The sequence below is a fragment of the Tachypleus tridentatus genome, chromosome 12 (genome assembly GCF_004210375.1).
Source record: "Tachypleus tridentatus isolate NWPU-2018 chromosome 12, ASM421037v1, whole genome shotgun sequence".
Lineage (NCBI taxonomy): Eukaryota > Metazoa > Arthropoda > Merostomata > Xiphosura > Limulidae > Tachypleus > Tachypleus tridentatus.
Window position 1 is genome coordinate 66,333,694 of NC_134836.1, and position 72,089 is coordinate 66,405,782.

Consider the following 72,089-nt stretch of genomic DNA (forward strand, 5'->3'; position numbering starts at 1 on the left):
TCTTGTTAAAACAAAATGATGCAAGTAACGTGGTTCTGGAGGTAAATGAACTTTCAAAGAGATCCATGTCACTCATTTTGTTTAGTTAACAGAACCCAAAAAAATTACTGTTTCACATAAATAATAAAGTTGGCTCAAAAGTTCCATAAGTTTGACCTTGGGATCAAATGTGTTAAAGCCCTCAATTAGACATTCTCCACCTCTTACTTTTTTGTAGAGAAAACAAGTTCAGAGATCTTAACTGTATTTATATGAAAACTTTTCACACCAGGTAACATCCTTGTAGCTATATTCTGAAATCATTCCAAAGTTCAATGCCCTTTTTGACATAAGAAGCCAAATACTGAACTCAGTACTTCACATGTAACCTAAAAAATGACATTGCAACCTCTCTGGACTTTATTCAATACTTCTGTAGCTAAAATCCTACTTGTTCTGTAACAAGCAACAGAAGATTGTTTGATTGTCTTAAAATAATGGTGAAACAAGATCCTTTTCTTCCATAACACTTTTACGGTCATTTCCATTTACATTCAATTCAAACTCTAATAACCCACATGCATTATCTTACAATTAAAACCATTTATTTGCTCAATTAACCAAAACCTTTTGTAAGGCAGTAATATCATCCTTAGCAAACAAATTTTAACAACCTACTGACCATTCCTTCATCTATGTCACTACCAGTGTAATCTTTCAAACATAATTATATTTACTAAATTATTTTAATATAAAACTTGATTTCAAGTAATTCAGGTGAAATATTTAGAGTACAAGTTACTGATCTAATAAACAAAATGTGTACAACATATATTAGAACTTCATCTAAACAGTTGTTACATCAGATTTTAAATGATGAGTTGAAATAAACAACTAAAAGCCAAAGCACAACAAGGGCATCTGGTCAATGTTAGATTGTTATTCAGAGTCATTAGCACTGCGATCATCATATAGCTAATAATGTAGGAGAGTCACCAACCTATTTTAGATTTTGTTTCTCATCTAAATTTATACAAAAACCAAACTCGTATGAGAAGACAAATTTAAAAACCTTTTCTTCTTCTTGTATCAAGTTTTGACTGGATGGATGATTCATCATAACACTGCTTCCATTCATTATAGACTGACTGTCTTCTGAAATCTGCAATCCAGTCTCCCTTATAACCTTCAGTGATATACTGCTAGTGTTTGTTTCCAAGCTGTCTGAGATATCAGAACAAAACTTACAAAATAAACGTTGTTTACATAACTATTACACATGCAAGTTCATCTTATTTCACTTTCTTAGCCAAGTATCCTTATTGTATCATACACATCTCGACTAAAAACAGGTCCAAGAAATGTACTAAAGTATCATTTCTGTATCATACACATTTTGACTAAAAACAGGTCCAAGAAACATGTACTAAAGTATTATTACTGCATCATACACATCTTGACTAAAAACAGGTCCAAGAAACATGTACTAAAGTATCATTACTCTATCACACACATCTCGACTAGAAACATGTCCAAGAAACATGTACTAAAGTATCATTACTGTATCATACACATCTCGACTAAAAACAGGTCCAAGAAACATGTACTAAAGTATCATTACTCTATCACACACATCTCAACTATAAACAGGTCCAAGAAACACGTACTAAAGTATCATTACTGTATCATACTCACCTGAACTAAAAACAGGTCCAAAAAACATGTACTAAAGAATCATTATTATATCCTACTCATCTGGACTAAAAACAGGTCCAAGAAACATGTACTAAGGTATCATTATTGTATCACACACATCTCAACTAAAAACATGTCCAAGAAACATGTACTAAAGTATCATTACTGTATCATACTCATCTGGACTAAAAACAGATCTAAGAAACATATATTAAAGTATCATTACTATATCATACTCATCTGGACTAAAAACAGGTCCAAGAAACATGTACTAAAGTATCATTACTGTATCATAAACATCTCAACTAAAAATAGAACTTAATGTGAGAAATGGAAGGTGTACTAAAGGTGAGCTATCAGAAAAAAGCCTGAATGGTTTACTTAAGGAAAAATGGGCGATTATTATAATTAACAAAGAGGGTAAATAACCACACAAATTGAGTTGGTTAGTTGGTTGATTTGGTGTTTTATGGCACAAAGTAGCTAGGATATCTGCACCAATCACACGGTAAAAGTTAAATTTAAGGTAACTTTTGTAAACTTTATAAAGGATATTAAGGAAAAAAAATAAAGTTTTTAAAAAAAACATAAATAGTATAAAACCTATGTTTACATCTAGTCTACAGCAATAAGAGAAAAACTACAGTAATACAAGTTGTAAAGGACTTTCTGTAGCATAATTGTAATTATCATAACTCGCCAGGAAGACTAACAGGTAAGTTCAAAAAACCACCATCAGTCACCTGAAGTTGGCCTTTCCAGTTCTGGTTCCGAATTATTTGATGTTATGGCCATTTTCAAAAAGTAAAGTAATAAAAGTTTTAAAAGATTTGTAGCAAAATTTTAATAATAACTCACCAGGATGACTAACAGGTAGTTCAAACAGCAGCGTTAGTCACTTGAAGTTGGCCTTTCCAGTCCTGGTTTTGAGTATTTTGATGTTATGACCATTTTCTAATTTCAAATCTAGGTGGACTGTGATTCTTAAAAGGGAATCACATCCAAAAAGTTCTAATGTATAACTTAAAAAACTTAAATGGCATTAAAAAGATTAATACCTTTAAAATACTAAAAACATATCCAAGGTTGACAGTGTCACCATCACCAATAACACTGTCAAATGTTATGGACAAACCTTGCGATAGAACATGTTTAAAATAGTGCCGTCATTGAGAGTCGTAACGACGACAAGAAAGTAAAATGTAGCTTATTGTAACCTGAGTGTTATACAGATTACACATTGATGCATCAATTCCAAATAAAAGAAAACAATGACTTAAAAAACTGTAACCAATGCGTAGCCTAGTTAGAACTTCCTCTTTCCGATTTTTACAAAAGCAAGACAGGCAAAGTCCAATATAGGGTTTTATTTGGAAAAGTTGTTCTCACGTTGCTCACTCCCAAGATGACTGCCAACTGGCATAGAGCCGAGCATTGAGTACAAGACCATAGTCCATGTATGGAACAGGTACAGCTGTGATAGTGCCAGAGCAGATAGATTTAGCTGCAGTGTTGGTGAGCTCGTTCCCTCGCATACCAATGTGGCCTGGTATCCAGAAAAACTGGATAGAAGTTGAATTTAAAGAGCCAATTTTGAATATTAGTGAGAACAGGGTGTGAACTAACATGAAGCAATTCCAGAGCTAGCAGAGAACTAAGTGAGTCAGTATAAATAGTGCAGTTTGAGTACTGCTTAGCTTCTATGTTATCCAGGGCAAGATAAATGGCATACAGTTCAGCAGCAAACAGAGAAACTGTAGAGGGGATTCTACATGTAACCACTGAACCACAACAAACTATGGAAATGCCCATACAGTCACTTGATTTTGAACCATCTATATAAATAGTAATGGAAGGATGGTTTGAAAGATGCTCAGCAAATAACAGAATTTTCAATTGGGAGTGTCTGCTTTTCTCAGATGACTTAAAAATAGGTCACATTTGAGGACTGTAAGAAGCAATGGTGGGGTGGGCTGACCAGCAGATACAGCAATGTTATCCAAGGACAGACCCAATTCATCCAACTGCACCTGGATACAAAGGCCAAAAGGAGCAATGGAAGATCATCTGTTCTGAAAATGTATGGCCCACCTAGAAAGAAAAAAAACACAACTCCAGGTGGGATGCTTTGATAAGGAATGAAGTTTCGAAGCATTGAGTAAAGACAGAGCAGAGGTGCAAAGAAGGTTCACAAGACTCCTTGTATAAGCTCTAAATTGGGAAGTGTGGAAAGCCCAAGTGCAGAGCCAAAGTCCTTGCTGATGAATGGGGTCCAGCATCTTTAAGGCCAAGGTTCAGGTATAGCCATAAACCAGTGCTCCATAATCAAGTTTGATCAAAAAGAGCACAATATATCTTTAGTACAGAACATCAATCAGCTTCCCAAGTGGTGGAAGAGAAGACACAAGAACACTCTTGTACATTTGACCTGTAGCTTCTTGATGTGTGGTATAAAGGTCAGCTTATGGTCAAAGATAAGCCCCAAGAACTTTGTCTCAGAGACCATAGGCAGCACAACTTCACTGATATGGAGTTCAGGATCAGGGTGAATACCCTGTTGACAACAACAGTGCATGCAAACGATTTAAGAGAGAGAGAAGTTAAAGCCCTTTGCTATGGTCCACATAAGATGTGAAAGTCATCGACATTGAGCCTGTTTGCAACAGTGAGAGGAAGTTGTTCAGTAATGGCATTAAGCTTTATACTGAAAAGTGTGACCCTCAAAACACAGCCTTGTGGGACTCCAAGTTCCTGTAGAAAAGAACAGGAAAGTGTCGAACCCACATGAACTTGGTATCTCCTGTCCATTAAAATTATTTTAATAAAAATGGGCAAATGGCCTTGTAACCCATATATATTGAGGTCTAGCAAAATGCCATACCTCAATGTTGTATCATAAGCCTTCTCAATGCCAAAGAATATTGATACAAGATGTTGTTTGAGAAAGGCTTCTTTGATTGACGTTTCATGTCAAATCAGATGGTCCACAGTAGAGCACTGTCATCGGAACCCATACTAGGAGGGTGAGAGAAGATTGTTTGATTCAAGGAACCAAACACAACGAGCTTTAACCATCCTCTCTAAGGTTTTACCGAGACAGCTTGTCAAAGCAATTGGATGGTAGTTTGAAGGAATCTTGGGATTCTTCCCAGGCTTAGAGAAAGCTAGGACAATAGCCTGGCACCAGGAAAACATTCTCCTGCCAGATCCAGTTAAAAAAAATCAGAAGAATAGCAAGAGAAGCAGGAGATAGATTGCACAGCATTTCATAGTGTACATCATCAGGCCCAACCGATGTACTGCTAGACCAATGAAGGGCCAGTTTGAGTTTCACCAGTGTAAAAGGATGATTATAGTCATAGAGACAATCAGCTCGAAAGGAAAGAGGTGATCTCTCTGTATGGGTGTTGATGGCTAAGAAGGTGGAGGAAGAAGCAGAAGTGCTAGATACCCGGCAAAAGCTTTCACCTAGAGTATCAATGATGCTCTGGGTATCAGCAACTTCCTGGCCATCAGAGAGCAAGATTGAAAGGGGGACAAAATTACATTGCCTACTGACCTTCGAATCTTGTCCCATATGGCTTTGGAACTGGTGGTATAAGATATGCTGATTGTAAACTTGATCCAAAACTCCTTGTGGCTTTGACGTCTTACCCACTGAGAGTATGCACAGGCCTGCTGGAAAGTGATGCAGTTTGAAAGTGCTGGACATCTACAGAAAATATCCCAGGTCCATTTTTGAGCCTTCCATGCCATGTGGCAGGCAGTATTCCACCACAGACAAGAATTTCATGTCAAACATGTTGAGGTTTTAGGAATACATTGAGCAGCTGCTTGTATAATACAGTCAGTTACTGATGGCACACAGTCGTCTATTGATGGCTTACAGATAAATGCAGAATCAAGTTCTGCAAGAGCAGTGAAAGAGGGCCAGTTTGCATGATCCAGCTTCTACCAGGGCACATTGTCAACCCTCCATGAAAAATGGGAGAATAGTAAAGGGGAGAAAATTGACATATCAATAGTAGTAAAGGACTGACTAGGAGCATGAAAATAAGTGGAAGAACCAGTATTGAAAAGAAAAAGGTTGTGATCAGAGAGCATACGCTCTAGAGTGCGACCCTCCTATCAATATCAGCAATTCCCCAGAGGGGATGATGTCCATTAAAGTTCCCCAGGATTAAAAAGGGAGATGGCGACTGTTCAATGAGAGCATCAAGGTCTGATTGATCATGAGTCTCTCCAGGCAACAGGTAGAGAGAACAAACAGTTTTGGTATGACCCAAGGAAACATGGATGGCTACAGCCTCCAAGGATGTGGCAAAACAGGGTGGGCACGTGCTGATCAACCAACAGTGCTTTTCCTCCATCACACAGCCTCTCACTTCTGTACAAAGAAAACCGCCAAAAGTTGACTGTATCGGCAGGTTTCAGAAATGTTTCCTGTAAGGAAAGACATAGAGGATGGTAGGAACCAATTAGTGTTTTGATATCATCCAGATTAGAACATAAACCTCAATAGTTCTATTGTATGAAGGTGGCCATTTTTATTTATGTGTATGTGAATTGGGTGGAGAACCCTTCTGTTTACATCCACATCTTTTTTCTTTACTGTCTTTAATCGAGGGAGGTCAATTAACCTCCATGAATCCTGCCCTAGGTAAATTGGGCAGGTCTTTGATGTTGGAAGAGGATTCCAGTGACTTAGGACATGAAGGAATGATCATTTTGCATCTTGGGGTTGGAGAAGATGTATCTGAGGAAATGCCTGTACCTGGAACCAAAGGAAGTGGATCTTGGGATTTGTTGGAATGTATGTAAGGGACAGAGATGGATGTTGAAGTTGATTCATCAACTTCTTTAACCATGGAGGTGAAAAGACTTTTCATTTGTTTTGAAGGATTATTTTGGAGGCACAGTGAAATCCATCTACACTTCCACTGTAGTAGTGGAACGAAGTGCAGCAGCATACGTCCGGGATAAAGTGGTGGACACCAACTTTTGAATCGTTTTCAAACACTGCACCTCGTTTTCTTCTAACCACTTATGGCAAGAACAAACTTAGGGCAGGCAAAAGCCATTGCAGTTGACACAATGAGGATCCATTTCACACTCATAGGCATCGTGGTCCTTGCCACCTCAATAAGTACATGCCAAGGAACCAAGACATAATGCCTTTGAGTGATCAAACTATTGACACTGGAAACATCAGAGAGGGTTTGGAATGTATAGCTGTACCCTACAATTAAGATAACCTACCTTGATGGTGGCAGGTGGACATAGTGATGTAAATGTCAGAATGAGGATACTGGTCAGCAACGTAATTCCATCTTTGTGAGTGGAGATATACCTAACTGCAAAAACTCCTTGTGTGGAGAAACCAGTGAAAATCTCTGACTCAGGGATGTTCTTCAACTCCCTCTCAACAATAACTCCTCGTGATGAATTCAAAGTAGCATGAGGTGCAACCTCAATAGGTATATCCCCAATCGCCTTTGAATGCAAGAGTAGTTAACTGCATTGAGATGTGGATGTTTCCACCAACATGTCACCAGATCAAAGCTTCTTTGCAGAGCTTGGAGAGCCACCAAGTCTTTCTAGTCCCTTCTGAATGAAAAAGGGAGATATTTGCTCTAAAGGTTGTCTGAAAGAAAATGTAGGCTAAAAAAAATGAGATACAACAGATGTTACAGATGTTGAAGATTGTTGCTCAGAATCTTCAAGACGTGGTCGTTTACCTATGAACTGTTTTTTCACTGTTCAAGATTTTATTTGGAGGATCCATAATTAAAAAAGGAATATTTTGGCAACCACTGACCCCACCCACCATGGAGCCCTGTGAGGCAACACACCAAAATGTCAAACAAGGAGACTGTAGTAATGCCAGATACAATGTCCACAACACCTGTTGAGAACATCCAACACTGGTACTTGGTTGACCCTAGCCCAAGTGGATTGGCCAACTGACCTAAGAGGGAGCCACCTCAAAACTGCCTGTCTACAGGAATTCAAGGCCAAGGTGGTGTGCTAGGACAGGACCCTCACCCACCAGGATCCTCTCCTCCCCTTTACAGGTCACCGTGCATGGCAAACATGCAGGTAGATATTTAGATCCCAGAGGAGGAAAACTGAAAGAACAGAATATTCCCTAGAAGGTTCCTTCACCATGTACATGAATCCACACAGGGGACAAATTGAGTTACTAGTGAAGACCATACAATACTTTCTGTTCATTAACTGATCTTGGTATAGTATATACTTTCTTGTTTATTACTAGGGAAGATAGTACACAACATTCTGTTCATTAACTGATCTTGATATAATATATACTTTCTTGATCACACTTAACATATTGTTTTGGGAAAAGAAGGATCTATCGGTTCATCTTCGCTGTTTTATCCTCTAAGCTAAACAAAAACTATTAATAAATAATTTTTTAAGCCTATATTAAAACCAGTCCTTATCAATCATACAGATATTAGCTTTCTCTTAGATTCACTTAAACTTACTGCTTCCACAATATCCAAAGGTCAATTGCACTGTGAGAAGATTAAACTGTGTTTGTTAAAGATGTCCTTTAGTCCTACTATTATTACTGTTGAGCATGAAAAAAGATGATCTATCAATTCCCTTTACAATAAACACTTCAATTAATCTGACCTAACTATTCCTTCTAAAGAGAAAATCATTTCAGAGATATTAGTCTTTCTTTATATGATAACCCCTTTATCCCAGGGACCATTCTTATAACCCTTTCCAACAATTCAATGCCCTTCCTAAAGTAAGGATTCCAAGGCTGAATACAACACTACAAATGAGGCGTATCCAGTGACCTACCTACATCATGCAATTATAACCTGTTTACATTATATCAGTACATTCAAAATTTCAAGATGGTTTACTGTTTTATCACACCATCATTCCACATTTCAAATGTTGTTCTTCCTAACTCCACAATACATTCCAAATTTCAAGATGCTTTACTGCTTTATCACACCATCATTCCATGTTTCAAATGTTGTTCTTCCTAACTCCACAATACATTCCAAATTTCAAGACGTTTACCGTTTTATCACACCATCATTCCATGTTTCAAATGTTGTTCTTCCTAACTCCACAATACATACCAAATTTCCAGAGTTTATTCTAGTTTACAAGAGCATCTATTCCAAATTTCCAGATTTAATTCTGGATTATAATATTGTGTATTGGAAATGTGATGGCACTATTTTCATTTATGGCACTATTTATTTATGTTTCTAAACTTAAGCCTATATGGGATATTAGGATAACTTTATTAGACGTGTGGCACGTGTAAATGTTTTCTCTTCAGATGAATTTGCGTATTTGAGAAATGATGATAAGCATTTAATGTCTGAATTATCCAGAACCAGGTGATAGAAGCAGAAACAAATGTAAAAAGTTAATAACCACATACAAATAGCAGTGCATTAAAAAAGTAAAACAATTACAAAGTGAGAAATACACAAATTTATTACTTTAAGAGATAAGTTTTTGTGAAAGCTACATCAATAAAAACAACTGTAGAACAATATGTTCACCCAAAAGGTAAAAGATGAATAAGGGCTATCATCTGCCCATAGTAAACTGTAGACTGAACATACAGTTACACAATATTAATTCTGTTTCAACATGTAAAGTTTATGTTTGAGCTGGATATTAAAAGAAAAGCTAAGTGACAAAGATAACTATACACAGCATTTCAGACATACTATGATATTTTAACCCTAGGTATATTCAAATTAATAGCTTTTATTAACCTTTACATCTCACAGTTTTGATGCACTTGAAATAAAGAAGTCTCTACAATAATTAATTGTAATTCAAATAAACTTGTAGGAAATAATCCAAAATTAAATAATACATTTGAGTTAGTGTTAAACATGTCTTAATGAATCCAATTTATCAAGAATAGTCCTTCTATAGTTTGGCACACCACTGCAGTACAATCAAGTGATAAACCCTGTAAATGTGACTTACTGGATTCAACTTACCAAGAATAGTTTTCCTCAGGTATGGGCACAACAAAGCACCATACTACAATCCCAGTGATAACTGATATACTTAACCCAGTTATCAAGGCACCCCACCAGTATATTTTATCAAGTTTTAGTACTGAAAGAAAAAAAATGTTACATGAATTTTTAAATTATTACATTACAAAAAGATAAAATGTTTATACAAAAATAATTTGTTATAAACATACAATAAGTGTATTATAACAATATGAAATTATATAAAAATATAACTGCACAATCTTCACTTCCAAGTTCCCAACAGAAAATGTTATTTTTTTTATGATGTGCTAAGTATCATATAAAAAAGGATAGAACCTTATGATTTCATGATTTAAGTCACTTCTCACAGAAACAGGTATAACAGTAATATTTTCAGGATTTTAGAGTCACCCTTCAGATAAACAGGTATAACTAATATTTTCAGGATTTTAGTCACCCTTTAGATAAACAAGTATAACAGTTACGGTTTCAACATTTATAGCATTACAAGTAAGTCTATTCTACTATAACTACTTCTACACTCGTGCTAAACATTTCCTCTTATTCTCTTTGTATTTAGTTTTTCTTGACCCTCATTATCATCTAGTGCTAGTTCAAACTTCCCTAATAGCCTTAGAAAACAAGACATCCCCTACCCTATTTAAATGTCAACCATCCATTCCAAACAACTCCCTTCTTCCATTGACCAATAAGCTTGTTTTTTGATTTTAACTATTTTATAGAACAATGAATTTACCCTGTTTTACAATTTACCTGTGAGCTGAATACATAGATACAAGTCTAAGGTACTGTTACAAATACTAAGCCTATTTTGAGATTGTATTAAAATTTACATTAAAATATAAGTTAAATCTTTGACCATCTTACTTTTATTTACTAAAATTACTATATCTAATTATTATTTAACCATATGCATTGATTTTTTATAACAATTTTGAATTGTATTCTCCCCAAAAAATAGTTGTAAAGTTTTTAAAGATTTTTTACTTGGTCAGGCTAAAATACTATGAAACACTAACTTTCCATGGAATGGCAAATTGCATTTAAAACAAAATATGTTTTAATCAATTTCATTTAATCTTGGATTAATGTACATTAACTGAGACATGTTTAGCATTTTTTTATCACAATGTTATTATTGCTAATACTGAGGTTGTGAATCTTAACTAAGATTTTCTGAAGTTTAGATATACAAACAGAAGTAAATACAATTTAGCTTGAACAATCACAGTAATTATAAAGCATTAATGTTTAGTAGAATAAACAAAAACATGATGAAAATGTTTCACTAGTGTAGAGCTGCTATATTAAGAGAAGGTTATTTTTTTATTTAAAAAAATGAGAAAGTGTACTGAATCTTACAAGATCTAGAAAGGAATTGTTTGAGTTCTAAAGATATTACATTTGTAACAACATGTGACATTTCTAATAACTGTTAAAAACGAACTATTTAACCAGTAACAATGAACTATTTGAGAAGTACAGTTTCAGAACTTATGACAACCATTAAAAAGTAAATGTTTGTGGATTACAGTTTCGGGAATTATGACAACCGTTAAAAATGAGCTGTTTGTGAATTATAGTTTCAGTAGAATCATTATAAATCTAAAAATATCTTCAAATAATCATCTAGTAAAGAAACCAGTATTCTATGTTTGCATTAAAGAATTACACACAACTTAATAAACACGATAATTATCTCAGTCAATCTTAAGTTTAACAAATATAAAAACTGTAAACTAAAGTAAAAACTAACCACTTGGTCCATCGTGCACCACAGAAAATACATTCACAAACACTGTAAATGCATAAATAAAGGGTAAAAATGTAAGGCCCACTTCTAGTTGGTTTTCCTATCAAGATAGAAACAGATTATATAAACATTAATTCATTTCTGAAATATTTATGATATAAAAACACACATAAAATAAGTTTCCATTAACACAACGCCTCTTCCTCTTTAAGTAAAGTAGCAGCAACACTAAATTATAACAACCTTAGATGGACATACAAATCATCAGTTAACATACATCTTTCTCCATAAGTAAAGTATCAACAACACTAAGTTATAACAACATCAGATGGATATACCAATCATCAATTAACATACATCTTTCTCTGTAAGCAAAGTATCAAAAATACTAAGTTATAAAAACCTTAGATGGATATACCAATCATCAATTGTTTGATTATATATTAATCAGAAGCATTACATATTATTCATTCTATTTAACAGTACCTAAAATTATTAGTGTGATACTGAAAGTTCTGAGCTTACCTTTTTAAGTATTAAATGGCGAATGATAATAAATATGAGGACAGAAACTGTACCAGATAATACAGGAGAAATAAACCAGGAAGCAACTAAAGAATGAAAATATAATTTTATATAAACATAGAAACATTTACAACACAGTATGTATATAATCTGCAGTTAACTGAAAATTTCACCCACTACTACCAATCACAAGCATGCTATCATAGCTTTCTTTTAAATCTATTTAGCTACTAAATTTATATCATGTGAGTAAATACTACTTCAGAAGATTTTAATTATAGCATTTGAAATGCTTTTTGCAGAAAGCCTGGATCTAGGATATCAAAACTTAACATTTTGTTCTATCCACTCAATCACAAACACAATCTAACTACCGAATCAATAATCAGATTATGTATCCACTTAATCAAAGATACAGATTACACAGGCCTGTGAATTGAAAGATCATAAAAGTTGTTTTGGTTCTGATAATAGATTTTCCATAATTCAGCTATGAAGATTTCAAAAATAATATCAATTTTTATTATCACGTAAGGATATTTAGAAATCTAGAAGAAAAAAAAAACTCACTTAGATCAAATTATTATTTTGTTTATCCCAGAATCTCTAAAAAATCCTTTGGAAGGGTCAAATCTCTTGCCATATTAAGTTTACTTTATGTGAACAGTCATTGTTCACCAGACATTTCAGGTTGTAAACAGTCTTGTCATCATTTCTATTAACATCAGATTTAGAGTCAGATGGAACTGTTTCAAAAGTTTTTAGTGAAGTAGGTACAGGCACATCTGGCCCATGACAACAGGTCTTATAGCAGATTGAAGACTGGGATAAGAAACTTCTTTTTATTCCAAGTATTGTAGGCTTGCACATTACACAAGCAAAAATAGCAGCCATCTTCATGGTTTCTAGGCTCACACCAAGGTATTGTAATTCCAAAATGCAGACTCTTTCTTATCATTAGTGCTTTGTAACAACTGTTTGAAAAAAATGGTGGAAACTTCGTGAAGAGCCCATGATTTGTTTAGGTCCCCAAGTTTCACTCAAAAATACATGAAATATGCTTTTTTTTCTCTTTTAAGTAAATTATGTAATGTTTGCCTTTGCTTTTTTATAATAAACTTACCACAAATATAACAGAATATGTTTGGGTCATTTACATAAACAACTGTTGCCATAGTCACTAACAAATAATACTGAACAGAAAAAAGTAATGTCAAAGTGCACACACAAACAAAACTATCTATAAATGACAACTGATGAGGCCTGCTAACCATTTATATACTAGTGGTGCATTTCTTGTAAATTCTAGAACAATCGATAAGACATATTTACGTTGCATTGGTCTAGAAAAATCTGTAGCAAGTGGTTGTCAATGTTTTAAACATAAATATGTGAGACAAATTCAGTGAAAATGATTCACTAATGTAAACATACTGGAGCTCCCTAGTAGCACAGCATTATATTTGCAGACTTATAATGCTAGAAATCAGTTTCAATTCCCATTATGGGCAGAGCAGACACAACACGTGTAGCTTTGTGCCTAACTTCATATAAACAAACCCTGTACTGGGAAATTCTTCCTTCATTCAGATGCTATGATTCTTTTTGCTTTTGTCATGTGGACGTGTCTGCTTCTCTCCAATACAACCAAATATGCTTACACTGGTGAAGAGGGGAGATAGGTTGTGCTACACACACACAAGGAAGCTAATAGAAACATAATCAACATTCTTGCACTGGGAAAACAGTTCCTTAAGTTCAAACCAGAGACTAGGACAAAAAGTGAATTCAAGAAATAACTTCAATTTTTGCAAATACTTTCTAACATTGGGAGAACATTTACAAAGCTGGGACTGTCCTGGCTAAGTGGGAATGTTTGATAGAAAGATAGTCATAGTATGTTAACAAAATGAAGTTAACTATACATCAACAAAATATGCAGAACATTAGCAGCTACATTTCAGGTCACTGAAATGTGAACAAAACTAAACTGTTAAGTTCATTGGATGAAACAGTATAAAGACATGTGAATATACACAAACTATACATCAGAAAGAAAAAATTTTACAAAGGAATGCTGAAATTATATATGTTAAACTAAAACTTTTACTTAAATACATCAAGCTGTAAGTAAAAGTAAAGTTAACAAAATTCCAGCCCTAAGGTCCTGTATTACCTGATAACTTTCAGCAAGTTTTTATTTTTAAAATCAACAATTAACAGTTTTATGACAAAACTGTGAAATTTAAAAGATATTTTTCATCTACAAATTCTTTATTACTACTAAAATTTAAAAACTGTAATACATATTATAACCTAAAACCAGAATTACAACATAACATGACTTACAACCTAAAACCTAACCTCAACTGTTTCTTCATATATAAGTTATTTACCAATGAAGCCTAGTTTATTCCACTGAATTCCGCTGCTTCCCCTGGCAACAAGAGAAAATCCTACAACAGCTCCTACAATGCTATGTGTTCCTGAGATGGGAAGACGCAAGAAGGTGGCTAAGATATTCCATGATGCACTGCCTGAAACAGGAAAAATAAACAAAACCTCAAAACATCTGTTTTCCACTCTTTCATTCACCTGAAATTCATACATTCTTTCTTACCCTGCAAAACTGTTTGTTATGACATTTGAATGTTGTTTTGTTTTTAAATTTAAAACAAAACAAAACAGCTACATAAATTATTATAGTACTATTTTACAGTTAATCATTATTTCAAAATAAGATAATTATCTGAACATTACTTTCATCTGATGATGACACAAAACGTTGAAATCATTATCTTACAATTAATAGCTTCCAACCTATTTTCAACATTTCTAAGATTAAAAAAAAACTCAACACAAGTGACCTTCAGAAGCACCTATTCCCCACGTTATAATACCATGGATGGAACTGGCAAATTGAGTTTGAAATTCTGAGTTCTACCACAGAGTTAACTAATTTTTACAGTATGTTTTTAAGATCAGTGTGTTTGTAACTGAATAACGATCATGCATCGATGGAATGATAAAATTTGTCAATTATTTTCAACGTCTCTTGACAGACTGTGGACCACAATGGCCAGTTTCTTTACAATAAAACATTACTGATATACTTGATAGGTGTTTTTATTTCTAACATGAGTATCAGAAAAATATTAGGATTGTATAACCAGATAATATCCACATAAGAAAAACAGGAAATAATGTAGAGAACTATATATGCAAAAACGGCTCGTTTGGGTTGGGAAAATATTTTACGTAGAAGAGCAACAACGTTTCGACGTTCACATCAAGCAACAACGTTTCGACGTTCACATCAAAGAAGGTCGAAACGTTGTTCGCTCTTCTACGTAAAATATTTTCCCAACCCAAACGAGCCGTTTTTGCATATATAGTTCTCTATCACTAATGTAGAAACTGTTACTTTAAACTGTTGTGAAGAAATGTACTTACAATTGTAACTTTCGGCACCCACGCTAACAAGAGACTTGAGAACAGCATTCTAGCAACCGCCCATGTAAACTAAACTAACGTGGCAGGGGTTCAGTTTAGAGAGAGAGAAATCAGAAGAGTTCTCTCTCAACTGGGGTGTTCAGGAACTTTGTAGTTCCTCTTCGTCCCCTTACGTGAGAAATGTTTTAAAATATCCATGGAATTTTTACTTTATTTTTAACATTTCAAAAATATTTGTGAGTGAGAGGAAGGACGGGAGAACTGGACGAAAGCAGCGAAAGTGAAGTGAGCCAGACCTTGGCTCGAGGATGGAGATCCCTGGCGGCTGGCGAATTACGGCCCATGTTCCCAGATCCCCAATTTATATATAGAGGTTTTGCGTGTGACGTCACTCTTGACCTAGTTACTGCTGACCGCCATGATGGGTGGCACGCTCGGCGTGTTTATATTCCAACACAAGGGTGATTCATAGTCAAAAGTGCACGATGGTACACTCGTGTTGTGCATTTAACTGTTCAAATCGACATGGACAGGTGGAAAATGTGTCATACTACAGATTTCCTAAAGATCCCGACCGAAGAAGACGATGGATTGCAGCTATCAACAGGAAAAAACTGGACACCCACAGAGCACACCAGACTTTGTAGTAAACATTTTGTGTCAGGTATGTATAATTCATCTATAGCCAGGCTGAATAAATTGAAACTTACACGCATGATATATGTATAGCAGAACTGTTTCGAAGATGCTACTTTTGCAAATGACGACGAGAAGGTCAAATACTGTACAGATCTGCCGTCATATGCAGTGATGACGATCATATTCAACCAAATTTACAGATATTTCCGAGATACACGTGGCGGGAGCATATACGGGTCTCCTACACCCAGTTCCTTCACTTTTTCCTCATACCTGGCCTTTTCAGCACCTGTCAGGTGTGCTACAAGTGATGAAAAGCCAGCGGCATCCATTTACATGTGAATAGTACTGAATATGGCAGTTGTTAACTCGTTCAGTCACGAGGGACACTTGCCACCCAATATGGCGGTATGTTTACAAACCTCGTTGTGGTCACGTGACACTAATAGGTTCACGCAAAACCTCTATATACACGTGTGTTTGTTCTTAAATATCTTTGAAAACCCATTTTGTGTCACTAGCTCTAGCATTAGTGACCGAAGTGACGGGTCACTCTCTGGTAACAATGCGAACGTATGTTTCATTATTAAATTAAAGTTATCTCAGCTAAGACTTATATTTCTTGAATTCAGCACAAATATGCAAAAGTTCAATGCGTATGCGTTCAACATTCATGTGAGGCAGAGCCCAGTAAAACATCATAAACTATTTCCTCAGTTCTGTTTAGAGGATTTCAGTATTTATAATTCATGACAAATATGGAGAGAAGCTACAGAAAGTTGACCTTCTTTCCGGTTATACACCACACATGAAAACTGGTATTGTCTTCTTCGATTATATACAACACATGAAAACCTGTATTGTCTTCTTACATTATATATAACACATGAAAACGTGTATTGTTTTCTCATTTTTCAAGAAGTTACGAATAAATTCATCGAAGTTTAAACTGGATTCAAATGATCAAGAGAAACAGTGGACCACACTTTAATACTTATTGAAAATAATACATAACTTTAATGACAAATATAACACACTAACATACAGCAGTCTAAGATTTCAACTGTTTGAGATTGGAGAAAAATATAACACACTAACGTACAGCGGTCTGAGATTTCAGTTGTCCGAGACTGGACTGCTGCAGGACATTATCCTCTGGCCCTCCAGCTTTCTGGATGCCAGGAAGGTCAGAACAAATATATTCTGAGAGTTCTTCTATTGGAGTTTCTCAAGGGAAAGCATTTCTAATCCTGTTCTTTTCAGCACCATGTCACTTACTGACATTTCAATATGATGAAGGTGTGGTTATCAGATATAATGCACAAGACATGCCACTGGCTTCAACTATGAAACATCTTAAGCCTAATAGAAGAAGAATAAGTAGCGCATTTTACAAATTTATATAGTCACTGAGTGAACAGACACGTCATGTCATTGGCTTCAATATTCAATTTAGCCTAAACCTAACAAAATAATAGTACACCCTTATGCAAATTAATTGAAACAAGATGGAAAACTACGATTTTTTCAATTTTTTGCATTTTATTTCTGAGAATCCAAAAATTACTCACAAATTAATACATCATATGACCGCCTTTATTTTTCGGAAGATCATTAATCCTCTTTGATATTGAGTCCACGAGTTGACTGCAATCTTTACTAATTTTTGGATCGCCGTACCACACCACAATTACGGCCTCAACTAGCTTATCTTTCGTAGTACAGTCTTTTCCCCGAAGTCTTTCTTTACAAATCGCCCAAAGATTTTCAATAGGATTTATGTCCGGATAGTTTTCAGGCAAGTCCAACAGCTTTATTCGCGTTGCAGTTATAAAATTCTTCACAAAATTCGATGTGTGGCACGGAGCCAAATCTTGTTGAAAAATGCAAGATCCATCTGGAAATTTCTTTTTCAATTCTGGAACGACTCTTCTCTGCAAAACTTCGATGTACTGTAGTCCTCGCATCATACCTTCTACGATATGTAAGCCTCCGACGCCATAGTAGCTGAAAAAGCCCCAAAACATCTTCTTCATGGGATGTTTTACAAACTGATTGATGGGAAATTCTCGAAGTTTCTCACCTGGAGATCTGCGAACATGCAGACTTCTTTGACCCTGTACGAAGAAATGAATCTCGTCACTGAATAACACCTTCCTCCATTGTTCTTGCATCCAGTTCTTGTATTTCAGACCCCATTGATACCGTTTTTTCTTTATTGAGTTGGTAAGAAGTTGTTTTTTGACTGGTCTTCTTGCCTTTCTAACGTAATTTCGAATGACGTAATATTCCTCAAAATTTCGTCATATATCCCAAAAATAGATCGACAGTACTGCAAAACACAGCTAATGACGCCGTCTATGTGAAAAAAATGACTGTTAAAGGAAATCAGCGGGTCCAGCGAGCCTACACCGGCCGCCATGCTGAAAATATTGTAAAATGACCATTTGTTTCAATTAATTTGCACAAGGGTGTACAATAAGTAGTGCAACTCATGTGGTGGGAGTGTGCACTAGACACGTCATTACTTCAACCCACCTTAAACCTTACAAAAGAATGGTGTAATAAGAGGTGCAACAATACAATTAGCAACATCGGAGGTACCTCCATCGACAACATGCTATTATTTTATCATCAGATCAGTTATGGAATGTTTCTGTCCTCGAAGATAAATGTAACCAAGTCAAATATTACAAAACTAAAATCCATTAAACTTTCTTTGTACAGCATTACGACTTCCCACTTCAACATTCGCAAACTTTGTGTATGATTACGTAAATGAGATAACGAGAAATCCACTTGAAATAAAAATGTTTATCAGAAAGGTTGCTATGAGTATTAACACTTTTATTAATATAAGCAGAGAACAACGTTTCGACCTTCTTTGGTCATATTCAGGTTAACAAAGAGTTTGCAACTGACTGCTGCCGGGCACGTTTTAGGAACGAGTGTAATCAGAAAAATATTTATGCTAAAACGGCTCGTTTGGGTTGAGAAAATATTTTACGTAGAAGAGCGAACAACGTTTCGACTTTCTTCGGTCATCGTCAGGTTCACAAAGAAAGAGGTAACTGACCACATGTTTGAAAGGGGTTGTGTAACTGAGTGTCGGAATGTAGAGGGCGTGCTTAGATGTTTGAATATATAATTTTATATTATTTATTTTATTATTATTATATTATTTTTAATATAGGTATAAAGGTGTTCCTTTGTATTGGTCCGTATTTACATATATATTTTTCTCTACAAGTGGGTTTTCTCGACATCAGAGTGTAATCAGGTCTGGGATTGTAGGGGTAATGCAGTTAGATGAACGGTTATTAATTAGTATAAAGGTGTTTCTTTATATTGGTTTTAGTTGTTGTATATGTAGGTTGTTGTTTTTTTAATTTCGCACAAAGCTACTCGAGGGCTATCTGTGCTAGCCGTCCCTAATTTAGTAGTGTAAGACTATAGGGAAGGCAGCTAGTCATTACCACCCACCGCCAACTCTTGGGCTACTCTTATACCAACGAATAGTGAGATTGACCGTCACGTTACAACGCCCCCACGGCTGAAAGGGCGAGCATGTTTGGCGCGACGGGGATGTGAACCCGCGACCCTCAGATTACGAGTCGCACGAGTTAACACGCTTAGCCATGCCGGGCCCGTATATGTAGGGCTATTTTGATTTTGCGTTTGTTTATATTTTTTTCTTACTTAGTATCTGGGTGTTCTCTATGGTTACGTTGTGTTTATTTGATTTGCAGTGTTCAAAAACGTCTGTTGGTGTTTTTGTCTTTGAATCTAGTTTCCATTTTTGTTTGTTTCTCCAATACAAAAGTCGTAGCAGTTGTTGTATTGTACTTTATAAATAATGTTGGTGTTGTATCTGTAAGTGTAGTTTTTACATAGTATGGACTTTTGTTTTGTACCTGGTTTTTGAATAAATTTGGTGTGTAATGGAATGTTGTGTTCTATTTTTTTCCAAATGTTGGTTATTTTTTCGCTGATGTCTGGAACATATGGTATGCAGCAGTATAAGGTTTTGTAATTTGTTGTTGATCTAGGTGTGTGCATATAATTTATTTCATAGTTTTTGGAGGAAATTTGTTGATTTAGATGAAGCGTTGTTTTATTTTGTTGATTTCATCGTTAATTTTATCGGGTGAGCAAAGTTTTGTGGCTGTATTTATTTGGTTTCTTAATGTGTTGAGTTTTTGTTTTGTAGTCTAGTATGGTTGATTTGTTTTTTTTTCTGTTTTTGAATTGTGTATCGGTTCTAGTGATATTGAAGTTGAGAAATCCTATTTTGTTAGTTTTCTTTCGTGTTCACACGTGAACTTAATGTTGGGGTGTATGGAGTTAACGTGTTTGAAAAAACAAGTGTGATTCTGTAGATGTGAATCCAGCAATTGTATCGTCAACATATCTGTGCCAGTTTTGTGATGGGTGTAAGGCTGAAATGATCGCTTGAGATAAAAATTTACGTTAATATAATTAATGTGCAAACTTATCAGATTTAATGAACTAGAAAAGAATATTATTACGTATCTGTTATTGATCAACATTTTGTCGAATATTTATACCGTACTAGATATTCACAATGACTGCATATATTCTCTGAAACACATAGCACGGCACGTGATCACATGGACGCAACGAGGGGTTGTCAACATAAGTCCATTTTTCTGTGAACTCTATCGTCAACATTTTTATCCTTCCTTTTGGGGAATTCTTGGAAGAAGTTTTACGCAAATAAAGAAAATGGTGATAAAAATTTGGCAAAAAAGTGATACAATTTCTAATTGAATATTATGAATGTACTAAACATAAAACGTAGCATATAATCGGTCGTGCTATTGTTTACAGGTCCGTGACATGGTATGGATATTAAAACTTTTATTAAAATAAAACAGAGATCAACGTTTCGACCTTCTTAGGTGAACTTCAAGTTAATGAGATGGGATAAGTCATATTAACGGCACCCATACTCCGCTAGGATATAAAGTCAAATTTAATATTTAATTTCGAAATTTTGTTAAGGTAGTTTAAATTGATGCTTTGTGTTTTAATCGCCCATAGTTACCCTTGAAACTAAAAACTAAATTTCTATGGTGGATTTTAAAACTGGAAAATACAAATTGATAAACTAGTTAGGGCAACATAATGACTGGACAAAGATTTATTTTTTTGTGAAATTTACGATACATTCATAAAATGAAATACAGAACCGAAGGAAAGATTAAGACATTAAAAATAGATAAGGTATCACGACTCGACAAGGACAACGAACTGGAGAGTTGCTAATGCTATTCCTACTTTTAAAAGGGGTTGTAAGAGCGCCTGAAGATCACAGGTCAGATAATTTTTACTTCTGTAGTGTGAAAATATTTTTAATTTGATAAAAGAAGATTTACAAATAGTTCAGCGAAGTTTATCAAATAGATTCACTAAACAGATTTTTCCTTACTTATCTGTCGACTTTCTGTTTCTGGGATGATCTTATGTAAATGAACGAAAGAAATTAAGTGTTTTTAGTGTTTATTACAAAGTACCACATGAAAGAAAAACCACATCTGTAGAGTTAAAGAAACACTGTAACTAGTATGTAAGGTGGTTAGATACATGAAACAGTGGCGGCGCCAGGATATTTTCGTTGGGGCTGAGGTAAAATGTAGAGGGGCTTCACAAAATGCCATCAATATGAAGTATAGATGGTAAATTATAATAATGTAAATACCAAGGTACATTTCAGAAAGGTGTTCTATTTTGAACTACGTTTTCAATGCAAATTCATACTCTGATTAATAATTCATTATTACAAATTAGAAATAATCTGTTTATGAAAAAATGCGTATATGTAAAAGAGAAAGCTTACCTAAATTCCACCCAAGGTAATACATAATAATAATAAAAATCAATATTAACTTAGATTGAACATTTAATATACCATTAAGAGTAAAGTTACAAATCAAAAGAAATATAACATAAAGACATAGTCTAATCTTCGTCAAAGCTCAAGATAGAATGGCATTACAGAGGGAGCGGCAATACAACGCATGAGTTTCAGTGCATTCAGTACGTTGTTATGGGATGCATGACACATACTTCCGTCTTAATGAAGACGTTGAGTTCTACAGATCTATGTCTCTTTGATGTTTATTGTTAAGCAACAACGACGTTTGTGTTTTCCATATTTTATGAATATATGTAGATAACAATATTGGGGGGCTGAGGGGGCTTGGTTCGTTTTGGGAGGGGCTCAAGCTACCCCAAGTCCCCCCTTGGCGCCGCCACTGACAATAAATTGTTAATTATGGAACCAGTGAGAGAGACTTATTGTGATGTATCTTTGTCTTCTTCAGTTACATTAATGACGTTCATACAGACATTACTAAGTTAGAAAAGTTTACTTAAACTTGGGCATTTCTAGCTGTATAGAGATATATAGAAAATGACTTGGATCAAGTGGTAAGTTGGACAAATATACTATAAACAAGGTAATACATTTGAATTATTATAATTGGGATCACAAGTTTACTATAGTTTGAAAGACATTTAATAGCGTGATTGTAGGAAAGGATCTCAAGCCATCATGACAGTGCTGTGTTGCTAATACAACTTTAGAGAGTACTTATACACATAATTACTACAAATAAATGAACATTATGACGGCTTTATACACATTACCAATTAACCCACATTTGAAAATAAAATGTGCAGTTTCGACCTCCTTAAATGAAAAAGTATGCAAACGATATGGACTTACTGGAAAGTGTTAAAACGGGGACTAATATTAACCCACTAAAATGTCTTCAGAGGACTAACATGGGTTTATTGGCAAGTGTTCAGAAGGGACTAACGTCGTTTGTTTGTTTTGAATTTCGCGCAAAGCTACACGAGGGCTATCCGCGTCAACTAATATGGATTAAATGGAACGGATTCAGAGGATGCTACAGGAAGAAAAGGGTTTCTTATAAGCAACAAAGTGAGGTGTTTAAAGTTCATTATTTTCTAGAACAGACTTGAAGAACCAAGTGTCTCTTCTTTTCTGTTTATTATCTCTCGCCATTTTTTCTATTTATTTTAATTCCAAATGAAAATCTGAGCTCGATCACTTACTATTATTACAGTTCAAACTGAGAAGTGGAACTACATTTAGATCAGATCTGGATGTTTCTGTAATAAAAACTACTGTTTATAGCAAAGATGTTAAACTCTGTTCACTCTCCACTACAGTTACATGAACCAGACTGTCTGACCACAACCGTACCTTCTGTTTATAACAAGGATACCAAAGTCTGTTCGCTCTCTACTACAGCTACATGAACCGGACTGTAAGACCAATACCGTATCTATTGTTTATAGCAAGAATACCAATGTCTGTTCACTCTCCACTATAATTACATGAACCAGACTGTATGACTACCACTATACCTACTGTTTATAGCCAGGATAACAAGGTCTGTTCACTCTCCACTACAGTTACATGAACCAGACTGTATGACCACTACTAGAACTAATGTTTATAGCAAGAATACTAACCTCCGTTCATTCTGCATTACGTGATCTAACCCTAACTAACACTTAAAACGCTGTGAAATACATTGCTAAATTCTTTCGCATCCCATTTGAAAAATTTCACAAGTTTAATATACCTATGTTTCAAATATGTATCATAATTTTTCCACAAACCGCATCTAAATGTAGTAGACTTTGTAACTCCATATTATGCAGCTGTGATATTCACTACTGGATCTGTTTCAATGTAGGTCGCAACGAAAAAGATAAAAAAAGTGATAAAAATAGATTACATAACTTTCCAGCGTAGTTCTAAAATTGGCGTTAGCTGCATGTGAAGTCACCAGACTAACAAACAGAAATACTTGTACCCTACTAACATAAAGGGAAGTCAAGAGAAGAGTTACCAGTAGCTTAACAAATGTTGGTTTTCACTAACAGTTTTATTGTTTAATACTACCAAAATTGTCACAGACTTTAACTGTACGTCAATGAACAGTTTTATTGTTTAAGTGTATCAAGATAATTACTCACTTTAATTGTACGTTAATAAAGAGTTTTATTGTTTAATACTATAAAGATATTTAGACTTTCACTGTACATTAATAAACAGTTTTATTATTTAGTACTGTCACTATTGTTACAGACTTTATAACTGTAAGTTAATACTACTAAGATAGTTACTAACTTTAACTGTACGTTAATAAAACGTTTCATTATTTGATACTATCAAAACAGTTACACACTTTAATTGTACGTAAATAGTTTTATTATTTAATACTATCAAGATTGTTATAGTGTACAAGTGTACGTTAATAAACAGTTTTATTATTTAATACTATCAATATTGTTACAGGCTTTATAACTGTAATTTAATAAACAGTTTTATTGTTTAATAATACCAAGATAGTCAGAGACTTTAACTTTAAGTTAATAAACAGTTTTATTGCTGACTACTATCAAAATAGTTACACACTTTAACTGTAGAATGATAAACAATTTTATTCTTTAATACTATCAAGATTGTTATAGACTTTAGCTGTAAGTTAATAAAATGTTTTATTGTTTAATACTTAAGATTGTTATAGACTTTAACTGTACGCTAATAAAGAGTTTTATTGTTGAATACTACCAAGATAGTTACATACTTTAACTGTACGTTAATTCCAACATGAAATTAGATGTAATTGTTTTCAGATATTGTGTAGCTGATGTCATCCCAGTGTTAATGCTAGTCTTAGTTAGCTATATTTACTCTACCCTTACAGATATACAACATGCTTCAACCAACCAGAAGAGCTACAATGACCACCAAACCTTTCACTGCCACCTGTCTCCCTAAGTTGGTTGTCAAGCCTAACTTCTTTTTTATGTTAATTTTAAAAGTATTTTCTGGTTACTATTGGTTGTACTTGACCTGTTGATCGAAACTTATAACCTTACCCACAGTGCTTCTCATCACAAAATGGGTGCTGTTGGTTCTCATGCTATTATTAAATAACTTGTTGTTTAACAAAAATTACCAACAGCTCAATTGAAACTAATTCACCACGTTACACCCAAATGATACATTTTGTTCCTCTCTTCTAGAACAATATCTCAGTGTAAGCATCACTACAATAGTAGGTGGCATAAAAATCTTAGTAGGAACAGAGTGTCACTGTTTGTCAACAGAAAACCAGTGTAGTCACATTAAAGTGCTGATATGTATGGGTGGCTAGTTACACTACATGTCCCAAACTCAATGTAGTTGAAGTACCTTGATGGAATGGCTCACCCAGACCATAGCTATAGAAGTTGCCATTGCAGCCTTCTTCCTTTCTTGCAACTGGTTTGAAGTTACCACTTGATACCTTATTGTGACAAAAATAGGGATTCCTTGACAAACTTTCCCATCAAAATGTCAATCTACTGATGATATCCCAGGGTATTCCTAACTGTACAAATGCCACAGATCATACTTGTGATGATACATCCCGCCTTGAAGTGAACCTGATGGATTGCTTGAATTTCATCAAGATCAAGTCTGCCCAGTTTGGCTAACTTTATGATAGCTGGAGTCAAAGCTCACAGTCAACTACTGTTCTTGAGACCAACCATTCCAAGCCCACAGTAAACTACTGTTCTTGAGACCAACCATTCCAAGCCTACAGTCAACTACTGTTCTTGAGACCAACCATTCCAGGCCCACCATCAACTACTGTGCTTGAGACCAACCACTCCAAGCCTATAGGTAACTACTGTTCTTGAGACCAACCATTCCAAGCCCACAGTGATTCAGGAAGCATTCTACTTTTTATTTTTCTACACATTAGAACATTAGATTTATCTCATTCACAGAAACTTCTGGTTATGACAAACATTTCTCCTTGCTGAGATACTGCCAACACTACCTCATTTACAGAGACTTGTGGTTACGGCCAACACTTCTCCTTGCTGAGATACTGCTGACATTACCTCATTCACAGAGACTTGCAATCATGACCAATGTTTCCCCTTGCCAAGATACTGCCAACATTACCTCATTCACAGAGACTTCTGGTCATGACCGTTTCTCCTTGCCAAGATACTGCCAACATTACTTGTATGGTACAATAAGTGTAAATAAACCATTGAACAAACAGTCAGCCTCTCGTCCTGAGTACTTCTCCTACACCCGTCAACTCAGGTTATTCCTTAAGTATGAGTAATTTCTTCATATTCAATAATACATAAGTTCGAAAAGAGCAAAACACTTGCAATAATAAGCTATAGTCAGGGCAGCAATATATTCACCTTTGTATATCCTCTGTGGTGTTTTCAGTTAAAAATGGTTTTGTGAAAGAGTAAATTAGTTAGAATCATTATATAACTAGAGGTTGGGAAAGATATATTTCTAAATAAGGTTTAGCTTTGCCAAAACTATCTAAAACAAATTTGTCATTTGAAAAAGACAAAATTAAAAAGATGCTCTATAAGAGGAATGAACTTCTGGGGTTAATTTACAGATAAACCAAAAAGTGCTAGAATATATTAGTCCTTTGTGTCATAGATAATATTTTTAATTTTATTTTTTATGAAAAGAAATCTTTAATAACATCATGAAACAACTGATCCATCATATAGTATCAAATAATAATTTAGCACAATATCACAATATTATTATACACTTAAATTAATTTAGGTCACCCTATGTTGAGTTTAAAAGGTTTAAACAATCCATCAATATTATTTACATATCAACAATATAATAGGCCAAACTGTATTTTTTATTTGCTGATGAGCCCTGAATAGGTGTAATTGCAGTCCACATCAGAGGGCATGATCAACCAAAGAATACATTAGGCCTCTACATCACAGATTGTACTTTCCATTTTCCCTTGATGAAAAGAGAAATTTGTAATATTGGTGCAAAATATTCTCTCCTTTTAGTTTTAAATATTCTGTAGTGTAGCTTTTCATATCTTCTCCTGCTAGTGCTACTTTTATATCCACAGAATCTCTTACATTTAAAGTTAAATCCTTCTCTTTTGATGCTTTGAATATTAAAATTGTCAAACAACAGAACACAAATCTCTGTAACATTTCAATGTCAGTAACTTAAAATTATCTTTATTGGATATAAAATAAAAAAACCATAGTACTTAAATTGAAAGATAAAAGGTAAATGACCTCATTAAGTCAGCTTATAGTCAAGCACACAAAGTTAGTCTGATATAATGTCACACAAACTACCTGTCAACAGCATATTGTATCCTATACTATAATACCTGATGAATCAAGTTAATGTTAATAACTGACAAACCAGATTAATTATCTTTATTTGATCAGTTTAAGAATATTTTCTCGTGGACTTACCTATCAAAGCAGCCAAATTTCCTAATAAAAGCTCTCGTTCTGCTCCTTCATACATTTCTACTGGAAAAATTCCTTTTCTCACTGTGTCTGAAACTTTATAACCTGAACAAACAATATACAGTACATTTTATTAAAGATTAAACCTGAGCTGTTAAAATACATTAATTTCCTGCTCACCTGAGCTGCTAAGTTACGCTAATTTCCTGCTCACCTGAGCTGCTAAGTTACGCTAATTTATTGCTCACCTAAGTTGCTAAGTTACGCTAATTTATTGCTCACCTAAGTTGCTAAGTTATACTAATTTCTTTCTCACCTGAGCTGCTAAAATATCCCAATTTCCTGCTCATCTGAGCTGTTAAATTACATTAATTTTCTGCTCATCTAAGCTGCTAAGTTACACCAATTTCCTGTTCACCTGAGCTGCTAACCTACACCAATTTCCTGCTCACATGAGCTGCTAAGTTACACTAATTTCTTGCACACCTGAGCTGCTAACCTACACCATATTCCTGCTCAACTGACCTGCTAAGTTACACCAATTTCTTGTTCATCTGAGTTGCTAAGTTACACTAATTTCCTGCTCACCTGAGCTGCTAACCTACACCAATTTCCTGCTCACCTGAGCTGTAAAGTTGCACTACTTTCTCGCTCACCTGAGCTGCTAACCTACACCATATTCCTGCTCAACTGACCTGCTAAAATATCCCAATTTCCTGCTCATCTGAGCTGTTAAATTACATTAATTGTCTGCTCATCTAAGCTGCTAAGTTACACCAATTTCCTGTTCACCTGAGCTGCTAAGTTACACCAATTTCCTGTTCATCTGAGTTGCTAACCTACACCAATTTCCTGCTCAACTGAGCTGCTAAGTTACACTAATTTGCTGCTCACCTGAGCTGCTAAGCTGTATACACTTCATGAAGAACAGACATCACAAATATCCAAGGGGTAATTTATTTTGGCAACCATCCGTAATAAACTAGGACACATCATACTTTTTACAAAGCAAATTTCAATACATAAAGAACTACTGATGTTCTGAATGGAACTTATAATGGAAAAGAATTAAATTAATGGCTGTAAGATGACTAAATAACTAAGTGTATTATAGATTTCAAAGTGGCCAGAAATAAAGTAATGCTATCAATATGAAGTCTGTTAATAATTTAAAATATCTCTATAGAATGACCTTTCACTTATTAAAGGTAGACTCTCTTAAGTGACAAAACTGTTTCAGCATAAGAACCATGAATACAAGTTACTTATTCACAGTCCTTAAGAGAGATAAGAAAATAAAGTTACAACTCACATCAGTTGCCAAAGCCTGCTCTAGAGAAGATAGGATCATAAAATAGGGGATTACCACTCAAGTCAGTTGCCAGAGCCTACTCTAGAGAAGATAGGATCAAAATAGGGTTACTATCAATACCACTTAAAATGATAAAAACATCCAGAAAACTGCAGGATCTATCAAGAAGAAGATAGAGTACCTATTTACAGCACAACTGAAATAAAGGCTCCCTGAATAAACCAGAACCTATACAGCAAAAGACGGAGTCTCTAAACACAGTACTTAAAATATTTGTCAGGTAATATCCAAGAAGATTGGAAGATTGTAAAAAAATACTGACACATCATGTCACAGACAGGAGTCAGTATTCAATAAAGCACAGCACATGAACACCATGACTTGGTTATTGTTCTTAAAACAAAAGTGAAAGGTAATTTGACTGATGCCATAATCACAATACTTTCTATTAAAGTAAGTTTGTGAGATTTCATAAATTTATAAAATTCCATCTCTTTCAAAAGTAATTTAACTGTCACAAAGCAAAACCAAATAAAGGTTGTTTAAACATGTTTGAGTTAAATTACAGAAAAGGAAGAAAAACCAAACACAGGTTATTTAAAGATGTTGAGTTAAAGTACACAGAAGAAAGAAAAACAAAACACAGGTTATTTAAACACGTTAAGTTAAAGTACAGAGAACGAAGGAAAGCAAAACACAGGTTATTTAAACATGTTGAGTTAAAGTACAGGGAAGGAAGGAAAAAAAACACAGGTTATTTACTCATATCAGGTTATCCCATAGGTAATGTCCAAAAATTTAATACAAAAAGTGAAAAGGGAAAGAAGCAAAGGTCAAAGCAGAACAACACTGCCACATGATGTTCAGAGAAGGAAAGGGAGGCTGTTAACAACTATGGTTCAGTGATGCCACCCCTAAAAGTGGGATAATTAAATTGAATCTTTCAATACATAGGAACAGAATACACTTTTGATACAAGATTAGTATTCACTGCTTTCCAACAAACATTTGACTTAACACATTATCAAACTTACCAATAAGAATAGCCCCAAGCATCTCAAAAATAGCAGCCAGAAAGCAAGCTTGACGTAATGTTAGGACCTTGGCACCCACCGATGTTCCAAAAGAGTTAGCAACATCATTTGCTCCCACTCCAAAAGCAAGAAGAAAGGAGATAAGAAAGGCTACCACAACGATCCACACTACCTCTGGAGCCTGTGGCTCTAGCATATTGGCTGTATCTTAGGTAACTAGATGAAGAGCTGGTTCCTGTAAATAAAATTTATTTCTTCTATGATAATAATAACAAAATGAAAATAATTTTAATGTTTTCTTATCTCTCAACTGGTAGACAAATGTCCTGTAAAATAAAAATTTACTTCCTCTGTCAACTATCAATCAGTTAAAGAATGTTCTGTATAATAATAATTCAATTCTTCTGTCAACTCACTCAGTTGAAGAAGGTCCTGTAAAATAAAAATCCAATTCCTCTGTTGACTATCACTCAGATGAAGAATATAATGTAAAATAATAACTCAGTTCTCCTGTCAACTCTCAGTCAGATGAAAAATGACCTGTAAAATAATAACTCACTTCATTTCTCGATTCTCACTCAGATAGAGAATGTTCTGTAAAATAATAACTCAAACCTTCTGGCAACTCTCACTCAGTTGAATAGCGTCCTCTAAAACAACAACTCAGTTCCCATGTTGACTCTCACTCAGTTAAAGAATCGTCTGTAAAAAATTACTCAGTATTTCAGTAAATTCTCACTCCGATAAAGAATGTCCTGTAATATAATAACTCAGTTCTTCTAACGACTCTCACTCAGAAGAATGTTCTGTAAAACAATAACTCAGTTCTTCTGTTGACTCTCACTCAGTTCAAAAATGCCCTGTAAAATATTTAGTCAGTTTTTCAGTCGATTCTCACTCAGATTAAGTATGTTCTCTAAAATAATAACTCACTTCTTTTCTCGATTCTCACTCAGATGAAGAATGTCCTGTAAAATAATAACTAAGATCCCTAATCGACTCTCACTCAGATAAAAAAATGTCCTGTAATATAATAACTCAAATCTTTCTCAAAATCTCACTCAAAAGTAGAATGTTCTGTAAAATAATAACTCAGATCTTGTGTCAACTCCAACTCAGAAGCAGAATGACTGCGAAAAAATAACTCAGTTCTTTTGTCGACTCTCATGGAATTAAAGAATATCCTGTAAAATAATAACTCAGTTCCTTTGTCGACTCTCTCTCAGATGAAGAATGTTCTGTAAAATAATAACTCAAACCTTCTGGCGACTCTCACTCAGTTGAATAACATCCTCTAATATAAAAACTCAGTTCCCCTGTTGACTCTCACTCATATGAAAAATGCCCTGTAAAATAGTAATTCAGTTCCTCTTTCACTGTCACTAAGATGAAGAATGTACTGTAAAATAATAACTTTGTTCTTCTGTCAACTCTCACTCACTTCAAGAATGTCCTATTAAATAATAACTCAGTTCTTCTGTTGACTCTCACTCAATTGAAGAATGTAAAGTAAAATAACAACTCGCTCCCTCTGTCACCTCTCATGCAGTTAAGGAATGTCCTGTAAAATGATAACTCAATTATTCTTTTGACTTTCAGTCATATGTAGAATGTACTGTAAAATAATAACTCAGTTCCTCTGTCGACTCTCACTCAGATAAAGAATGTTTTGTAATATAATAAGTTACTTCTTCTAACGGCTCTCACTCAGATGAAAAATACCCTGTAAAATAATAACTCGGTTTTTCTGTCGACTCTCACTCAGTTGAAGAATTGAAGAATGTTCTGTAAATTATAACTCAGTTCTCCTGTAAACTCTCAGTCAGATGAAGAAACTCCTGTAAAATTATACCTCAGTTCCCTTGTCAAATCTCATTCAGATGAAGAAACTCTTGTAAAATAATAAGTCATTTTCTCTGTCAACTCTCACTCAGATAAAAAATGTCCTCTAAAATAATAACTCAATTCCTCTGTCAACTCTCACTCACTTGAAGAATGTCCTATAAAATAATAACTCAGTTAATCTGTTGACTCTCACTCAGATGAAGAATGTAATGTAAATTAATAACTCACTCCCTCTGTCAACTCTCACTCAGTGGAAGAATGCTCCATTAAAAAAATAACTCAGTTCTTCCATCCACTCCCACTCAGATAAAGATAGTCCTGTAAAATTAAAACTCAGTTCCTGTGTAGACTTTCACAAAGGTGAAGAATGTGCTGTAAATATAATAACTCAGTTAGTCTGTCGACTCTCACTCAGATGAAGAATGTCGTGTAAAATAATAAGTCATTTTCTCTGTCAACTCTCCCTCAGATAAAAAATGTCCTCTAAAATAATAACTCAGTTATTCACTCTACTCTCACTCACTTCAAAAATGTCCTGTAAAACAATAACTCACTCTCTCTGTCAATTCCTACTCAGTTCTAGAATGTCATATAAAATATTACAATTCTTCTGCTTGCAATGAGATGTATAATGTCCTGTGAAATAATAACTCAGTTCTCCTATCAACTCAAACTCAAATCAAGAATGCCCTGAAAAATAATAACTCAGTTCTTCTGTCAACTTTCAATCAGTTGAAGAAAGTCCTGTAAAATAATAAGTATGTTCCTCTGTCGACTCTCACTCAGATGAAGAATGACCTGTAATATAATAACTCAGTTCTCCTATGAACTCCCACTCATATGAAAAATGTAATATAAAATAATAACTCTGTTCCATAATTGACTCTCATTCAGATGAAGAAAGTTCTGTAAAATAATAACTCAATTCTTATGTCGACTTTAAATAAGTTGAAGAATGTTCTGTACATTATAACCCACTTCTCCTGTCAACTGTCACTCAGATTAAGAATGTCCTGTAGAATAATAACTCAGATCTTGTGTCAACTCCAACTCAGAAGCAGAATGATCTGTGAAAAAATAACTCAGTTCTTTTGTCGACTCTCATGGAATTAAAGAATGTCCTGTAAAATAATAACTCAGTTACTCTGTCGACTTTCACTCAGTTGAAGAATGTTCTGTAAAATAATAACTCAAACCTTCTGGCGACTCTCACTCAGTTGAATAACATCCTCTAATATAAAAACTCAGTTCCCCTGTTGACTCTCACTCATATGAAGAATGCCCTGTAAAATAGTAATTCAATTCCTCTTTCACTGTCACTAAGATGAAGAATGTAATGTAAAATAATAACTCTGTTCTTCTGTCAACTTTCACTCAGTTGAAGAATGTCCTGTAAAATAATAACTCAGTTCCTCTGTCGACTTTCTCTCAGATGAAGAATGTTCTGTAAAATAATAACTCAAACCTTCTGGCAACTCTCAATCAGTTGAAAAATGTCCTGTAAAATAATAACTCAATTCTTCTGTCGACTCTCACTCAGTTGAAGAATGTTTGTGAATTATACCTCAGTTCCCTTGTCAATTCTCACTCAGATGTAGAAGGTTCTGTAAATAATAACTCAGTTCCTCTTTCACTGTTACTGAGATGAAGAATGTACTGTAAAATAATAACACTGTTCCTCTTTCACTGTTACTGAGATGAAGAATGTACTGTAAAATAATAACACTGTTCTTCTGTCATCTCTCACTCACTTCAAAAATGTCCTATAAAATAATAACTCAGTTCCTCTGTCAACTCTCATTCAGATGAATAATGTCAAGTAAAATAAAAACTCAGTTCTTCTGTTGACTCTGATTCAGCTGAAATATATCCTGTAAAATATAACTCAATTCTTCTGTCGACTTTCAATCAGATGTAGAATGCTCTTTAAAAAATGACTCAGTTCTTCCATCCACTCCCACTCAGATGAAGAATGTCCTGTAAAATTAAAACTCAGTTCCTCTGTAGACTCTCACAAAGATGAAGAATGTGCTGTAAATATAATAATTCAGTTGGTCTGTAGACTCTCACTCAGATGAAGAATGTCCTGTAAAATAATAACTAAGCTCTTCTGACAACTCCCACTCAATTGAAGATTGTCCTGTAAAATAATAACTGAGTTCCTCTGTCGACTCTCACTCAAATGAAGAATGAACTGTAAAATAATAACTCAGTTATTCAGTTGACTCTAACTCACTTCAAGAATGTCCTGTTAAACAATAACTCACTCGATCTGTCAATTCCTATTCAGTTCTAGAATGTCATGTGAAATAACACAATTCTTCTGTTGACTTTCAATGAGATGTAGAATGTCCTATAAAATAATAACTCACTTCTCCTAACTCAATTCTTCTGTCGACTTTAAATAAGTTGAAGAATATTCTGTACATTATAACCCAGTTCTCCTGTCAACTGTCACTCAGATTAAGAATGTCCTGTAAAATTATACCTGAGTAACTCTGTGGACTCTCACTCAGATGAAGAATGTCCGATAAAATAATAACATAGTTTTTGTGTTGACTCTCATTCAGGTAAAGAATGTTCTGTAAAATAATAACTCAGATCTTGTGTCAACTCCAACTCAGAAGCAGAATGATCTGTGAAAAAATAACTCAGTTCTTTTGTCAACTCTCATGGAATTAAAGAATGTCCTGTAAAATAATAACTCAGTTACTCTGTCGACTTTCACTCAGTTGAAGAATGTCCTGTAATATAATAACTCAGTTCCTCTGTCGACTCTCTCTCAGATGAAGAATGTTCTGTAAAATAATAACTCAAACCTTCTGGCGACTTTCACTCAGTTGAATAACATCCTCTAATATAAAAACTCAGTTCCCCTGTTGACTCTCACTCAGTTAAAGAATCGTCTGTAAAAAAATTACTCAGTATTTCAGTAAATTCTCACTCCGATAAAGAATGTCTTGTAATATAATAACTCAGTTCTTCTAACGACTCTCACTCAGAAGAATGTTCTGTATATTATAACCCAGTTCTCCTGTCAACTGTCACTCAGATTAAGAATGTCCTGTAAAATAATTAGTCAGTTTTTCAGTCGATTCTCACTCAGATTAAGTATGTTCTCTAAAATAATAACTCACTTCTTTTCTCGATTCTCACTCAGATGAAGAATGTCCTGTAAAATAATAACTAAGATCCCTAATCGACTCTCACTCAGATAAAAAAAATGTCCTGTAATATAATAACTCAGATCTTTTCTCAAAATCTCACTCAAAAGTAGAATGTTCTGTAAAATAATAACTCAGATCTTGTGTCAACTCCAACTCAGAAGCAGAATGACTGCGAAAAAATAACTCAGTTCTTTTGTCGACTCTCACGGAATTAAAGAATATCCTGTAAAATAATAACTCAGTTCCTCTGTCGACTCTCTCTCAGATGAAGAATGTTCTGTAAAATAATAACTTAAACCTTCTGGCGACTCTCACTCAGTTGAATAACATCCTCTAATATAAAAACTCAGTTCCCCTGTTGACTCTCACTCATATGAAAAATGCCCTGTAAAATAGTAATTCAGTTCCTCTTTCACTGTCACTAAGATGAAGAATGTACTGTAAAATAATAACTCTGTTCTTCTGTCAACTCTCACTCACTTCAAGAATGTCCTATTAAATAATAACTCAGTTCTTCTGTTGACTCTCACTCAATTGAAGAATGTAAAGTAAAATAACAACTCGCTCCCTCTGTCACCTCTCATGCAGTTAAGGAATGTCCTGTAAAATAATAACTCAATTATTCTTTTGATTTTCAGTCATATGTAGAATGTACTGTAAAATAATAACTCAGTTCCTCTGTCGACTCTCACTCAGATGAAGAATGTTTTGTAATATAATAATTTACTTCTTCTAATGGCTCTCACTCAGATGAAAAATATCCTGTAAAATAATAACTTGGTTTTTCTGTCGACTCTCACTCAGTTGAAGAATGTTCTGTAAATTATAACTCAGTTCTCCTGTAAACTCTCAGTCAGATGAAGAAACTCCTGTAAAATTATACCTCAGTTCCCTTGTCAAATCTCATTCAGATGAAGAAACTCTTGTAAAATAATAAGTCATTTTCTCTGTCAACTCTCACTCAGATAAAAAATGTCCTCTAAAATAATAACTCAATTCCTCTGTCAACTCTCACTCACTTGAAGAATGTCCTATAAAATAATAACTCAGTTCTTCTGTTGACTCTGATTCAGCTGAAATATGTCCTGTAAAATATAACTCAATTCTTCTGTAGACTTTTAATCAGATGTAGAATGCTCTTTAAAAAATGACTCAGTTCTTCCATCCACTCCCACTCAGATGAAGAATGTCCTGTAAAATTAAAACTCAGTTCCTATGTAGACTCTCACAAAGATGAAGAATGTGCTGTAAATATAATAATTCAGTTGGTCTGTAGACTCTCACTCAGGTGAAGAATGTCCTGTAAAATAATAACTAAGCTCTTCTGACGACTCCCACTCAATTGAAGATTGTCCTGTAAAATAATAACTGAGTTCCTCTGTCGACTCTCACTCAAATGAAGAATGAACTGTAAAATAATAACTCAGTTATTCAGTTGACTCTAACTCACTTCAAGAATGTCCTGTTAAACAATAACTCACTCTATCTGTCAATTCCTATTCAGTTCTAGAATGTCATGTGAAATAACACAATTCTTCTGTCGACTTTCAATGAGATGTAGAATGTCCTGTAAAATAATAACTCACTTCTCCTATCAATTCAAACTCATATCAAGGATGCCCTGAAAAATAATAACTTGGTTTCTCTGTTGGCTCTCACTCAGTTGAAGAATGTGCTGTAAAATAAAAACCCAGTTCTTCTGTTGGCTCTCACTCAGTTGAAGAATGTGCTGTAAAATAATAACTCAGTTCTTCTGTCGACTCTCACTCGGATGACAAATCCCGTGTAAAAAATAACTCAGTTCCTCTGTCGATTCTCACTCAGTTGAAGAATGTCCTGTAAAATAATAATGTGCTCCCTGTGTTGACTCTCACTCAGTTGAAGAATATTCTGTAAAATAAAACCTCAGTTCTTCTATCGACTCTCAATCAGATGAAGAATGTCCTGTAAAATAATAACTCAATTCTTCTGTCGACTCTCACTCAGTTTAAGAATGTTCTGTTAATTATACCTAGGTTCTCCTATCAACTCTTAGTCAGATGAAGAAAGTCCTGTAAAATTATACCTCAGTTCCCTTGTCAACCCTCATTCAGATGAAGAAACTCCTGTAAAATAAGTCAGTTTCTCTGTCGACTCTCACTCAGTCGTAAAATGTACTGTAAAATAATAATTCACGCCCTCTGTTTACTCTCACTCAGTTGAACAATGTACTGTAAAATAATAACTCAATTCTTCTGTCGACTTTCAGTCAGACGAAGAATGTGCTGTAAAATATACCTCAGTTCCCTTGTCAACTCTCACTCAAATGAAAAATTTACTGTAAAATAATAGCCCGGTTATTCAGTCGACTATCACCCACTTCGAAAATGTCCTGTAAAACAATAACTCAGTTCGCTCTCTCGACTCTCACTCAGTTGTAGAATGTCCTGTAAAATAATAATTCAATTCTTCTGTCGACTTTCCATCAGATGAAGAATGCCCTGTGAAACAATAACTCACTTTCTTTGTCGACTCTCACTCAGACGAATAATGTCAAGTAAAATAATATCTCAGTTCTTATGTCGACTGTCACTCAGATGAAGAATGTCCTGTAATATAATAACTCAGTTCCTCTGTAAAGAAAAAAGGCTACTAGGTGGTTATATCGGTCTTTGGAACGATCCAGAGCTAAGTTATTGCAAACTAAAGTAAATGCACATTTGTGATGAAAACAAACTTAGCTGATACATGGAAATATCTGAATGCATATTCACAAAGTGATAAGCAAATAAATACGTGATGACGACAAACCCACTTGAAGTAAAAATGTTTCTCAGGATAGCAGGCATGGGAATTAACACTTTTACTAATAAAGCAGCGTAAAATGTTTCGACTTTTTTATGTTGTTCACTACTTTACTTTAATAAAAGTTTTGATACCCATACCAGCCGCCTTGAAATACAAGTAAATAAACAGTTGTGAACGAACTGCTCATGCGTATTTTAGACCAACATAATATCGAGAACTTCCACAGTAATTGTGTTTAAGACAATATTTATTTCTCTAAAGAAATTACAAATGGGTTGTGTACGTTGCTGTGAAATTCTTTTCAAATAAAAACTAAAGTTAAAATCGAAACCAGTCGTCATGTGAATACAATAACATAGTGCCATCCTGTAGCAAACTCGATACATTACACAGATAGTTTCGTCTATAATCGTTTACAAGCGTAAAGCAACTGGGCTATCTGCATGAGTTTGAAAGGAAAATCCAGGACAGAATTCGGACTCCTCACACAAAGGCCTTTCAAACAACACAGGGTTTGTAGCGTTTGATAAAGACACTTGCGACAAACGTTCTTCACAGAAAAAAGCAACATATTATTTATAGAGATTAAAAATGTACGTCAAATACGTAACTGGAATACAATTTCAAATTTAAATAAAATTATTTCTCAATATTTGCTGTAAAAGTTGTAACACATAAAAAAATGTCTATCACCAGTTTGTAAACTTCAGCTGTTTGTTTGTTAGTAAGCACAAAACCATTCAGTGAGTTATTTGTGCTTACTGAATATTATAACTGCCTTGAGTGTTTGAAAACCCATGAGAATTACAACTCCCTTGTGTGTTTCACAAACATTGAAGATTACACCTACCTTGAATGTTTGACTGACCCTTGAAGATTAGAAATATATTGTATATTTAACAACTCCTAAAAATTACAACTACCTTCTATGTTTGAAAACCCTGAAGATTACACTTACCTGGTACGTTTGACAACCCGTGTATGATTACATTACCTTGTATTTACAAACCAATGAAGATTACAACTTCCTTGTACGTTTCACAGACCCCTGGAGATTACAATCACCTTGTACAGACGTCTGACAACCCCTGAAGATTACAACTACTTTGTATGTTTGACAACTCTTGAAGATTACAACCACCTTGTATGTTTGACAGACACCTGAAGATTATAACTACTTTGTATGTTTGAAAACCCCTAAAGACTACACCTACCAAGTACGATTGACAACACCAGTAAGATTATAATCACCTTGTATGATTTACAAACTAATGAAGATTATAACAACCTGGTACGTTTGACAACTCTTAAAGATTACAACTACGTTGTATGATTTACAAACCAATGAATTACAACTGCCACATGCGTTTCACGAACCCCTGAATAGTACAACTACCTTGTATGTTTGGCAACTGCCTGAAGATTATAACTACCTTATATGTTTGACAACTCCTGAAGATTACAATTGCTTGGTATGTTTGACAGACCCCTGTAATATTACAGTTACCTTGTATGCTTTACAGACCAATGAATATTGCAACTTCCTTCTACGTTTCACAGACCCCTGAAAATTATAACTACCTGGTATGTTTGACAACCTCTGAAAATTACGACTACCTTGTACATTTGATAACTCTTGAAGATTAGAACTACATTGTATGATTAACAAACCAATGAAGATTACAACTTCCTTGTACGTTTCACAGACTCCTGGAGATTACAACTACTTTGTATGTTTGATAACCCCCTGAAGATTACAACTACCTTGTACATTTGATAACCCCTGGATAATAGAAGAACCTGTATGTTTGACAGCCCCTAAAGATTAACACTTCCTTTCAAAATAAATTACGAAAAGTACATTCTTTAAAAAACCTAAGTATGAACTTGTATGTGCTTGTTGTTAAGAGAAAAAGACATACTGTGAGCTATGTATGTCACGCTCACAGCTGGTGTTACAACCTGGCTTTTAGCGTTATAAGCCTTCAAGCTAACCGTTAAGCCACTGGGGGATTTAGTCATCTAAATACATTAAAAAGACTAAAAAACTAGAAATTCGTTGTCTTTTAACACCAGCAATAAAATAAAAATCATCTATTGTAAATCAGTATATATATAAAAGCCAAGTGTCATTAGGTCACACTAGATTTTCAAAATTTAGTTACAATAAGTCCAACTCATTGGATTACTCATTCTCATTTTACTTGAATCTAATCACTAATGTTAACTTAAACAGCTTCTAAATTTTAGCAGTTTTTATGTTATATAAAAGCCTGTCAAAAAGGTTGCTCCAAGGACTACATCAGACATGACGTTATGTGATTGACACCACATCTTCAACATCATTATGACGTCAGTATACTAGGTAGGATCCCGAAATGGCAACTTGGTACGAGAGAAGTAAATCCAACATTAGCACAAATCTATTATCATGAACTATTACAACAAATCCTAGGTTAAAATAGACTAACGATACTGTTTGTCCGTAGCAATAGGACAAACAGATGAACAGGTGTATATGTAATCACGTGGTCATCCCACGTTTTAGTCTTTTATACAAAGATACCAACCAGTATGTACCATTATTTTATAGATTGTTTAGGCATAGTATCCATTAGTATGCATCATATTTGTTCAGTTATGTGTACTGTATTCTGGAGAACTATATACCAACTTTTTTTAGTAATACGTGGTGGATTCAGGAGTAACAGGTAGCATGTTTGCTTTGTTGTATGTACTGGATTCAGGAGCAATATGTACCATCTTTATTCAGTTATATGTATGGATTCAGGAGCAATATTCAGCGTGTTTGTTTTGTTATGTGTTGTGAAATCAGGAACAATACGTATCATGTTTGTTCAGTTACGTGTTGTGGAATCAGGAACAATACGCATCATGTTTGTTCAGTTACGTGTTGTGGATTCAGGAACGATATGTAGAATGTTTGTTTATTGATATGTAGGGATTCAGGAACATGTGACACGTTTGTTTAGTTATATCTAGTGGATTCAGGAACAATATGTAGCACGTTCGTTTTATGTAATGGATTCACGAACAATATATAACATGTTTGTTTAGTTATATGTTGTGTATTCAAAACAATATATGTAGCATGTTTGTTTAGTTATATTTAATGGATTCAGGAGCAATATGTAACACATTTGTTTAGTCACGTGTAATGGATTCAGGAACAAAATGTCGTTATATGTAGTGTATTCATGAGCAATATATAGCGTTTGTTTACTTATATGTAGTGGATTCAGGAACAATATGGGGAACGTTTGTTTTCTTATATGTAATGAATCCAGGAACAATATGTAGTTATATGTAGTGGATTCATAAGCAATATGTAGCATGTTCATTTTGTTATATGTAGTGGATTAAGGAACAATATGGGGAATGCTTATTTTGTTATATGTAATGGATTGGGAACAATATGTAGTTATATGTAGTAGATTCAGGAGCAATATGTAACATGTTTGTTTTGTTATATGTAGTGGATTCAGGAACAATATGTAGTTATATGTAATGGATTCACAAACAATATGTAGCATATTTGTTTGTTATATGTAGTAGATTCAGAAATAATATGTAGCATGTTTGTTTTGTTATTGTGGTGGATTCAGGAACAATATGGGGAACGTTTGTTTTATTATATGTAGTGGATTCAGGAGCAATATGTAGCATGTTTGTTTAGTTATATGTAGTGGATTCAGAAACAATATGCAACATGTTTGTTTTGTTATATGTAGTGGATTCAGGAACAATATGGGGAACGTTTGTTTTATTATATGTAGTGGATTCAGGAGCAATATGTAGCATGTTTGTTTAGTTATATGTAGTGGATTCAGAAACAATATGCAACATGTTTGTTCAGTTATATTTAGTGAATTCAGGAAATATATGTAGCACGTTTGTTTAGTTATATGTAGTGGATTCAGGAACAATATGTAACATGTATGTTTATTTATATGTAGTGGATTCAGGAACAATATGTAACATGTATGTTTAGTTATATGTAGTGAATTCAGGAAACTGCATTTATTTTATATGTTTCCATTATTTGTTTCTCGTCATTTTGGATGTGTTTTTACGATAGTAACAATATAACAAACAGACCAAGGTTTGAAATCTGTAGTTACTGCTGTCACTATGTCAGCTCCAGAACTTAAAACGTTGTCACCTGAGGAATTGGTAAAGAAACGTACCATGATGTTTCTTTAACTGCATGGTCTATAACAATGCCATGAGAAAACCGTAAACTTTACGCCAAGTCATGTTTTCCAATAACTTTAAACACCCAAACAACAACATGTTATGCAAAAACTTATTATTTTAGATAGTAACATCGTTATGTGTAACTTTGGGTTCATAAACTGTTCCTCCAAACCATCTGTCAAAAGGTAATACGACTTACTACTGGAATGAGTTTACAACATCGATAAAGCTTAATAAAGCACTTTGTCAAACTACTGCCAGATATGTTCATTACACACTCTCATTAGCCTTACTTAGTACGTCTTTTCTTACGTCGTTTGGAAGTATGAGGAAATCTTACACTAGATGGAGCAACATTACATTAACACTTCCTATTACAAGTCTCCATCTTGACTTAGATATTTAGATGGTAATTTTACCTTATTAAAACGAATATCACATAAAAATACAATTTATAGTTAAAAATAAAACTAAATATACATTAAATATTTCAAATGATAATACGACCCACTCAATGCTCCACTACTAAAATTCGGATAAAAAACATGCAAAAGAAATTACACACTCTTGGTTTTTAATAATATAATCTACCGGAATCATGACGTTCGTTTAGCATACACTATATGTACCAGAGAAAACATCAATGAATAACTTATTTATTTCAAAGATCTACTACCATTAACCAATTCTCTATCACAAATACTTACACAAATTATTACCAATTTTAAAATATTTAAGACAGTTCACACCTGTCTTCACTTTTCTTTCATCATGAATCAACCTGATAAAAACCCTTATAATAAAGTTTGCTATTTGTTTAACTTAGCACTCACTTTTATGGGGACTGCATTTCCTAGATGATCACATTTAATCACATCATAAGAAATCAAAACGTCTTTTATAGCACCAGTTGTAATAATCGCACAACTGCAGTTACTATATTCAAACACTGTTGCTTGCTTAAAACAACTAGAAAATATGTCAATAATGTTTTCAGGGATTTTTAAATAAAAATCTCAAACAAACGTGGATATAAAATGACTTTCAAAATTTAACTAAAAATTATTTCCTAAATTTCCATATCTCACGAGATGAATTAAACAACACGTCACCGAATAGGACGTAAAACTTGTGTAGTCGGGTAATGTGGTCAACTGTCAACCTAAAAACGAAAGATAATATTCTGTTGACGTCAATATTTAAAATTTCATACTATCCGTTCATCAGCACGTTACAAACACGTTGTTGTGACGACATTTTTTGCTGGCACTGAATTGGTTTGTCGCGCTATGAATCTTTGGCACATTTCTCCAAATGATAGTTTCACTCTCATAACCTTTCTGCATTACATATTACTGTGAAATCACACATATAATCATTCTTTAAAAGCAATTTTCATTTATTTATAATCCAAACTATATTATATGACTTACTGATATCACCATAAACTATGTTTTTTGATTAAATACTTAATATAACTTATTACCTAATAATACTAACCCTTTTGAACAGATACCAAGTCGAAGAAACAAAGCAAGAGTGAAGCCCTTACGTTTTACAGCGAAGCGCGTGATAATAAAAACTTACTGCTTCCACATTTCACTGAACCAGCATGCTTGTCTATAGCAAACCTTAACTCGCAGCATGAAAACGACTGTGCTATTCGCTACTTACAATCACTAAAGCGATTCTCTAAAAAACAGAGAATTCTCTACAATTTCACTGTGACATCATCCAGCCTCTCCATCTTAACCATGCTCTTGGCACGTGCTAACAGGCATCACCCAACGTGCACAGGTTTGTGAACTGGGGACCAATTGCTAATTTCCCCTAAACAATTATTACTTTCGCTCACAATTCTCGAGAATTTAGTAGAGACATAAAAAAGCTCACAATACATATATATCTTAAACTACAGAAGAAATAGACTTCGAATAGCATTGTTCCCCGCTGGTACAGCGGTAAGTCTGCGGATTTATAACACTAATTCAGGGGTTCGATTCCCCTCGCTGGAGACAGTAGATAGACAGATCTGGCTTTGTTATAATAAAACACACAATTACACACTTGATTAACATTACACTACACGTGGCCTCTCTGTTCATAATAAGTATAAAATGTACCGTTACTTCTCGTTCGTGCCTCCCCCTAGTGACTCAGCGGTATGTCTGCGGACTTACAACACTAAAACCGGCTTTCGGTGGGCAGAGCACAGATGGCCCATTGTGGAGCTTTGTGCTTAATTCAAAACAACTTCTCGTTCCGTATCGATAATTTACTGGAAAACAGCATTTACTACACTTTATGTTTCAAACACATTTGAAAAAGTCTGAAACTAGAGTGGTAATTTTTAGGTTTTATTCTATTTCAGAACTTCTGAGCTGATTAAAATAACAAAGAAATAATTGCTTTAGGATTCGACATTTAAAAAACACTTACAATATACATCAGTATCCCACAATCCAATAATATTGAACATTTGGGTGTGCATTCTTGTGTTTATATTTAACATACAACGACTGTTCTAGTCATATATAGTTTCCTATAGCTGTATTCTTGTGTTTATACTTGATATACTATGACTGTTCTTGTGATACAAGTTGACTAAAGATATTCTTGTGGCTTATACTTGATAAATAATGACTGGCATTGATATGAGATTTATGTAAGTTGATGTCACGTTTTACACTGAGAATTAAATATACTTTTAAGATAGCATGCTTTATTCCATTGTGTATGTATTGTAAACTGGTAATGTTTATCTGTGAGGCTTATTTTATCACATGTTCGAGGCTTATTTAGACTGAGAACTGAACTGTCAAACTTTTGGAATCTAGCCCTGCACATGGCTTGATAAGATATATTTTGAATATTGCGATTTGTTTATTCGCTAGATGGGCCCACCAACAAATACTAATGTTACTAAACACGCTTTAATGGTTTCTGTCGTGAACAAATTATTTTTTCTTATTCGGAATTTCCAGTCCACTTACCGATAAAACAAACGTTGTATTTCTTTAATTTCAAATTTACGATTACAGTGACAAACGTTCACCCACAGGCCTAACTTTAGAAATAACTATTTAACTGGATTGTAGAAGTTCAGGTACATATCAAACTCTTTAAATGTATATGTACACTAACATTAACGACAAGTAGACAGATGAAGTGACAGTTTTATATTTCAATAAGTAGTTCTTGAAGTGAATGTCAGTTATTGATTGACGAGTCGGTAAAAATTCTTGTTAAAATTAATTAACCAAATACTGACACAGTAATGAATAACATAAAAAGATGCTGAAATGTTGCAACATTTAAATTTGAGGTAATGTCAGACGTACTTGTTTATTATTAATACAACTTTTCGGAGGTCTCTAAGTTATAACTTAACACAATTAAACAATCACAACTTGCTAATTTAATTCAAATCACTTACGTGTTTTGTTATATAATAACAATAATGACTTCTAAATAACTAATTTCTTCCTCAATATTTAAGAATAAGATATTATAATATATATTTACATATTTTTAATCTAAAATTTACTGTATAGCTAACTAAGTTCAATGAAAAAAGTAAATATTGAATCGGTAATAACCTCAACCAGCGAAGCAGTATTTTTTTAGCACTAGCGTCAGCCTAGAGCTATTATCCAAGTAGAATGTTGCCATACTTTTAACCGGAACCTCCCGAATATCAGCCTGTTTCCTCCGACCATCTACATTTTCGTGACATCACTCATCTTTACACTTCTGTTTGATAAAGAAGAAAATTACACTAATAAAGTACCATATAAAAGTACACTACAAAGAATATGGTTAGACTAAGCTAAAATTAAACTACCAAATACTTTGAGTAGTATATTTGAATATATGAATGTGAACATTTGTTGTAAAGATTATTTTCCAGTCACTCCACGTACTGATTTCCTTTAAAGTACTACGACAGCGACACACATATGTTGAAATTATAACATAAAAATACAAAAGACAATCACCAATTAATTTTACTACAGTACGATACAATCCTCTTTAAATTAGTAAGAAGAAAAACATTTATAAGGTAACAATATGACAGTTACTTTTGCGGTAGTCACAAACGCTTATAGCCAACTGATAAGGTTAAAATATCCGCGAAACAATTTCTAGGAATAACACGCCAAAATTCTCTTTATACGCAGATAAATATAAGCTGCACAGCAGGCAATATGTGCTGTGCCTCCCGTGAGTTTGAAACCGAGTTTATAGTGTTATAAGTCCGCAGATACGTCGCTGAACCTCTGGGTGAGTAGCAATTTGCAAAGAACAAAAAGAAGAAAGATAACAAAAAAAAAATATCAAAAATCCTTAACTATTTATTACATTATCATAATAAGTTACCAAATCCTTAACTAGTTATTACATTATCATAAGTTACCAAATTCTTAACTATTTAGTACACTTATCTCAGAATGGCTGGTATGTGTATTAACACTTTTATTGTTAAGGAGAGAACAATGTGTCGACCTTCCTAGGTCATCTTCAGATTAAGAAAGAGAGAGTGTTTGAATGTGACCGTTGATGGACATATGTTTTAGGAACGAGGGATTGTAGGGGGCGTTATAGGTGGATGTTAGCTTATTATTTAGTATAGGTATAGAGATGTTCCTTTATATTGGTTTAATTTTGTTGTATAAGTACGGCTTCTTTGATTTCCCGTTTGTTTATATTTGTTTCCCTACTCAATATCTGGATGTTTTCTATGATTATGTTGTGTTTATTTGACTTGCAGTGTTCAAAAACGTGTGAAAGTGTTCTTTGTGTTCTTTGAATCTAGTTTCCACTTTTCTGGTTGTTTCTCCAATATAGAAGTCGTGGCAGAGCTGCATTGTATTTTATAAGTTATGTCGGTGTTGTGTTTGTCAGTGTACTTTTTACACAGAATGGACTTTAGTTTTGTACCTGGTTTTTGAATAAATTTGGTGTTTAATGGAATGTAGTGTTTTGTTTTTTCCAAATGTTGGTTATTTTTTCGCTGATTTCGGAAACATATGGTATGCAACAGTATAAAGTTTTGTAGTTTGTTGTATTTTGGAATTTATTATTGTTTGTTCGCTGTAGGTATAGGTGTGTGCGTATAATTTTTCCACGGTTTTTTGTTGTTATTAGCTTCTGTAGCTATAAAATTACCTTTTGTTGTTATTAACCTTTGTAACGACACAATCATTTTCTTGTTTTTGCCCTTTTAGCGATACAATCAACTTTAGAGTTATTTACCTTGATACCAATGCAATCACTTTGTTGTTCTTACTGTTTACAGCGATACAATAACTCTATGGTGTTATTAATTTTTAAACCAATACAATATCTCTTTTGTGTTTTTAACCTTTTACCGATACAATTTTTGTTGTTACTAACCTTTGTACCGATGCAATCACTCTTTGGTGTTATTTAACCTCTGTACCGATGCAATTACCCTTTGAAGATATCAGCTTTTTTAAAACACAGTCACTATCTGGTGTTATTTATCTTTGTACTGATACAATCAATCTTTTATAATATTAACCTTGGTACCAATACAAAACTTTAATGATATTAACCTTTGTACCAATGCGATCACTATTTGATATTATTAACCTTTGTACGGATGCAATCACTCTTTGGTGTTATTAACCTTTGTACCGATAAAACCACTTTGTTGTTAATAACCTTTGTACCGATGCATCACTTTTTTCTTATTGACCTTTGTACCGATGTAACCACTCTTTGGTGTTATTAACCTTTGTACCGATACAATCACTTTGATGTTATTAACTACTGTTCCGACACAATAATTTGTTCTTATTATCCTTTACACCGATGCATTTACTCTTTGGTGTTATTAACCTTTGTATAGATACAATCTCTCTTTTTTGTTATTAACCTTTGTACCAACCCAGTCACTTTGTTGTTTTGACCCTTGTATCGATGCAATCACTCTATGGTGTTATTAAACTTTTAATCGATGCTATCACTTTGTGGTTATTAGCCTTTTCCGATACAACTGTGTTTTTTTATTTTTTTTTGTAGCGATACAACCATTCTTTGGTTTTATTAACCTTTTTATTGATGCAATCACTTTGTTGTTATTGATTTTTGTATCGATGCAATCAATTTTTGGTGTTATTAACCATTTTACCTATACAATCACTTTGTTGTTATTAGTCTTTAGAACTATACAGTTACTGTTTGGTGTTATGAAACTTTGTAGCGATTCTGTCACTCTTTGGTGTTATTAATCTTTGTTCTGATGCAATCACTTTTTTCGTATTAGCCTTTATAGCGATACAATCCCTTTGGTGTTATTAACCTTTGTACAGTACGATCACTTTGTTGTTATTAACCTTTGTACCGACACTATCCCTTTGTTCTTATTAACCTTTTTAACGATGCATTTACTCTTTGGTGTTATTAACCTTTGTACTGATACAATGATTTTCGTGTTCTTAACCGTTGTTGCGTTATAATCACTCTTTGGCGTTATTAAACTTTGTACCGATGCAATCACTCTTTGGTATTAGCCTTTATATCGATACAATCACTTTGGTGTTACTAACCTTTGTAAAGTACAAACATTTTGTTGTTATTAACCTCTGTGGCGATACTATCACTCTTTGGTGTTATTAACCTTTGTACTGATACAATGATTTTCGTGTTCTGAAACGTTGTAGCGTTATAATTACTCTTTGGTGTTATTTACCTTTGTACCAATGCAATTACTTTATTTTTTATTAACCTCTGTACCTACACAATAACTTTGTTATTTATTAATCTTTGTACCAATGCAATCACTTTGTTGTTTTTAGCGTTACAATCACGCCTTGGTGTTATCAATCTTTGCACCGATACACTCACTTTGTTGTTGTTAACCTTTGTACCGATAAAATCACTTTGTTTTTATTTACCTCTGTAGCAATACAATCTATCTTTGGTGTTATTAAACTTTCTACCGATAGAATCACTTTGTTCTTATCAACATTTGTAACCATGCAATCACTCTTTGGTATTATGAACTTACTCTTCTCCTTGGACTTTTTTTGCCGTTCCCCGCTGATACAGCAGTAAGTCTACGGATTTAAAACGCTAAAATCACTGGTTCGATTTTCTTCAATGAACTCAGGAGATAGCTCAATGTGGCTTTGCTATAAGAGAAACACCAACACCTCTCATGTATGCCAAATATAATGTAACCTCGATAATATTATGCAAGACAAATTTTGTTCCTGGATAGTATGTGTTATTTTTTAACTGCTTACGTTGTAAAAGTACTGAAAATGGCCATTATTCCCTTCAAAGTTTGCTTTTGTGACCTGGATAATGATATTTAGAAATTAACCTATTTTCTATGTAAATACGGGCAAAGTTGCACATTTTCATTCGCATAAGGTCTAAATAAGACAACACATGAATCAAGATTTACATGTATTTATACTAAATTTATACACAACTGAACAAAAATATTTAAGAGTGACTAGTTGTTCGAGAGTTGGGACTGTAATGTAAATCACTTTCATGTATCAGCCCCAAAATATAGTTTCCCATCATGCTTTCATTGTACGCCCTTGGTTGCAGCCTTCAAAGACCAATATATCTTGGTAGAAGCGCTCGCATTGCTCCTCTGAGTATGCTCACACGTTCTACTTGAATTTATCAAGATGAGCGTCAAGGATATGCACTTTCAGGGACATCCTGAAGCCCATTTTGCCATAGTTTTTCACCAGAGCCTAAACCAGTAACACATAATTTTCGGCCTTGTGATTGCCTAAGAAGCCCCAAACCACTGCGACAAAGCTACCTCAAGCTTATTTTTACTCCCTACTGAGCTTCTTGGGGAATTCTGTGCACTCCAGGATCTTCTTTATTTGTGGTCCAAAGAAGACACCAGCTTTGACCTTTGCCTCAGACAGCTTAGGGAAGAAGTCTCAAAGGTACTTGAAGGCTGCAGACTTCTTATCAAGATCTGTGACAAATTGTATCATAAGACCCAGTTTTATGTGCAATGGTGGGAACAACATCTTCTGGAGGTCCACTAGTGGCTCACACTTGGTATTGTGCCTCCCCACAGAGAACTTGGTCCGTTGTGGCCAGTGCTTCCTGTTGTAGTGCGCTGCGGTGTCCCTGCTGTCCCAAAGGCAAAGAAAACAGGGAAAGTTGGTGAAGCCTCCTTGGAGACCCATTAGAAATGCCACCATTTTGAAGTCTCCGATAACCTCCAAGCCATACTTATCGTACTTCAAGGCAGACGCTGCCACAGAGTACTTTTTGTTCTTGTCTGAATAAATTGATCATATACATAGCCGAATATATCTGGAGAACGCTTGCAGCTTCTTGATGCTATCTCTGATAAAATCAGATAGGTCTATGTGTTCACTTAGGCAGCTAGAACTAAACTGAAGTGGCGAGTGGTGAGCCCCTGTATATATATTACTATGGAAAGTTCTAAAGGGTTCTTGAAAATTCTCGTAAGTTCTACAACGTTCTAGAAAGTTCTTGAAAATCTTTGTAGGTTAGAGAAAATTCTCTATCAGCTATTCAGTACTGAATCTACCTGGAATGTTCTAGAAAATGGGTGAATTTGAAAATTTCATTATCCAGGTCACAAAAGCAAAATTTAAAGAGAAAAATGGGTATTTTCCATTTACTTTAGACATAAGCAATTTGGAAATAACACTTTCTGCCCAGGAACAAGAAAAAGTTAAATTTTTGTTACATAGTATAATGAAGTAAGCGAACACATGGAGGGTTTTCTTTGAGGATCAGTTGCAAAATCCTTAGTATCATTATAATTCTCAGTATCAATCTCGGTTTTATCTGAGCTTGTCCCACTGACATTTTCACTAACAGATAAGTATTTTGAAAATTTAATCAAAGTAATATGTTGTTACGTATTATAATTGATCTCGGATGAGCCTACAGTTTATTATGCTAGATACGTTACGTATGACAATTACAAATACCTGGGACGTTTAATTTTAACTTGAGAGTTAATTAACTATTAATATGTATCAAATTTATATTTGTCAACAAGATTGATATACGCAATTTTCTTTCTTAACATTTTTAAAAACAATTAATTCAAATAATAATTTATAAAAAAAAAGTTTTCAAACTGACAAACGATAATTGCATTTTATTTAGTCTGGAATTTAGTATTTTATTTAGTCCAGGTCCACGAGGCGCAAATTATTTTTATGTTGGCACATAGATATTGTTTTTTGTTTGTTTTTTAATTTCGCACAAAGCTACTCGAGGGCTATCTGTGCTAGCCGTCCCTAATTTAGCAGTGTAAGACTAGAGGGAAGGTAGCTAGTCATCACCACCCACCTCCAACTCTTGGGCTACTCTTTTACCAACGAATAGTGGGATTGACCGTCACGTTATAACGCCCCCACAGCTGAGAGGGCGAGCATGTTTGGCGCGACCGTGATGCGAACCCGCGACCCTCAGATTACGAGTCGCACGCCTTAACACGCTTGGCCATGCCAGGCCTCACATAGATATACTTCACTTGATGGGAATGCTAGCTAGCTCTGTTCTTGTTTGGTCTACATGGTTTACAAGCTTACTTATCACAGAGAAACACAGATATCTAATGTCCTCGTAGAAATACTAACGTCCAAAGTTAATTCTCTGAAATTTAACGCTTTGTAATATTCAAAACCTGTAAACGTTGCTGGTCAAGTTCTGTAATTTTCCATTTAATAAGTGTTAATCACAATTATAGCTTACGAGGCTTATATCGTACTGATTGTAGTTAACCGTTAATAACGTTTTCTTCCTTCTCTCAGCGCGTCGATTTTATATACCAATCACGCGAGATTCTCGAACGTTCAAAAATGTTCGAAGGATCGCTACTGCTTTCGTAAACCATATATTGTGATTCTTGCTCTAGAGAACAGGCGGGACTTGCGCAAACACATCCAACAATACACATCACACACATCAAACTGAAACAAGCCTAAAATAAATGTATAACAGTGAATCCGTTACACCTGAATAACTAATATGAAATTAAAATGGGAACAGTGTTTAAATGCACAATAAATACTTTATTTGAGCAACATTACAGAAATACTCTACATGATTTTCAGCTGTATAGTGTCATCTTTATTTAACAATGTATTACTTAATTTACAAAACAAAATTTCTGTTAATTCTCTAATATTAAATTTTAATTGAACATAAGGTTCATTTAAAATATCACTGCATGTCAATGTATCAAATGGTCTGTTTCAAAAATGCGTTGAGCAGAAAAATTAATCTCTTTTTTCACGTTTGTGCTATTTGCGTTCATTAAGTAGACGGTTGAAATTACGTTTAACTTGACTAATGGAGTTTTCATTACATTTAAACCTAATTCAGTATAGTTCGTTTTATGTAAAATATTATTAATATCTTTAGTACCATTTGTTTGTGTCAGTTGGTTTGTAGTTCAAAGCTATGTAATGGCTGCCAGAGCTTTGTTCGCCCTTGGGAATTCAATCCAGGATTTTAGCATTTTAAGCCTGTAAAGCTACCACTGGACCACTGGGGACATGTATAGTACTGAGAAGCAGGGATGAAGCTAACCAGCATCACGTAAATCATTTGTACAAACTCTCTACTCTAATGACAGGTCTCTACGGCTTTTGGGCCGTGGCATAACAACAGAACTTAATATATAGTGTTAAACATTGTTTTTATCAAGGTAAATATGTGAGTGGTATTAAATTGATTTATTCTAGAATATGTCGGTACCATATGCTCTCCTTGCTAGCTCCTTTCTATGTAGTTAAATTACTGCATGCCTATCATGACAGTTATTTCAGGCCCTAAATCTGATCAGTGTGCTTATTCAAACAGAATCCTTATGAGATGTTTTTGGTACAAGTATATAGGAATTCTACAGAGTAATAAGTATTCACTGTGGCTTGTTCAGTTGTCAACAGGAATCAATGCAGCATTACTGTAGTGTTGAAATTTACGTTCTGTTATGACATAGAAGAATTAACCTCATAAAATGGAAAGAATGACAAAATATTTTCTTGTCCTAACAATTTTGCACAGTACTGTATAGTACTGCTACGTATAATGTTACCACATGTACAGACAGTTACGAGTATATCATGACATGTATCATGTTATATGGTAGCCAACCTCTGAAACAGCTGGCAGTCTTCAGAAAATACTTTTGGCCTTGCATAATGCAAGGACTCGCATATATTACTAACTGATACGTGAGCCACATTCTGAACCCCAAAACCCAAGGAATCTGAATTGTGTTTCTCTCAAGAGTGCTCTGAATATATGTTTCAGTGAAAGAAGCTACATATACTTACCTCATATCAACATATAACGTCGATGCGAATGTGCGACTTCTCACATATATTGCTAAATGACATGCAGGCTAAATCTGAAGACATTAAACATGGTTGAATTAATTTTCTAGAATAATTTCCTTTACTGGTGAGTTCGAATTCAATTTAGGTTTGAGTTTTTGAGTTTCAACCGTTTTTGATACTATATACGATAGTAAAGTTATTTACGTCAGTAGCTCCATTACACTCCTGATTAAAGTATGTATATGCAGATGTTTGGAGAATTACCAGTTGCTCCTCTATGTGTTGTTTTAAACGACGCTTGTGTTTAATCTTACATAATCTACTCTACATCGACAACAAACGCATCAGTAAACAGCTGTTACCAATTTCCTGTACAGATTTGAAAGCTGTGCACAATAATATTTATGTCTATGGCTACTGTGATTTCAAGATTTTTTTAAATTTTATTTTACAATATATACCTAACTGTTTGGACTGAGAAACTACAATATCAATAACTCTTGAAGTCGTTTTGATAAAGGTATATGTAAACCAACGTATAAAGGATTGTATAATAATTTCGAGAGTTTCATTTCTCTTAAGTACATGAATAATTTGATAAAAAGTAACTTATAGAGCTTATCATAATACTACTTATGTTCATTATTTTTTAAGGGACTAGAAAATGTATAATATATTGGTTTATTTTCTTATTTATTCCCAAATACACATCAATTATGAAGCGAGTTTTGATGTATTCTAATGGTCATCTTATCTCAGTCTGTCATTTAAAGGGCTCCCCGATGATTCAGCGGTATGTCTCCGAACATATAACTCTAAAATATGAGGTTTGATTCCTAACTGAGGACAAAGCGAACATAACTCATTGTGTAGTTCTGTGCAATCGAATTAACAACAACGTGCAATTGTAGATGAAAACAAGTTAAGAGATATTCTGAAAGCAAATTATCTATACATTTAGCATGCATAACTTTAAAATCTATTTTGAGAAGTGTTTACTAGAAAATTGGCATAACTTGCAAGCTTTAATTTTTTTCTCTTGATCATCTACATGTTTGTATTTGATGTGAACGGGCCCGGCATGGCCAAGCGTGTTAAGGCGTGCGACTCGTAATCTGAGGGTCGCAGGTTCGCATCCCGGTCGCGCCAAACATGCTCGCCCTTTCAGCCGTGGGGGCGTTATTATGTTACGGTCAATCTCACTATTCGTTGGTAAAAGAGTAGCCCAAGAGTTGGCGGTGGGTGGTGATGACTAGCTGCCTTCCCTCTAGTCTTACACTGCTAGATTAGGGACGGCTAGCGCAGATAGCCCTCGAGTAGCTTTGTGCGAAATTCAAAAAACAAACAAACATTGATGTGAACGAGATTATATGGGATCAATTATATGTCGTTTAGAAGAGCGTACAAAAATATCTGAACCGTAGTTTTGGTAATAATTGAAACATTTATTTGGAACAAGAATTTGATGAAAATGCTCACAGAAAAAAATGAAAAACATTTACCCTCGTATGTAGTTCCAACAGATATCAGGATATCAGAATAAAATAGATTCTGACGATTAAAGAGCTCAAGTTCACCAGAATTATAACATGACGATTGTGGTTAGAAAATCAGGAATATTTTTAAAGCTGGATTCAACTGGTTAATCTCTGGCTTCAGTATGTTTACGAGTTGCCTATTCATTATTGGCAAGTGATATTTTATCGTATACTTCCATTTCACTACCCTTACAACTGGCTTAGCGATATATTTGCATACTTACAAAACTAAAGACTAGATTTTGATACTCGCGATGGGCACATGACAGATAGCACATTACCTAGCTTTGAACTTAACAACGAACAATCAAACAAACATTTCACATTTATAGTGACTATCACTGTTATTGAATCAATGTGTCTAAACATTGAAGTTCATGTTCAACAGTAAATTTTGTTCTGTTATGTTTGATGCTCAAGTACTTGAAAAAAATTAAAATCCTGATAAAAATTTCTAAAGATGTCAGCCACATGTTTAACTTAGTAAAACAAAGGATCGTTAACAGTCTTATAACCATTGCTTTTAATAATAATAAGGAAATAGATTGTTTAGAATTAATCACAAAGCTACACAATGGGCTATCTGTGTTCTGCTCATCACGGGTATCAAAACCCAGTTTCTAGCGTTGTAAGTCCGCGGATATACTGCTGTACCAATGGGGTTGGGCTCCCAACTAGATTGATACACACAATTTTCTTTTTTAACACAAATATATTTTAATATACAAACAATAATACAATTTGATAATGTTTATTACAAATAACGGCACATCAGTATATCCGCAGACTTATTTCTATACAAATGTTTTACAAACTTACAAACAATACTGAAGCTTCTATTTGATCGGAAACTGAATTCTTTATCGACGCTTCACGATTAGCGAACTGAATATATGTATTGTCAAGACGGCTGGTATTAAACCTTTAATTAAAATAAAGTACAGAACAACGTCTTGGTCTTCTTAGGTCATCTTCAGGTTAACACAAATAGCTTGCAACTGACCGTTGTCAGGCACATGTCTTAGGGACAAGAGTGTTCACGGGTAGGGGATTATAGAGGGCGTTGCAGTTAGATTTTAGGTTATTAGTTAGTATAGGTGTAAAGATGTTCCTTCATTTTGGTTTCAGTTGCTGTATAAGGAGGGATTCTTTGATTTTGCGTTTGTTTATATTTGTTTCCCTACCTAGTATGGTCCGGCATGGCCAGATGGTTAAGGCGCTCGACTAGTTATCTGAGGGTCGCGAGTTCGAATCACCATCACACCAAATACGCTCGCCTTTTCAGCCGTGAGAGGTTACAATGTGACGATCATTCCTATTATTTGTTGGTAAAGGAGTAGCTCAAGAGTTGGCGGTGGGTGGTGATGACTAGCTGCCTTCCCTCTAATCTTACACTGCTAAATTAGGGACGGCTAGCGCAGATAGTCCTCGTGTAGCTTTGCGTGAAAATCGAAAACAAACATACAAATCGTACTCAGTAGTATCTGGTTAAATTGTATTTATTTGATCTGCAGTGTTCTAAAACGAAACACAGCATTTCAGTAAACACCAATTTATTCAAAAAGTAGGCACAAAACTATGTTAAAGCTACACTGATAAACCCAACATTATTTATAAAATACAATGCAACAACTGCCACGACTTCTATATTAGAGAAACAATCAGAAAAATGGAAATCAGATTCATAGAACACAAGAAAACACCATCACACGTTTTTGAACACAGCAAAACAAATAAACACAACATAACCACAGAAAACACCCAGATATTAAGTAGGGAAACAAATATAAACAAACGCAAAATCAAGGAAGCCCTACTTATACAACAACTAAAACTGAAATTAAAACAATAGAAGGAAACACTTTTATACCTCAGCTAACACCGTAACATCTAACTGTAACGCTCTCTATACTCTGGTCCCTAAGACACGTGCCCGACAACGGTCAGCTGCAAACTCTTTTTGTTAACCTAAAAATGACCTAAGAAGGCTGAAACGTTGTTCTGTACTTTATTTTAATTAAAGTTTCAATACCAGCCGTCTTGTGAATACATTTTTACTTCTAGTGAGTTTCTTGTCCTTACGAATTAATTATACGTTAATACATAGGCACACATCACTTGACGAGAAGCTGTATAACTTCTTCACACGACAATGGATTTCACCAACGAAGATATATAATGTCCTAGTAGAAATACTAACGTCCAAAGTTAATTCGCTGAAGTTGAACAGTTTGTAACGTTCGAAATCTATAAATGTTCTTGGTCAAATATCTGTAGTTTTCTGATTGATAAGCGTTTATCACAGTTATAACTTCTAAAGTTTATATTAAATGTATCAACTCAACAATATAAAACTATCTCTTGGTGCGTCGATTTATAAACGTTTAGGGTGAGGTTCTCGAAAGTTCAGTTGGTAACAATATTCGAAGATACGCTAGTGTATTCGTAAAACACACATACATATATATGTGTGTGTGTTGTTGATTTTTACGCTAAAAAGCTTCTTTAAATTTAGATAATAGGCGGGACTTTCGTAATACACATATTACAATATAAGTTACATGCATTTCTAAATATATATTAAACTGCAACTTCTCTATTATCAGTAAAATTGTTATGTAACTGCACAAATGCATTTAAAATATCTTTAACCTTTATTAAATATTCCTTTGTTATATCCTTTGTTATTATATCCTTTATTAATTATTATTATTATATCTTTTATTAATTATTATTATTATTACATCCTTTATTAATTATTATTATTATTATTATATCCTTTATTAATTATTATTATATCCTTTATTAATTATTATTATATCCTTTATTAATTATTATTATATCCTTTATTAATTATTATTATATCCTTTATTTATTATTATTATTATTATATCATTTATTAATTATTATTATTATTATATCCTTTATTAATTATTATTATTATTATATTATTTATTAATTATTATTATTATTATTATATTATTTATTAATTATTATTATTATTATTATATCCTTTATTAGATTAAATGAGAATATTATCGTTTTTACTACATTTTTCATGGCTCTTTGTTCTTTTGACAAGCATTAAAATATTTTGTAATTAGAAATATAAATAGTAAAAGAAAACAAATCTGTACCATTAACTTAAATTTAATATTTCGGAAAGACTGACAGAAATAAGATCAGAGGGATTAGATGAAGCAACAAAAACAATTCAAATTGTACAACGTAGGCTTCAAGCTTTATCCTGTTTGAAATTTTACCTTTTAAATCACAAGCCAAAAACTTTCTATTTGGCATCATCTGGAAAATATTTTGAATAATTAAAAACTACCTGAACTAGTTGTTGTATACAACATTTGTATACACGAGTATTTACCGAATTATCGTTTTAAAATAGTTAACATAACTGATTGTTTTTCTGGCCTTGTGTAAGAATTTTATTGCTCTGTTTTTCGATTAGAAAATCGTCTTGAAATTAATTTAGTGGATTCTTTTATAAAGCAAAAGTTTCTGTGGACTCTGTACTAAAGATTTAATAAGGAAACAAGTCTCGAACCACAAAACATTTGCGATAGTTTTAATGCCATTTGTTTAAATGTTTCTTATTATATGGTTTTCACGCGTCCCATTTAAGCTACGCTTTTTTAGTTTGGTTGTTTGTAGGCATTTTGTGTTAGATCGATAAATCTTGGTTCATTTGAAAAAACGTTTTCGCGTTCAGACAAACCACATCACGTGGACGTAAATTTATGTAATACAACTGAAAGTACGGAACATTATTTAGTAAAATTACGCGTAAAGTAAATAATAAAGTAATGGTACTTGTGGTAGCGTCCAAGGTATTAAACAATTATCAGTGTGGAGTATATGATACGGTTTTACGAGTTGAAATGAAGAAACTGTCAAAAACGAAAAATAAAACCTGTACAAAAGAAGAAGTAGTTAAAAGGTATGTATAGCAGTCTGTGGAACGAACCGAAGATAAATTATTGTAAATAAAGTAAGTGTAAAGTTATAATGAAGGCAAACTTAGCTGAATATGCAGAAAGATGTGATTGAATATTCATAAAGTAATAAGCATATTATTTTGAACGAATTTCGCATATGTATTTTACACCCAAATAAATTGAAAAATGTATTTATTGTAATATTAATTTCTTTAGGAAATTACACGCTAATTAAGTGATTAGGGGGGTGGGGGTAAATAGTTTGCAAATAATAAAAACTGAAGTTGAAATCGAAGCCAATTGTCACCTGATGACAACAACATTATGTATACTCATTGCTTTGAAAGGTTTGACTAGACCAAAAATGGATAAAATGATTCTAAATGAGAAAGTCAATGTGCAATCCTGATTCCTCGCACAAACAGCCTTGCTGATGATATGACATTTGTAACGTTTGATCGAGAAATATGAGAGAAATGTTCTAGATAGACAAGCGTATTATTTATATAGATTATTTTGTCTAATTAAAAAAGTTAACAACTCTTCTTTGTAGTATTGTTCAGAAAAACAAGTAACAAACCAAAGGTGCAGTGATATTTGCATTCTTGGGAAATGTATGTATAGGTTATTTTAGTATATTTCAAGTGTAATTTTTAAGTATTTCAAACTGAGTTAGAACATATGTACCATAACATTGTCAAGAATGTCAGGATTATACCACTATTTTAGTTATTTTCAGACATACCATAAATCATAAAATGAGGTGAATTAGTAATTTTAAGCCTATGTAGAGTTTAAATAAAAATCAAATTATGTATCCCATTCTTATTCAAGCATATCTACTTTAATATAAGTTTTGAATTTTGAGAGAAAGACAGGGTCGTCAAGTAGTGCAGCCTTGGTGTGTTAGAACTAAGAAAGTTAATTAGAATAACAAGAAAACTAAAAGAGATAGCTACTCCATTATGGGCCCGGCATGGCCAGGTGGTTATGGCACGCGACTCGTAATCTGAGGGTGTCGGGTGCGAATCCTCGTCACACCAAACATGCTCACACTTTCAGCTGTGAGGGCGTTATAAAGTTACGGTCAATCCCACTATTCGTGGGTAAAAGAGTAGCCCAAGGGTTGGCGGTGGCTGGTTATGACTAGCTGCCTTCCCACTGCTAAATCAGGGATGTTTAGCGCATATAGCTCTCAAGTAGATTTGCGCGATTTTCAAAGCAAGCCAAATACTCCATTATGACATGTTAAAATAAAACACATCATAATAAAGTAAGTTGGACAGGAATAACAACAGAAACTGAATGAAAAGGAGCTTGTTCATACAGAACCTGAAGCTTGAGGTCGGTCAAGTGAAGTTCATACAGAACCTGAAGCTTGAGGTCGGTCAAGTGAAGTTCATACAGAATCTGAAGCTTGAGGTCGGTCAAGTGAAGTTCATACAGAACGTGAAACTTAAGGTCGGTCAAGTGAAGTTCATACAGAATCTGAAGCTTGAGGTCGGTCAAGTGAAGTTCATACAGAACCTGAAGCTTGAGGTCGGTCAAGTGAAGTTCATACAGAACGTGAAACTTAAGGTCGGTCAAGTGAAGTTCATACAGAATCTGAAGCTTGAGGTCGGTCAAGTGAAGTTCATACAGAATCTGAAGCTTGAGGTCGGTCAAGTGAAGTTCATACAGAACCTGAACCTTGAGGTCGGTCAAGTGAAGTTCATACAGAACCTGAAGCTTGAGGTCGGTCAAGTGAAGTTCATACAGAATCTGAAGCTTGAGGTCAGTCAAGTGAAGTTCATACAGAACCTGAAGCTTGAGGTCGGTCAAGTCTGTATCCTGGTTGATACAGACCAAGATAAAATACCACTATATATTGCGTGATATATAGTTCATTACAGGTGTCATTTGCCATACAAATACACCTGAAAACACATCTGAAGTGTTTTCATATGAAAACACATTTTCATATTTTGTTTTAGACACATTGTTATGTAGGCACACAGATATTTTGTTTTTGACACATTGTTATGTAGGCACACAGATATTTTGTTTTAGACACATTGTTACGTAGGCACACAGATATTTTGTTTTTGACACATTGTTACGTAGGCACACAGATATTTTGTTTTAGACACATTGTGATGTAGGCACACACCTTATGAAATAAGTGACATCCAAAATAAATGTTAATAGTTACAATAACTTAGAGCTTCACTTATAATTATTATTTGTATCAACCTGTTCCTCAAATTTAAACCAAATAATTGGAATAACCACTTCAATGCCAGTCACTGAAACTACGCCATCCAGTAATCAAGTACTTTTAACTCTAACTTTATAACTGAATAAGAGATATGAGATTTTTGAAAGGCAACCGAGTGCACATTTAAAAATAAAAGAAACTTTTATTAATTTCTTAGTCCTTCAACACCAAGTTGCTTATAATGCTAGGTATCTCACTGAAACTTATTGTTCAGAAAACACTCTACTTATGCCATGTTACGCATTTAAAGTATTTATTGGGCAAACGTCATACATAAGCTAATTCTCAATAACACTACAACAACTGGTAATCAAACATTTCTCAATCTTAAGGTTTAGCGTATATTATGAAGGATATATGTGTTTGAGTAATAAGTGTATGTAAGAGTGAAATGAGCCTTTAAATAAATATTTAATGAACGCATTTCTGTAGCATAAATTCCAATTATAAAATAAAATAATAATTGTAAAATACAATATTTGGTGAATGCATTTCTGTAGCATAAATTCCAATTATAAAATAAAATAATAATTGTAAAATACAATATTTGGTGAACGCATTTCTGTAGCATAAATTCCAATATGACAAAAACTTGTCATATGTTTTTTTCAGGTTCATACAGAACCTGAAGCTTGAGGTCGGTCAAGTGAAGTTCATACAGAATCAGAAGCTTGAGGTCGGTCAAGTGAAGTTCATACAGAACCTGAAGCTTGAGGTCGGTCAAGTGAAGTTCATACAGAACCTGAAGCTTGAGGTCGGTCAAGTGAAGTTCATACAGAATCTGAAGCTTGAGGTCGGTCAAGTGAAGTTCATACAGAACCTGAAGCTTGAGGTCGGTCAAGTGAAGTTCATACAGAATCTGAAGCTTGAGGTCGGTCAAGTGAAGTTCATACAGAACCTGAAGCTTGAGTTCGGTCAAGTGAAGTTCATACAGAACCTGAAGTTAGAGGTCGGTCAAGTGAAGTTCATACAGAACCTGAAGCTTGAAGTCGGTCAAGTGAAGTTCATACAGAACCTGAAGCTTGAGGTCGGTCAAGTGAAGTTCATACAGAACCTGAAGCTTGAGGTCGGTCAAGTGAAGTTCATACAGAACCTGAAGCTTGAGGTCGGTCAAGTGAAGTTCATACAGAATCTGAAGCTTGAGGTCGGTCAAGTGAATTTCATACAGAACCCGAAGCTTGAGGTCAGTCAAGTGAAGTTCATATAGAATCTTAAGCTTCTGGTCAGTCAAGTGAAGGTCATATAGAACCTGAAGCTTGAGGTCGGTCAAGTGAAGTTCATACAGAACCTGAAGCTAGAGGTCAGTCAAGTGAAGTTCATACAGAACCTGAAGTTAGAGGTCAGTCAAGTATATTCTGCTTTCAGACTAATCATCAGCAATAGAGATTATTCTAAAGAAACAGATGTTTATGAGTCAGTGTTTATCCACTAGAGGGTTTAGAGTAAATTCTTTAGCACCAGAGATATGTATATCTACAGAAGTGAAAATAAAACGTTTGTATGTGCTAGTGAGATTCATTAATATGTTATTAGCTGACATTATAATTACATATTGAGCCCAAAACAAACAGGGTTCCATTGATCAGTTGTTTCACTGGAGTATGTAGTTAATTGTTATAAATTATGCATATTTATCTCATAAAAATCAAAGAACGTACGTGTATACCAATCTGTTTCTCACGTATGTTTTTAACTACAATGTAAAATACTTCCTAAGCACAAAGAAATGGAGTACACCAGTATGTTTTTCTGCTAGTAAGCTTACTTTGAAAAATAAAATATGCCAAACCTTCTTAACCTTAGTAATGTTGCATTACGCTATAGATCTATTCATTATCTGAACAACCGAAGACGCTGGCTCTGCCCCAATTACATTCAGATTTCATCTTTCCTCAAAGAAGTATATGATTCCTTGTAATCTGATCAAGATTTTATGCTTGTTATAGAATTCAAATATGAAACAAAATATGTGCTTTCCGAGTTCATTTAACCAAGATAAGATGCTGTTTTTTCTCTTCTTTGGGCAAACACAACTTGATTTTAATTATATCATTCGTTGTCGAGTTTATATAGCGTAAATTTTGGAGCTGAATGCATTTAATTACACTTTAAAAATATAGTAAACATTATTACGCGAAAAGAAGCTTTATAAATAAAAATAAATAATTTAACAAGTAGTTTTGTTGTATTAAATAAAGTATACTGGTCTCAATGGTTGTTTAACCACTTGATGGCACTAAAGTCGTTTTTTGAGCTACATGGAAAGTTGAACTGCTCTTTACAAATGTACCAGACATTCTAAATCCGAATTACATTTTATATACATTTTAAAACATTGATAGCTATATTCAAAGACAGAATAAAAGTGTCTTTTTGGATTATTTTAACTACCAGTTAGCTAACAATCATACAGCCAGTTTCAAAGTTTTGTGGATTTCGTAAGCAAATCCACCAGAAACTTTTGATCTCGAATGGAATTTACTTATTTTCAAACTTTCGTTGGTCAGTGAATTAACAAATCGATAAAAATGAGAAAACGTGTAATAGTTCTTCTACTGGTTGGCAAGAAAAGACACAATTCGTTCGAAATTTCTAGGTATACATAGTAGTCATGAGACCTTCATACAATGTAAAGGACATTTGTTTTCTCTTTGATTTTTATTTGAAGTATCAACGTTCTCTTCAGCCTGTAGAGTGGGTGTATCACTCCCACAGAAATAAACTTGTTTGAAACCTTGTTTATGTATCACTGAGAATATAAATAAAAATAATCCTATATTATTTCTGCATTGCAATTAGACTTAAATATTTCCCATATAAGTTTTGATTTAGCTTAAGCTCTAGATTTGTGCTGAATTAAGTCTATTTTTATAATGTGTGTTAATTATCTTTATGAATATATTTTGTAATTCCATAATGAATGCACACAATTTGCTTGTATTAACTAATCTGATGCTGTAACAAGTTCTGAAGTAATAACGCAAAAACTACGTTATCTTTACAAGTGAATCAGTGTTACGGTGTAAATGCTATACATTTTTTATGACCTTTTTAATATTAATAATATTCCTCATTGTAATCTGTTTTGATCAAGTAATTCATAAGACATTATAAACTATCAGAGATTCAATAAGTATTATATTAGTGTTAAAAAAACGGTCTTTATTTTGGGAGAAATGTTATTTAGGCGTCCATAGCTTCTTGAATTCGCTTACTTGGAAATGTTAAAAACGTATGTCCTTTCATAACAGCGGAAAATAATTAAAATCCTTTTGAAGTATTTGACTAAATAAAAATAATTATTTAGAACTGATATACAAACATTTACGTCTTTTAAGTTTTAGGAATGATTTCGTATCAGTTTCGATAAAGTAATTATGATTTACTTAATTCATAAAAACTAATAAATTTGGTGAGATTGAAACTGATTGTATTTGAATGTGTACCATGCGCACTCAAATAAACCCCTTCACAGTCCATGTTCGTACCAAATCTTTGTTCGGACAGCCACATTGGCGATAGAATTGCAGACCTTGACCGTATCACAAGACAAATACAGTTATGCAGTGGAAATGTTTATTCGTTTTAATACAGTTATGCAGTGGAAATGTCTATTTGTTTTAATACAGTTATGCAGTGGAAATGTCTATTTGTTTTAATACAGTTATGCAGTGGAAATGTCTATTTGTTTTAATACAGTTATGCAGTGGAAATGTCTATTTGTTTTAATACAGTTATGCAGTGGAAATGTCTATTTGTTTTAATACAGTTATGCAGTGGAAATGTCTATTTGTTTTAATACAGTTATGCAGTGGAAATGTCTATTTGTTTTAATACTTTTCTCTCAAACACTTCTTACCCCTTTCAAAATTTTTTCTCAGTAACTGTATTATTGCTAATTTGGGAGCAAATTCGACCTTAAACTATCGGTACTGTCACTTTATGATTTTGATGCAAATAAGATTTCTTTATCTTAAAGAAATGTGAAGACTTCATGGTAATAACATTTTGTAGCCCGCTTCATTACTCTAATCAAAACAATGTATAATTAACAATATGAGAGTTTATATGGAGTAACACACACACACATTTAGATATTTATAAATTTCTTGTTGTGTGTTAATGGACGATGTGTTAATGTAATTTACACGATGCTTCCACAGTTGTGACAGAAATCAATATCTTACCACGTTCTTAATGCCATCTTTCCATTTTTAAAAATATTAAGAACTGAATGTAGTCATTCTACTAAAGTGAACAACGTTTCGGAATTGAAATATTTTGTTTTTGACATATTGTTATGTAGGCACACAGATATTTTGTTTTAGACACATTGTTATGTAGGCACACAGATATTTTGTTTCAGACACATTGTTATGTAGGCACACAGATATTTTGTTTTAGACACATTGTTATGTAGGCACACAGATATTTTGTTTTAGACACATTGTTATGTTGGCACACAGATATTTTGTTTTAGACACATTGTTATGTTGGCACACAGATATTTTGTTTTAGACACATTGTTACGTAGGCACACAGATATTTTGTTTTAGACACATTTTTATGTAGGAAAACAGATATTTTGTTTTAGACACATTGTTACGTAGGCACACAGATATTTTGTTTTAGACACATTGTTATGTAGGCACACAGATATTTTGTTTTAGACACATTGTTACGTAGGCACACAGATATTTTGTTTTAGACACACTGTTATGTAGGCACACAGATATTTTGTTTTTGACACATTGTTATGTAGGCACACAGATATTTTGTTTTTGACACATTGTTATGTAGGCACACAGATATTTTGTTTTTGACACATTGTTATGTAGGCACACAGATATTTTGTTTTTGACACATTGTTATGTAGGCACACAGATATTTTGTTTTTGACACATTGTTATGTAGGCACACAGATATTTTGTTTTTGACACATTGTTATGTAGGCACACAGATATTTTGTTTTTGACACATTGTTATGTAGGCACACAGATATTTTGTTTTAGACACATTGTTATGTAGGCACACATATATTTTATTTTAGACACATTGTTATGTAGGCACACAGATATTTTGTTTTAGACACATTGTTATCTAGGCACACAGATATTTTGTTTTAGACACATTGTTATGTAGGTACACAGATATTTTGTTTTAGACACATTGTTACGTAGGCACACAGATATTTTGTTTTAGACACATTGTTATGTAGGTACACAGATATTTTGTTTTAGACACATTGTTATGTAGGTACACAGATATTTTGTTTTAGACACATTGTTACGTAGGCACACAGATATTTTGTTTTAGACACATTGTGATGTAGGCACACACCTTATGAAATAAGTGACATCCAAAATAAATGTTAATAGTTACAATAACTTAGAGCTTCACTTATAATTACTATTTGTATGAACCTGTTCCTCAAATTTAAACCAAATAATTGGAATAACCACTTCAATGCCAGTCACTGAAACTACGTCATCCAGTAATCAAGTACTTTTAACTCTAACTTTATAACTGAATAAGAGATATGAGATTTTTGAAAGGCAACCGAGTGCACATTTAAAAATAAAAGAAACTTTTATTAATTTCTTAGTCCTTCAACACCAAGTTGCTTATAATGCTAGGTATCTCACTGAAATTTATTCTTCAGAAAACACTCTACTTATGCCATGTTACGCATTTAAAGTATTTATTGGGCAAACGTCATACATAAGCTAATTCTCAATAACACTACAACAACTGGTAATCAAACATTTCGCAATCTTAAGGTTTAGCGTATATTATGAAGGATATATGTGTTTGAGTAATAAGTGTATGTAAGAGTGAAATGAGCCTTTAAATAAATATTTAATGAACGCATTTCTGTAGCATAAATTCCAATAATAAAATCTCATTTTAAGTGATACTGGTTTTGATGCTTTGCGTTATTTTTTCATGTTTTATTTATTTGTATGATTTAATTGTCTACAATATTCGTAAAAATATTTGCATACTGTTCTATATTCAAGTTTTTATCTATGTGCACCGTGTAACCATTGAGAAAATGCTGATTAATAATAGAAAATGTGGTGTTTGATAGGATAAGCATGTATGAGTTGTTCTTCTCTGTATAAATAGTTTTGAGAATTAGTTGTCAAAACGCACAGAGTGATGAACATATATGCACACTCGTGTTTTTTATATAATCTATTTCAAAACAGATCTGCGCTTTATTCGGACAGTTTCTCTGTACTTGGTGTAGAATCATACCTCGTCACGTGCCAGACGTTATCGGGTGTCAAATTGTTCGACAGTCCAGAAATGGTATGAAGCAAATGGACATTGCCAGAAAAGTAAGGTACATCTGGTGTACTGTGTCCAGAATCCTGAAGCCAGAAAAGTAAGGTACATCTGGTGTACTGTGTCCAGAATCCTGAAGATAGAAAAGTAAGGTACATCTGGTGTACTGTGTCCAGACTCCTGAAGCCAGAAAAGTAAGGTACATCTGGTGTACTGTGTCCAGAATCCTGAAGCCAGAAAAGTAAGGTACATCTGGTGTACTGTGTCCAGAATTCTGAAGCCACAAAAGTAAAGTACATCTGGTGTACTGTGTCCAGAATCCTGAAGCCAGAAAAGTAAAGTACATCTGGTGTACTGTGTCCAGAATCCTGAAGCCAGAAAAATAAAGTACATCTAGTGTACTGTGTCCAGAACCCTGAAGCCAGAAAAGTAAAGTACATTTAGTGTACTGTGTCCAGAACCCTGAAGCCAGAAAAGTAAAGTACATCTAGTGTACTGTGTCCAGAACCCTGAAGACAGAAAAGTAAAGTACATCTGATGTACTATGTCCAGAATTCTGAAATGTTATCGAACTACGGCAAATTCTATTTCTGGAAAGTCTACTGGTAGACGTTGAAAAACCACTGCACGATAAGATCATTTTTTGATAAGATTAACACATCAAGATTGAAAGAAGTCTTGGAACACCTTAGGATAGAAATAGCGCGAATACATTCATTTCAGGGTGTCAAGGAGAACAGTGAATAGAACCAGGTTATTTTGCAAGAATTACGGCCGTAAACCAGCTACTGTAGCGGTGCTGCAGCGCCTTCTAATGACAAGAAGGAATGAAATCACGATGGATCGCATCAATAACCTCATCGACAGCATGTCACGTCACCTTAGGAGGTTATTGGAGTGCGAAGAATACTAAAAAAATAGTGAATGTTTAATATTAATCGATATAAGGCTACAACCGCTATTTATAATAATTTAATGTTATTTTTTGTAATTATATATGTTTTGGAAAGGTTTTATTGTGATAGGTGAAATGTTAAAATATATATCTCTCTACAGGTGTCTGATAAAATTTCTTTCTTTTCTGATAAATTGCTCATAATGAAAAAAAACAAATAAAAGACAAAACAAAATTGCGCACGTAGGTTTTCATGTAACAGACATTTCTCAATTTACTAGCACTAAGTGTACTTGTATTCTATCTTAATAATAATGATATCATTTGTTATAAAATATGCTGACATTGTGACCAAGACTATATAATACAGGGTGTCCAAGCTCTGTTCCAGTTTTGAAAGCTTATTACAACAAAAACAAAGGAGCCAGAATTATGCAATTTTAGCAACTTGTTGCCCAACTAATAATGTTTTTTCTTGATTTACAAAATTGTCCAGTCGCTAATGATTGTATCAAAGAAAAATAATACTCAGAATCAATTAATAGAATAATTTTGATGCATTATTGTTACAATGCTGATGGCGGTATTTTCAGTTTGTTATTTAATTTTCTATTTCGAAAACTAGAATCAATAATTTACACATACACTGAGTACGTTATATTGTAACGATGTTGGAGACTCACCACATCGTTAAAACTGTTTTTTTTTAACAATAACCCTGCAGCGTAGTTTCCATTGCAAAAAGCTTGCTGTAAAGCTCTCATGTCCAAAGCACACCCCTCCTAAGTACAATAACGAATTTTTAACAGTCCAATCACACAGAAATCAATTAACGCTCTGTTCCTCGAATTGCCAAGTATGGAATAGCAAAAATATACATTTGATTTTCCTGTTACTTGAGGCATGCGACGTTTGAACAAATATATCACGTAAGCAACTATATGCACTTGACATGTGACTTTCTCTTTTTTTTATTCAAATGGAGATCCTTGTTGATTACGTTCCAAGACATTTCCTAGTACACATAAATAGCATTTGCTACTGTCTTATGTGTTCGTGGATTCTCACTTGTTAAAAGACGCCACAGTTTTATTATTAAGTGTAGTTTACCACTTGTTGTAGATTATTTCTAGGGAATTTTTGCTATTAGGCCCCCGCTAGTACATCGGTATGTCTACAGATTTACAACGCTAAAATTAAGGGTTCGATTCCCCTCAGTGGGCTCAGCAGATAGCCCAATGTGGCTTTGCTATAAAAAACACACACCCAAAGCTATTAACTGTAAAGTATATATATATATATCTTAAAAATACTAAGTCCCCCATATGAACACATTTTTGTGATTATTTTGTGTCGGAAAAAAGTGTTGTATGCCCTTCTCAAGAGATCAGTTATCGTTGGCATTTCACTACTAACCAATGTTGAAATGTAGCTATGATACATCCAGTCCTATTACCACTTTATGGTAAATGTGATTATGACGTGACTAGCTATTTTTCAAAATGAAAATCGTTTTAATATAACGTATTCAATTTACTATAGTACTTTTTATCCAATGTATACTATAAATAAGTTAATCATTCCAGTAAATTATTTGCAAGAAAGCGAATAATATTCAGGTATTTATTTATATTACAAAATCATTTGAAGTACTTCACCTTTTACCCCAACTGCTTTTCATCTAAAACGTAACCAAATGTATAGATTTATGTAGTTTAGAGAATTCTGTTTTGTATTTCAATTAAACGTTACATACAGCGGATTTAAATAGCCTAATGTGATAACAGTCCAGCAGCGTAACTTTTATTACATTTTCCGATGCAAGTATCTGTAACTAAAACAGCATAAAGCTGTATAATAGGCTATCTGTGTTAGCCGTCCCTAATTAGCAGTGAAAGACTAGAAGGAAGGCAGCTAGTCATCACCACCTACTGCCCATTCTTTAGCTAATCTTTTCGTAACGTGGGTTTGTCCTTCATATAATAACACCCACATGGCTGAAAGGGTGGGTATGTTAAGTAGTATGGGGATTAGAACTCGCAACCATCACATTGTGAGTCAAGCGTCCTAACTACGTGGCCATGCAGAGCCCTGCTACAAAACATAAGATAATAATAATAATACCGATGGAAGCTGTCAAGGTTTTCTATAAACAGCGACTGGGTGTAGGTGTCTGTGAATTGTTGGCGATAAAACCGAACAATAAGTGGACCATACAAAATCCACTTGTTTTAATATAATATATTTGAAACAAGCCAAATGTATGTACAAAAGAAACCTAGTACAATATTCGTTATTACAGTTGTATCTAAAACTCTAAATATTTTTTGTCATCACAATATAATTAGCAATAAGTGGGTTATCACAGTTGTACACAGATTTTTAAATAATTTTCTTTTACGTCCATTCCCCCTCGGTGGGCTCAACAGATAGCGCGATGTAGATTTGCTATAAGAAAACACACACTTTTAGGTTCAAAGTTCACACAGACTGGTTGAATTACTATCAAACTCAGTTTACAAGACAAGTTATTTCTTCTCTTTTCTTTTATCACAATACGATCACTGATAAATTCATTTAGTTACTTCTTGGGCTACCACACTGCTAAATTAGGGACGATTAGCGAAGATAGCCTTCGAATAGCTTTGTGTGAAATTCAAAAACAAAACTTATAATAGTTTTGTTATAAAAACTTATTCATCATTAAAAATTAGATCAATAAATTAATTACTCTTATGCTGAGCAGTTTTGCTTGTCTCGTATAAACATGTGAGGTAATATTTTTCTCATAGATTCCTAAAGCTTATAAAAATAACAGAATGATTAAATAACATGTAAGTAAATCATTACACTAGTCATTACAACCTTTATTCGGAGGAAGCTATGATTTCCACTAATCAAGTTTCTTGCAATGTATGACATCTACTCTCAAAACAATCGAATCAGAGTAAGGGTTAACGTATAGCGTCCCGAACTGTGGTTCAAAGGTCTGAGATATATTTTCATATATGTTGCAACTTTATTGCTGAAGCATGAGGATCCAACATTATTTTTACCATTCTAATAGTTCCAGGATGAAAATTTTAAATCTCATATTTATTAGAAGCATTAAGTAGGTTTGTTTGTTAAGAATTAAGCACAAAGTTACACATTGGACTATCTGTTCTCTGCCCATCACAGATATTGAAACCCGATTTTTAGCGGTGCGAATCCACAGACATGTCTCTGTGCCACTGGGGGGCGTATTATGTAGGATTATCAAACATAACATTGAGTAAAACGTCATCACATTTTTTATTGCACTACCCTATAAATAATTATAATAAATTGTTTCATTTAACTTATTTCTTTCCATAGGTATGTTAGCATTATACATAAATTGAAAATATATTTAAATAAAATGATAAAACAAAGTTTTACAAATGAATAAAAATCTCATTGAAAAGTAAACCTTTTTTCACTAAAGTATTTAACACTAAAATTCTGAGCTTAGTTAACTGAAATATTATTTTAAGATTAAGAACAGTTTGGCCAACTAAATACAATCCTAAATTAACTGATATTTGTTTTATTTAATATTTTCCAGTTTAAAATACGATTTTGATGTTCATCATTGTCACGATTACAACAACAATATAGTTATTATGAAATGTTTGTTTTGTATTTGCATCTCAGTAAATTACAGAGAGTATACAAACTTTGTTAAAAATAGTAACAGCAAAGTAAATAATAATTTATAAGATAATTACTTTTAAAACAGTCCCTCGTTGGGACAGTGGTAAGTCTAAGGATTTACAACGGTAAACTCAGGGTATGCGATTCCCCTCGGTGGACACAGGAGATAGTCCAATGTGGGCTTGCTATAAGAAAACACTCACATGCACATCTTTTTAAATGTATATAAAGAAAATAGATCTCACTTAGATCAGAATAAAATTTTATATTTAAGGATAAAAGTTTTTATTTGAAACACGAAATAACAACTACAATAATTCAAATTAAACACGTAAAGCAAAAAACCAACTATATGGTAGAG

General features: G+C 33.8%; 1 protein-coding gene and 1 long non-coding RNA gene across 5 annotated transcripts; one reads left to right on the forward strand and one right to left on the reverse strand.

The window, feature by feature from the left end:
• Window positions 1-1,050: 1,050 nt before the first annotated feature.
• LOC143233455 (sodium-dependent phosphate transporter 1-B-like) lies at window positions 1,051-45,735 on the reverse strand. 4 transcript variants are annotated; one of them, XM_076469713.1, is made up of 8 exons: window positions 45,458-45,735; window positions 29,767-30,001; window positions 27,424-27,525; window positions 14,388-14,528; window positions 11,992-12,077; window positions 11,470-11,566; window positions 9,690-9,810; window positions 1,051-1,203 (listed from the first exon to the last, which is right to left on the reverse strand). In XM_076469713.1, coding segments are annotated over exons 2-8 (744 nt in total). In that variant the 5' UTR covers window positions 29,963-30,001; window positions 45,458-45,735; the 3' UTR covers window positions 1,051-1,202. The 4 variants fall into 4 exon arrangements, with proteins under 4 accessions (XP_076325828.1, XP_076325826.1, XP_076325825.1 ...); XM_076469711.1 differs by lacking the exon at window positions 45,458-45,735 and adding an exon at window positions 43,371-43,877; XM_076469710.1 differs by lacking the exon at window positions 45,458-45,735 and adding an exon at window positions 43,284-43,877.
• Window positions 15,786-26,338, forward strand: LOC143233456 (uncharacterized). Its single transcript, XR_013018172.1, has 2 exons — window positions 15,786-16,108; window positions 24,855-26,338. It is a non-coding gene; the product is annotated as an uncharacterized LOC143233456 (long non-coding RNA).
• Window positions 45,736-72,089: the final 26,354 nt, after the last annotated feature.

What these genes read in the sequence shown, in the direction of transcription:
- LOC143233455 (XM_076469713.1), bottom strand. Translation starts at nt 29,962, where the DNA reads ATGCTAGAGCCACAGGCTCCAGAGGTAGTGTGGATCGTTGTGGTAGCC. An exon ending in AAATTTGGCTGCTTTGATAG is followed by an intron (nt 14,529 to 27,423) that starts GTAAGTCCACGA and finishes TTCCTGTTTCAG; the next exon opens with GCAGTGCATCATGGAATATC. An exon ending in GCCATTTAATACTTAAAAAG is followed by an intron (nt 11,567 to 11,991) that starts GTAAGCTCAGAA and finishes CTATCTTGATAG; the next exon opens with GAAAACCAACTAGAAGTGGG.